At 48.2% G+C, this 64,767-nt stretch overlaps 1 protein-coding gene and 1 long non-coding RNA gene across 2 annotated transcripts; both read right to left on the reverse strand.

Annotated features, from left to right (window-relative positions):
- Positions 1 to 23,157: 23,157 nt before the first annotated feature.
- On the reverse strand, positions 23,158 to 38,853 carry LOC122933843 (zinc finger protein OZF-like). Its single transcript, XM_044288915.1, has 2 exons — positions 38,377 to 38,853; positions 23,158 to 25,027 (listed from the first exon to the last, which is right to left on the reverse strand). Exons 1-2 carry the CDS (start codon positions 38,627 to 38,629, stop codon positions 23,565 to 23,567), a joined length of 1,716 nt encoding a protein of 571 aa, XP_044144850.1. The 5' UTR covers positions 38,630 to 38,853; the 3' UTR covers positions 23,158 to 23,564.
- Positions 38,854 to 39,020: 167 nt separating this feature from the next.
- LOC122933947 lies at positions 39,021 to 47,892 on the reverse strand. Its single transcript, XR_006388611.1, has 3 exons — positions 47,878 to 47,892; positions 47,671 to 47,794; positions 39,021 to 39,076 (listed from the first exon to the last, which is right to left on the reverse strand). It is a non-coding gene; the product is annotated as an uncharacterized LOC122933947 (long non-coding RNA).
- Between the last annotated feature and the right edge of the window lie 16,875 nt (positions 47,893 to 64,767).

Below are 64,767 nucleotides of genomic sequence, written 5' to 3' on the forward strand. Positions count from 1 at the left end.
CCCAAAATCGCATGTGTCATGTCTTCCCTCAGTGGCTCAGGGTTCAGGTTCCCTGAATCACTCTGGCGTCTGCCTCCCCTTAGTCACTTAGGGGTAACGTTCCAGGTCTGGTGTGTTCCCTGAATCGCTCAGGTCTGGTGTGTTCCCTGAATCGCTCAGGTCTGGTGTGTTCCCTGAATCGCTCAGGTCTGGTGTGTTCCCTGAATCGCTCAGGTCTGGTGTGTTCCCTGAATCGCTCAGGTCTGGTGTGCTCCCTGAATCGCTCAGGTCTGGTGTGTTCCCTGAGTCGCTCAGGTCTGGTGTGTTCCCTGAGTCGCTCAGGTCTGGTGTGTTCCCTGAATCGCTCAGGTCTGGTGTGTTCCCTGAATCGCTCAGGTCTGGTGTGTTCCCTGGATAGCTCAGGTCTGGTGTGTTCCCTGAATCGCTCAGGTCTGGTGTGTTCCCTGGATCGCTCAGGTCTGGTGTGTTCCCTGAATCGCTCAGGTCTGGTGTGTTCCCTGAATCGCTCAGGTCTGGTGTGTTCCCTGAATCGCTCAGGTCTGGTGTGTTCCCTGAATCGCTCAGGTCTGGTGTGTTCCCTGGATAGCTCAGGTCTGGTGTGTTCCCTGAATCGCTCAGGTCTGGTGTGTTCCCTGGATCGCTCAAGTCTGGTGTGTTCCCTGAATCGCTCAGGTCTGGTGTGTTCCCTGGATCGCTCAGGTCTGGTGTGTTCTCTGAGTCGCTCAGGTGTTGTGTTTCCTGATTCGCTCGGGCGTGGTGTTCCTGTTTTGCTCAGGTGTGGTGTTCCTCCCACATTCAGGGTTCCAAGAATACTGCTGCTGATGCGCTGTCCCAGTTTAACGTTGATATCTTCTTTCTGAACATGCCACTCGCAGAAGCAGCGGGGGCAGGCGTTCCGGCATACAGCGACCTGGGGTGGGACTAACATCATTGATCAGCAGAGCAAAGGACCTGTTGCACCAGAGCCTGTCTGAAAATACAGTCAGGAACTATCGTACGGGCTGGAATCTGTATAGAAAATTTGCCAAGAGTCATCCACAGGGCAACGTGGATGACGTGTCATTCATTATGGCCTTCATCGCGCATTGCATGCCAACCTCGGACTCGCTCACAATACCATCCGCCTGTATTTGGCGGGGGTGCAACATCAGTTCACGTTGGACAATCCGGCCCGGATCTCTTTCTTTACATCGCAGGCCATCAAGGCCACGCTCCGGGGCATTGAGAAAGCCGGTGCAAGTAGGCCGGTGGTCCGGCAACCCATGTCCGGCTCCTTGTTCAGGCAGTTGTCCTTGGCTCTGGATGGTGATCTTTTTGGGCCCTTGGTTAGCACCATCATTAAAGCCGCCCTTTACCTAGGGTGTTACAGGTTCCTTCGTCCGGGGGAATTCACCGCCTCCGTCCGGAACGGCCGTCATCTCCAGAAGCAGCACTTGACCTGGCATCACGACCTGTTTGTACTGAGCATTCCGTCTACCAAGACCGCTCAGACAGGGCCTCCAACCCTGGTTTCTTTCTACCCCGCGCACAATGACTGGTGCCCGGTCAAGGTGCTGCGACAGTTGTCTGTGGCCCTGCAGGCGGCGGCAGCGGATAGTCCCCTACTCCCCTTCAAAGGAGGGCCGTTGTCCACGCCCCAGTTCATGTCACATGTGCGCTCATTAGTGGCGGGGTTAGGTCAGGACCCGAAGGGCATCTCGGGACACTTCTTTCGTAGTGAGGCGGCCTCTGCGGCATCTAGGCACCAGATACCTCCTCATGTCATCAGGTGCATGGGGCGCTGGAGGTCGTCATGTTTTGCTAGATACGTTCCAAATCCTCAATCAGAGATCCGTAATGCTTCCTGTTCTCTTGCCCTGTAACGGTACCATAAGTATCTGTCCGTATGATTGTGTCTCCTTTTTGGCCCCTTTTAGGCCTATCCTCGTTACAGGCTTCCGGCATTAACCAGCCAGAGGTCGGCGCTAGCTCCTTCGTCCAGGGACCGTCGCCCTGACCACAAATAATATGATGTTTTTTGGACACATATTTCTTGGAGCTCTTTTTTCTGTGCATCCTGTTTTTATTGTTTTAACCACTTAAGGACCACAGGTTTATACCCCCCTAGTGACCAGGCCCTTTTTTACAAATCGGCACTCCACAACTTTAGCGGTTTATTGCTCGGTCATGCAACTTACCACCCAAATTAATTTTACCTCCTTTTCTTCTCACTAATAGAGCTTTCATTTGGTGGTATTTCATTGCTGCTGACATTTTTACTTTTTTTGTTATTAATTGAAATTTAACGATTTTTTTGCAAAAAAAATGACATTTTTCACTTTCAGTTGTAAAATTTTGCAAAAAAAACGACATCCATATATAAATTTTTCGCTAAATTTATTGTTCTACATGTCTTTGATTAAAAAAAAATGTTTGGGTAAAAAAAAAAAATGGTTTGGGTAAAAGTTATAGCGTTTACAAACTATGGTACAAAAATGTGAATTTCCGCTTTTTGAAGCAGCTCTGACTTTCTGAGCACCTGTCATGATTCCTGAGGTTCTACAATGCCCCGACAGTAGAAAGGTGTGATGTTGTGATAGATCACTGTGACCTTTCCCCTTTTTCTCCTGATGCATGATGGGGGAGGAGGAGCTGTACCAGGAAGTCAGACAGTGTGTGTGAGGGGAACTGGAAGCAGACACATGAGGCTGAGAAGGGATTACATCTGATAAGGACAGAAGCTGTTGGAATAAGACTCCTCCATGTAAGAATGCCATAATGTTCTGAGTAATAAACCTTGCTCTGGTTAAGTAGTACATCGGCCTGTGTGCGTAACTTGTTGAGCAGATACTGGCAGCATTGCCAGCAGCACCTGAGAGACACAGAGTGTCCAGGGGATATAACAGTGGCGACGAGGATTGTGGATTTTAGCACACATGGCCTTCATAGGGTTTATTCAACCATTTGATCCTGCAGCTGAGTCATGGACCTCCTGGGTGGAGAGGCTGGAACAGTATATGGAAGCGAATAATGTGACTGTTGAAAAGAGAAGTGCAGTTTTTCTCACTGCATTGGGTCAAGCTGCATATGGAACCCTCAGAGACCTTGTTTCTCCAGACAAGCCAGCCTCTAAGTCCCTGCCTGAGTTAATTCAGACGCTACATACACACTACAACCCGAAGCCGTTGGAAATTGCGGAGCGGTTTAAATTCTACGGTAGAAGGCAGCAGGCCGGGGAGGATATAAAGACATATATCTTTGCTTTACGTAAACTGGCTGCCACTTGTCAGTTTGGAGACTACCTACAGACGGCTCTCCGTGACATGTTCGTCATGGGACTCTGCGACCCAGCCATACAGAAACGTTTACTCACAGAACCCGACTTGACTCTGATGAAAGCCACTGACCTTGCTACGGTCATGGAGTTGGCAACACGGGACGCCACCCTACTGAAGGCACCACCTACAACTCCTGCAAGCCAGGGTGAGGAAATATTCCACACTGCTGTCACTCAACGCTCGAGACGCCCGTCCCCTGCCACTCAGCTTAAACCTCGCCACCCTAATTCTTCTGTCTCTGGGACCCCGACTTGCTACCGTTGTGGTAACACTACTCACAGGGCGCCTGCTTGCAAGTTCAAGGATGTCGTTTGTTTTCGCTGTGGGAAGACTGGTCATATTGGGCGCGTTTGCCGCAGCTCTCGCTCCCCGAACACTACCACTAAAGATAGACGTAAACAGACATTCCGTGTGGATATGGACAATAACGGTTTTAGCTCTGATGAGGAGACATGTGTCCAGCATGTTGGACTGTTTCGAGTAGCTGGGAGTACTCCGGCGATTAAAGTGGATGTCACACTCAATGGCTGTCCTGTCTCCATGGATGTTGATACAGGGGCAGCTGTGTCTGTCATTTCATGGACTGATTTAAAGGCATCGGGTCTGTCCCTGCCGCTAAAACCTACAAAGCTCACGCTACAAACCTACAGCAAGGAACTACTACAGCCCTTGGGTTATGTAAAGCCCCTTGTTACATTAGGCAACCACAGTCAAAGTCTACGCCTTTATGTTGTAAGGAATGGAGGTCCTCCGCTGTATGGAAGGGACTGGATCAAAGCCCTGGGCATGCCTCCTTTTACCATTGGCCAATGTACATTGCTTTCTAAAGTAGACCATTGGGTGGAATCCCTGAAGTCACGTTTTAAAGAGGTTTTTGAGGACTCTTTGGGCACCGTAAAAGGAAAGATGGCCCACCTCCTCTTGAAGCCTGGTGCTACACCTCGTTTTTGTAAGGCAAGATCAGTACCTTTTGCCTTGCGAAAAAAAGTGGAAGCAGAGCTGGACCACCTATTGGCTGAAAAGATCATAACGAAAGTGGATAGAAGTGAATGGGCATCACCAATTGTGCCTGTCAAGAAAAAGAATGGAGACATTAGAATTTGTGGTGATTTCAGGGTAGCTCTGAACAACCAACTTCTTGTGGATCAATACCCATTGCCTCGACTTGAAGATTTATTTGGCTCACTGGCTGGGGGGCAAAAGTTTACAAAAATAGACTTAAAGCAAGCTTACCTGCAACTGCAAGTACACCCAGATTCAAGCCATCTGTTGACCATTAACACTCATAAAGGATTATTCCAGTATAACCGCATGGTTTTTGGCATAGCCCCAGCTCCAGCCATCTGGCAGCGGATCATGGATGAGGTACTGGCAGGAATACCTTTCACCCAATGTCTACTGGATGACATGCTCATCACTGGTCCCACTGATGAAGAACACAGAAAGAATGTTGAAACTGTGCTAGGGAGACTCCAAAAGTATGGTTTACGTGTCAATCTGTCAAAATGCGAATTTCTCAAGTCTCAACTGGAGTTTTGTGCCCACACGGTGGACCGTCATGGGTTACACACTACTGAAGAAAAGGTTAAAGCCCTTACCCATGCCCCTACCCCCCGGAATGTCACCCAGCTCAGGTCCTACCTTGGCCTCCTAAATTACTACCACCGTTTCTTGCCGAACCTAGCGCACCAGCTCTATCCATTACATCGCTTACTGGATGCAAGAGCTAAATGGATATGGACAGACAAATGTGAAGAAGCTTTTCGGCTTTCTAAAGAACTCATTCTGTCTTCTCGAGTTCTGGTCCACTATGATTTAAAGAAACCCGTCATCCTGGCTTGTGATGCCTCGCCTTATGGACTGGGTGCAGTGCTTTCCCATGTCATGCCGGATGGCACGGAGCGCCCCATTTCTTTTGCCTCCAGGTCTTTAACCTCAGCAGAACAAAACTACTCCCAGATTGACAAGGAAGCTTTGGCCATTGTATGGGCCACAAAGAAATTTCACGCGTACGTCTATGGTCGGGAGTTCACACTTATCACTGACCACAAACCTCTGTTGTCAATACTGAACCCTCAGAAAGGAATTTCTACAACAACCGCATCTCGCTTACAAAGGTACGCATTATTTTTAGGAGCTTATGCTTATTCGATCAGATACCGCTCCCATGATACCCATGGCAATGCAGATGCATTTTCCAGATTGCCACTAAGAGATGACCACCCACTAAGAGAGGTACGTGTAGTGGAAGTACACAGGCCACAATCTTGCATGTCCACCTCCCTGATTGCCAGACATACAGCCACAGATCCTTTCCTGTCTCAGATATTCTCTTATGTTCAGACTGGATGGCCAGGGAGTGTTTCAGGTGACTTTCGTCCGTACTTTGCCAGAAAATGTGAGCTTGTGACTAATGCTGGTTGCCTACAATGGGGCAATAGGGTGATTGTGCCCCAGTACTTGCAATCAACCATGCTAAGGATACTGCATGAAGGCCATCCTGGTGTGGTGCGCATGAAGCAGCGGGCCCGGAGCTATGTTTGGTGGCCACAAATGGATACAGCAATTGAAGATTATGTTGCTCAATGTCCTGGGTGCTGTCAAGCCCAGCGACCCCAAAAGAGAGGAACCCTGCAACCTTGGCCATGGCCAACAGAACCGTGGTCCAGACTCCATCTTGATTTTGCTGGCCCCATCCAGGGTAAAATGTATTTGATCGTGGTAGATGCACATTCAAAATGGCCGGAGGTTTTTCAAATGCCTTCTATTACCTCAGCTGCTACCATTCTAGTCTTAAGGAAGCTCTTTGCTCAATTTGGCTTGCCTACAGCCATAGTCTCCGACAATGGAACTCAATTTACATCGCATGAGTTTCAATCCTTCCTTAGTGGTTTGGGTGTCCAACACTACAAAACAGCTCCTTATCATCCAGCTTCAAATGGGCTGGCAGAACGATTTGTGCAGTCATTTAAGAAGCACTTACTGTCCACTCTGGACCAGGTTGGACTGTCAGAAGAGAAGCTGCTGGAATTCTTGATCATGTACCGTAACACGAAACACGCTACTACTGGGCTGTCACCGGCTTTTCTTTTGTTTGGCAGGCATCTCCGCACCAAACTTGATTTAGTTCGTCCGCAGGAGCAGTCACCAACACCTCCTCCGCCGGGCCGTCTGGGATTCCGTGCCGGTGATATTGTATGGTCTCAGAATTACAGAGCTTTGCCTCCTTGGCTTCCTGGCGTTATTGATGGAACTCTTGGCAGAAGAATGTACCTTGTCCGCCTGGAGGAAGGCATTTGTGTTCGGCGACACCTTTCACAATTGAGGAAACGCATTTGCCGGCCACTAGTGACAAAACCGACCCTTCTTTCTGACCACCCACCAGAGTCTACTCTGAACTCTGCTGGTGACATATGGCATGGTGTCTGGCATGATCCCACAAGTTTACACCCAAACCCTGAACCGGTTGGTGACCATATTCCTGAGGAGCCCGGACATGTGCCTGAAGTTACAGAGACTGATTTGTCTGTGGGACGCCCACTGACATCTCCAGTACCTTTGACTGACTTTATTCCTCCCGGTGCTGTACCTCTGCGTAGGTCTACCCGTCAAAGACGTCAAACGCCTCGCTGGCAAAGTGCTGAAATCTTACGGGACACATTGGAGGTCAGGGAACAGAGACAAAGGGCTCATGAAGTGCTGCGGAAATCACAGAACTGAATTGGAGATACTACTTGCTGAACGGATCTCGCTTGCCTTGTTATGTTATGTGTTCAACATTTTGTTCTCTTGTTATGTTTTTTTTTTTTTTTTTTTGGGGGAGGAAAGGAGGTGTGATGTTGTGATAGATCACTGTGACCTTTCCCCTTTTTCTCCTGATGCATGATGGGGGAGGAGGAGCTGTACCAGGAAGTCAGACAGTGTGTGTGAGGGGAACTGGAAGCAGACACATGAGGCTGAGAAGGGATTACATCTGATAAGGACAGAAGCTGTTGGAATAAGATTCCTCCATGTAAGAAGCCATAATGTTCTGAGTAATAAACCTTGCTCTGGTTAAGTAGTACATCGGCCTGTGTGCGTAACTTGCTAAGCAGATACTGGCAGCATTGCCAGCAGCACAGAGTGTCCAGGGGACATAACAAAAACCCCCACAAATGACCCCATTTCGGAAAGTAGACACCCTGAGGTATTCGCTGATGGGCATAGTGAGTTCATAGAACTTTTTATTTTTTGTCACAAGTTAGCTGAAAATGATGATTTTTATTTTATTTTATTTGTTTTCTTACAAAGTCTCATCTTCCACTAACTTGTGACAAAAAATAAAAACTTCCATGAACTCACTATGCCCATCACGAAATACCTTGGGGTGTCTTCTTTCCAAAATGGGGTCACTTGTGGGGAAGTTATACTGCCCTGGCATTCCAGGGCCCCTAATGTGTGGTTAGTAGTTTGAAATCAAAATGTATAAAAAATGGCCTGTGAAATCCGAAAGGTGCTCTTTGGAATGTGTGCCCCTTTGCCCACCTAGGCGGCAAAAAAGTGTCACAGATATGGTATCGCCGTACTCAGGAGAAGTTGGGCAATGTGTTTTGGGGTGTCATTTTACATATACCCATGCTGGGTGAGAGAAATATCTTGGCAAAAGACAATTTTTCCCATTTTTTTTATACAAAGTTGGCATTTGACCAAGATATTTATCTCACCCAGCATGGGTATATGTAAAATGACACCCCAAAACACATTGCCCAACTTCTCCTGAGTACGGCGATACCAGATGTGTGACACTTTTTTGCAGCCTAGGTGGGCAAAGGGGCCCACATTCCAAAGAGCACCTTTAGAATTTCACCGGCCATTTTTTACAGATTTTGATTTCAAACTACTTCGCACACATTTGGGCCCCTAAATTGCCAGGGCAGTATAACTACCCCACAAGTGACCCCATTTTGGAAAGAAGACACCCCAAGGTATTCCGTGAGGGGCATGGCGAGTTCCTGGAATTTTTTATTTTTTGTCACAAGTTAGTGGAATATGAGACTTTGTAAGAAAAAAAAAAAAAATCATCATTTTCCGCTAACTTGCGACAAAAAATAAAAAATTCTAGGAACTCGCCATGCCCCTCACGGAATACCTTGGGGTGTCTTCTTTCCAAAATGGGGTCACTTGTGGGGTAGTTATACTGCCCTGGCATTTTAGGGGCCCTAATGTGTGGTAAGTAGTTTGAAATCAAAATGTGTAAAAAATGACCTGTGAAATCCGAAAGGTGCTCTTTGGAATGTGTCCCCTTTTGCCCACCTAGGCGGCAAAAAAGTGTCACACATCTGGTATCGCCGTACTCAGGAGAAGTTGGGGAATGTGTTTTGGGGTGTCATTTTACATATACCCATGCTGGGTGAGAGAAATATCTCTGCAAAAGACAACTTTTCGCATTTTTTTATACAAAGTTGGCATTTGACCAAGATATTTATCTCACCCAGCATGGGTATATGTAAAATGACACCCCAAAACACATTGCCCAACTTCTCCTGAGTACGGCGATACCAGATGTGTGACACTTTTTTGCAGCCTAGATGCGCAAAGGGGCCCAAATTCCTTTTAGGGGGGCATTTTTAGACATTTGGATCCCAGACTTCTTCTCACGGTTTCGGGCCCCTAAAATGCCAGGACAGTATAAATACCCCACATGTGACCCCATTTTGGAAAGAAGACACCCCAAGGTATTCAATGAGGGGCATGGCGAGTTCATAGAAAAAAAATTTTTGGGCACAAGTTAGCGGAATTTTTTTTTATTTTTTTTTTCTCAGAAAGTCTCCATTTCCGCTAACTTGGGACAAAAATGTCAATCTTTCATGGACTCAATATGCCCCTCACGGAATACCTTGGGGTGTCTTCTTTCCGAAATGGGGTCACATGTGGGGTATTTATACTGCCCTGGCATTTTAGGGGCCCTAAAGAGTGAGAAGAAGTCTGGAATATAAATGTCTAAAAAATGTTACGCATTTGGATTCCGTGAGGGGTATGGTGAGTTCATGTGAGATTTTATTTTTTGACACAAGTTAGTGGAATATGAGACTTTGTAAGAAAAAAATAAATAAAAATATTTCCGCTAACTTGGGCCAAAAAAAATTCTGAATGGAGCCTTACAGGGGGGGTGATCAATGACAGGGGGGCGATCAATGACAGGGGGTGATCAGGGAGTGTATATGGGGTGATCACCCCCCTGTCACTGATCACCCCTCTGTCATTGATCACCCCTCTGAAAGGCTCCATTCAGACGTCCATATGTTTTTTACGGATCCACGGATACATAGATCGGAACCACAAAACACATACGGACGTCTGAATGGAGCCTTACATGGGGGTGATCAATGACAGGGGGGTGATCAATGACAGGGGGGTGATCAGGGAGTGTATATGGGGTGATCACCCCCCTGTCATTGATCACCCCTCTGTAAGGCTCCATTCAGACGTCCGTATGCGTTTTGCGGATCCGATCCATGGATGCGTAGATCCGTAAAACACATATGGGCGTCTGAATGGAGACTTACAGGGGGGTGATCAATGACAGGGGGGTGATCAATGACAGGGGGTGATCAGGGAGTCTATATGAGGTGATCACCCCCCTGTCACTGATCACCCCCCTTTAAGGCTTCATTCAGACGTCCGTATGCGTTTTGCGGATCCGATCCATGGATGCGTGGATCCGTAAAACACATGCAGACGTCTGAATGGAGCCTAACAGGGGGGTGATCATCCCATATAGACTCCCTGATCACACCCCTGTAAGGCTCCATTCAGACGTCTGTATGCGTTTTGCGGATCCGATCCATAGATGCGTGGATCCGTAAAACACATACGGACATCTGAATGGAGCCTTACAGGGGGGTGATCAATGACAGGGGGTGATCAATGACAGGGGGTGATCAGGGAGTCTATATGGGTGATCACTCCTCTGTCATTGATCACCCCCCTGTAAGGCTCCATTCAGACGTCCGCATGTGTTTTGCGGATCCGATCCATGTATCAGTGGATCCGTAAAAATCATACGGACGTCTGAATGGAGCCTTACAGGGGGGTGATCAATGACAGGGGGGTGATCAATGACAGGGAAGTGATCAGGAAGTCTATATGCGTGATCACCCCCTTGTCATTGATCACCCCCCTGTAAGGCTCCATTCAGACGTCCGTATGCGTTTTGCGGATCCGATCCATGTATCCGTGGATCCGTAAAAATCATACGGACGTCTGAATGGAGCCTTACAGGGGGGTGATCAATGACAGGGGGGTGATCAATGACAGGGGGTGATCAGGGAGTCTATATGGGCTGATCAGTGGTTCATAAAGGGTTAATAAGTGACAGGGGGGGGCAGGGCTGGTGCAAGGATTTTTGCCACCCTAGGCAAAAGCTAATTTTGCCGCCCCCTTGACTCCACCCATTGACCACACCCCTTTACCCGCCCCTTTTTCAGCCACCTATTGCATGTAACATTTAACTATGGTCGTGTACCCTGTGCCAGTCTGACTATTGTCATGTATATATAATATCCAGCCATTGTCTGCCACCTAGTACCATCCCAGTGATGCCAATCACTCTGCGCTGTTCAGCAGGTTGGCACACCAAACACGAGCAGTGCCACCTATTCACTGCCAGGCGCCATTAAGCCACTGTCTGAAATCCTGTGCCACCAGGGCAACATAAAACAGTATGCTGCCTTGTGCCCTCTGCCAGTCTGGCACTGTCCTGCACCCTGTACCATTCATAGCCCTTTAGACAGTCTGTGCCACCTATTAGGCTCCATGTGCCACTGCTGGGCACCCTGTGCCAGTTAGAATCTATGGCCCCTAGTCAAGCAGCAGGTGTGCCCTGACCCCTGTACACAAGTGTGTGCCACCCTGCTGCCAGTCACTGTCCTGCAGCCTCTGACACCCTAGTGCAGGTTGTCAGAGTGCGGTTGCCAGGGGTGCTCACCCACCATGTGCTAATATCATAGTGCCATCCTCTCCCCCTGCCCCCTAATGTGCCTCTCTCCTCCCCCCTCCATGTGCCTGTATCATGGCGCCAATAGTCAGTATCATGGCGCCAATAGTCCCCCATGGCGCCAATAGCCCCCCTCCCCCGGTATTTAAAAAAAAAAAAAAAAACACTTTCAGAAAAGTTTGTACTGGGATTCGAACTCAGGACCTCTACACATTAGATACAAGGCATTTACCCTCACAGCTATAAAAGCTCTCTAGGTAGTTACTTAAAAAAAAGAATAAGACTTCTACTGTAGGTAATTTTGATACCTAGTGTACATCCATACACATGACAGCTGCCCCAGTACACTGTGTATGGATGTAGCAGAGCTGGGTGTGTTGGGGCAGCTGTCATGTGTATGGTTGTACACTAGGTATTAAAGTTACCTACAGTAGAAGTCTTATATTTTTTTTTAAGTAACTAGCTAGACAGCTTTCATAGCTGTGAGGGTAAAACAAAAAAAAAAAACACTTTCAGAAAAGTTTGTCCTAGGATTCGAACTCACAACCTCTACACATCAGAGACAAGGCTTTTAGTGTAGTGGTGTTTGGTGCTACTTTACTGAGCTGCCTGTGTCCTCTGGTGGTCGATCCAAACAAAAGGGACACCAGAGGACCAGGTAGCAGTTATATTAGACGCTGTTATCAAAACAGCGTCTAATATACCTGTTAGGGGTTAAAAAAATCACATCTCCAGCCTGCTAGCGAGCGATCGCCGCTGGCAGGCTGGAGATCCACTCGCTTACCTTCCGTTCCTGTGAGCGCGCGTTCACAGGAAATCTCGGCTCACGCGAGATGATGCCTATTGGCGTTAGCGTAGCCTGGGAGAGCCGCCGCAATGACGCCAATGTGTCTGATCCTTCAACTGTCTCTGAAGGGGAAATAGTTTCAGAGGATTCGGATTGTGACGACTCTGAGGAATATTATTTATTGCATAAAGAGAAAGTTAATGCTCTATTAAAAGCTGTTAAAGAGACTGTAGAATCAGACAAAAATGTTGATAATAAGACAAAAAGAAAAAAATTATTTTATTTTTTACACTGCAGTAACAAGGTTTTTCCCTAGTCACCCTGTGTTAAAGGAATGGCTCCAGCAAGATTGGGATAGGCCTGAAAAGAAATCTGACACAGGCGCCAGATTTAAAAATTTGTATAAATTGGATTGGGCTAAAACCCCTAAAGTAGACCTTGCGGTTTCAAGGCTTTTAAAAAAAAATTGCATATTTTCCTTCTGAAGAAGCATCTTTATTAAAAGATCCTATGGATAGAAAGGCAGAGTCCATGTTGAAAAAAAAACTTTTGCTTCCTCAACTGCCAGTTGTAAAGCAGCATTAGCTTCTATCCCAGTGGCCAGAGCACTTCGTATCTGGATCAGTCAGCTTAATCTTGATTTGGAGGAAGGGGTTTCTAGAGAAAAGATTTTAGCAAATATTCCATTAATCAAATCAGCCTCTGAGTTCCTGTGTGATACGCCGTTAGATGTGTCAAAATTTGCCTCAAGATCTATGGCCCTGTCTATGGAAGGGCCTTATGGATAAAACAGTGGCCTGGGGATGTCCTGTCCAAAAATCACTTCTGCAACCTACCTTTTCAGTCCGGTTCATTGTTTGGACCTCAGCTGGAAAAAATATTGGAATCTCTAAGCGAAGGGAAAGGTGTTAAATTCCCAGAGTACAAGAGGAAGTTTAACCATTTTAGATCCTTTCATAATCCAAGGAGAAGATCCCCGAGATTCAGAAGAAATTGAGAGGCTGACCATCAGAGAAGATTTAGAGGAAGAGATCAAGGAACCTCCTTCAAAAAGAAGGGTGCTGACCAGAAACCTGCTGTCCTATGACGCCAGAAGAAAACCAGTACGAGTAGGCGCAAGACTACAAAAAAAATTCTGCAGTGGTCAAAAACCTCATCAGACGGCTGGGTAACTTCAATCATACAGAGAAGATATTCTGTGGAATTTAGAAAGTTTCTTCCAGATCGTTTTTTTTCTCAACAGGACACAAGAGCCTGTTATTCCTATACTAATTCAAGAATTTGTAAAAAAAAAGGGGGCTCTGGAAGATGTTCCCAGATGGCAAAAAGGAAAAGGAGTCTACTCAAAAGTATTTGCTATTCCGAAGCCAGGAAACAAATGTAGATTAGTCATAGATCTGAGCTTTCTCAACAAATACCTCGTGAAACGGAAGTTCAAGATGAAGACGATCCGGACAGTAATAGACCTCCTACAAAAAGAAGACTACCTAGCAACGATAGACCTGACGGACGCCTACCTACATGTACCTATACTCCCCAAGCATCAGAAGTATCTGAGAGTAGCATTGTGTTCACCCAAAGGGACAAGACACCTCCAGTTTACATGTCTCCCCTTTTGGATATCATCGGCACCTCGTGTGTTTACAAACATTACAGTAGTCCTATCAGCAGCCCTCAGACTGAGAGGAATCTCAGTAGTTCCATATCTGGCTAATAAGAGCATGCTCCAGAGATCAGCTGAGGAAAGACCTGCAAGCAGCCACTTCTCTAATACAACAGCACGGGTTCCTGATAAATCACAAAAAGTCCCACCTGGAGCCGACTCAAACAATAACTGTTTTGGGTTTTGTGATAGATTCTTGCAAGATAAACATCAGATTGTCCACACCAAGGATACAAAAGATTATCCAGGAAATGTCTCTTCTCTTTACTCATCCAAAGATGTCTGTCAGGAATGCCATGAGAATTTTGGGTCTCCATGAAAATTTTGAGTCTTTTGAACTCATCAATAGACACTGTTCCTTGGGCCAAAGCTCATATCAGGTCACTACAAAACAATATCTTGTCAGTATGGAACAAGTCACAAAACACTCTGGACAAAGCTCTACTCATTTCTCCAGCCACTCAACAAGATCTAAAGTGGTGGCTCATGCCATCTTGCCTAACCAGTGGGATGAGTCTGATTTCTCAAGTGCAGAAGATCCTCACCACGGATGCCTCCTCTTAGGGTTGGGGTGCCCATGTAGAGGACATGTGGATTCAAAAGAGATGGAATCCAAAGGACATGCCAATGTCATCCAATATGAAGGAAATAAGAGCTGTCAAACTGGCTTACATTTCCAAGATCACCTAAGAAGTTGTCACATTCAAGTCCAGTCAGACAATCTGACAACCGTCAAACAAGGCGGTACCAGGAGTCTCCAGTTAATGGCAGAGTGCAGGCAATTGATGAATTGGGCAGAGACTCATACGGCAGGCATATCAGCCATACACATCAAAGGGACTCTCAACATAATGGCAGATTGCCTCAGCAGAGGGAAACTCCACCCGGGGCGAGTGAAGTCTGAACACCAAGGTTTTCAAACAAGTGGTGAAGCAGATGGGTCAGCAGACCCTGGATGCTATGGCAACACAACCCAATACCAAGGTAAAAAGGTTCTGTGCCCTCTACCAATCTCACCAGTCGGTGGGAATAGATGGTCTCTCCATCAGCTGGAAACAAGAGCTGGTCTATGTTTTTCCCCCATTCATGATGAGAATGAAAGTGCTGAAAAATACGATCCAGGACCAGGCGGAAGTTATAGCAGTTCTTCCATTTTGGCCTCGCAGAGCTTGGTTCTCTCTAGCCATGACCCTCTCAGGGGGCAAATTGTGGAAACTACCATTACTGCCAAACCTTTCCGCAAACATTACATCTTACGGCCTGGAAGCTGAGCGGCAAAAACTACTCAACTCAGGCCTCTCCACAGAGGTGATCTATACAATCTTATCAGCTAAAAAGCCTAATACAGTAAAAGTTTACAACAAAGTTTGGAAAATGTATAATAACTGGTGCTCAGTCAATTCAGCAGACACAGAAACTATCAACAGTTAGAGTTGAGCGGACACCTGGATGTTCGGGTTCGGCAGGTTCGGCCGAACTTGAAAAAAAAAATCGGGTTCGGGACCTGAACTTGACCCGAACTTGAACCCCATTAAAGTGAATGGGGACCCGAACTTTTGAGCACTAAAATGGCTGTAAAAATGTCATGGAAAGAGCTAGAGGGCTGCAAAAGGCAGCAAAATGTGCTTAAGAGCATGGCAAATGCTCTGCAAACAATAGTGGATAGGGAAATTAATTTAAAAAAAACATAAAAGACCTTAAAAAAATAAAAATTAGGAATGATGTAGGAGGAAGAGGTTGAGGAGGCAGTGAATGGGTGGAAGCGGCCGTGTAGGCTCACGTGGCGGTCTAGGTGGAAGCGGCAGTGAAGGAGGAATAGGTAGCCAACACTGATGTGTGTTATTTAGCATTTTTACATAGAGGTATCCCCCAAAATATTGGGATATATAAAAAAAAAGGAATACGTGCACTTGAGTACAAGGATGGTTGGTTGAGGCTGTTAGAAATGCCTATTCTGCACAAGGTCCTGAGGGATCCAAGCCTGGTTCATTTTAAAGAACGTGAGCTTGTCCACGTTGGCTGTGGACAGGCGGCTGCGTCTGTCTGTAATGACGCCTCCTGCCGTACTAAATACACGTTCAGAGAGTACACTGGCTGCAGGGCAGGCCAGCACCTCCAAGGTATACAGGGCAAGCTCTGGACATGTGGACAATTTGGAGACCCAAAAGTTGAATGGGGCAGAACCATCAGTCAGTACGTGTAGGCGTGTGCACAGGTACTGTTCCACCATGTTGTTCAAATGCTACCTCCTGCTAACACGCTTCATGTAGGGTCACGTGGCCACCCAGTAGTCAGCACACGTTAAAATGTGGGCAACTCTGCTGTCGTTGCGCAGGCACTTCAGCATTATGATTATGATAAGGATCAAGTATACGAATGGGGGCGCAGAGAAAATCCCTATCAAACTCCAAAATCCATACTGAAAAATACTAAGAAAAAACAACAACAAAAAAACCGCACAAAAACCACAACTGTCAGTTTTGACTCATCAGACTATGAGTGAGGGCTTTAAGACCAGTATGGAGATACAATCAAGCGAAAAAGTGGACACAAAAAATAATACTACAGGAGCTCAGTCCTCATATTACAAGAAATCAAAAATGAAGTCCAAAAATCAATCAAAAAACGAGTCAGAAGAGGAGGAAGAAAGCACAACAAGAAAAGCACACAATATGGCTACCCGATTCCAAAGAAAACAGTGACTCAAACACATGAAGTGATTCATTTATCAGATGCCATTTTAACTAGAGCACAATTAGAATTGTTGAGTTTAGGTTTGAATTTTGTCCCTGCCACTGACTTTGACCTGTTTTCAACCTTCCTGGATATAAATAAAGTCATTAGATTACTTACGGTTAAAAAACATTTCAGTGAGGTTGGGAACAGTTCAGACAACAGTTCAAAAACATCAAAATCTTTATACAGGTTTTTCTTTCCGTGAACAGGTTACATTGTTGCAATTGCATAATTTGCAGGAATTTTCAGATGACATGTGTGAACATAATAAAGTGAATTTTCAGGCGAAGAATCCCAATTTCTATCCCCTTAAATCACGGAGCAGAGAAAGAACGGATGCAAATCCATGCTGACACTGTCGGCAACAAAAATAATTATAAAAATAATAACCTTACTAAACAACAAAAAATAGCTATGGGGGAATTGAGAGATAGGGAAGATATTGTCATCAAAATGGCGGACAAGGGCGGCGCGGTGGTGGTTCTAGACAAAATAGTATACCAGCAACAAATGTTGGAAATTTTGGGGGATACAACTACATATTGCAAGTTGGACTCCAATCCTTTGGAGGGCTACCGCAAGGAGTTAACGGACATTCTACAGGAAGGTAGAGATTTGGGAATTTTTTCCCTTGGTGATTTTCAATATTTAAATGTACAATGTCCGATCACTCCTATTATACACGCCTTACCCAAGGTTCACAAAGGTCTCTGCCCACCACCGCTCCGCCCTATAGTCTCGGGAATTGGTTCTCTGACAGAGAAATTAGGCCAATGGCTAGATACAATCTTACAGCCTTTAGTCAAAAGAACACCGGGGTATATAAAGGACACAGGAGATACTGAGAGGGTTCTATGATAAAAAATGGTCCCAAAATTATACATGGTTGACAACAGACATAGTCAGCCTCTATCCTTCCATCCCCCATCATATAGCGCTCCTAGCGTTAGAATACCGCTTACATCGCTGCAGTAGCCATGGTGACGTGTTCATTGACTATGTACTAAAGATAACTAATTTTTTACTCACACATAATTATTTTAGTTTTGACAACAAGTTTTATTTACAAATACAGGGTGTGAGTATGGGAGCGAAATGTTCCCCGTCACTTGCGAACGTCACCATGGCGTACTGGGAGGAGCGCTATATTTATGACACCGATAATCCCTTTGGTGATTGTATAGAGTGGTATGGCAGATACATGGATGACCTGTTATTCATTTGGTCTGCCGATGTGTCTGCCATAACCTCTTTCCTGCAATATCTCAATGGTAATCTTTATGGCTCGCGGTTTGTTGGAGCACATGATGGCTGCAAAATTAATTTTCTGGATGTAACTCTGACGGGTATTCCGGGACAGACAATATGCACCCGAACATACCGTAAACCCATAGCGGGAAATACAGTACTGCGAGCTGACAGCCATCATCCCCTCCACACAATAAAAGCCATTCCAGTAGGGGAGATGATCGGAGCCAGGCGCAATTGCAGCAGGGACTCTGACTTCTATGAGGAGATACAAACAATTGCCAATAGACTACAGGATAGAGGATATCCATTGTGGATGACCGAAAGGGCATCTAATATAGCCAAAGGGAAAAAAACGGCAAAATTTGTTGTTTGGAACCCCCTTAAATCACAAAAAATCTAACAGAAAAGAATGTAATAGAGAAAAAACTGCTGAAAATAGACAGGAGAGAGAAAACGGAATCAGATCATGTGGATAAATCCACCAATATCCCAACACTCGTACTAACCTTCAGCAACCAATTCTCTATAATAGAAAAAGCGGTCTCCAAGTGCATCCTGTATGAGGATCCACAATTATATAAAATACTAAGGGGAGGACACAGAGTAGTATCCAGGAGACCCGCGTCTTTGGCCGCCTCACTGTCTCCTTCTTGTTTCAGTTTAAAATCAGTGGGAAAATCCCGGACATGCCGGCTGCGATATACAGGCTTCTCACGCTGTGGCAGCTCCCCATGCAGAGCTTGCAATTATGTTACCCCAAAAACACTATTCCAAGATTCTGAAGGTACCAATAAATATTATATTAAAACTTACACTAACTGTAATACATCAGGGATTATATACATCATGTGAGGAATGCGGCTGATATATGTGGGCTGTTCAACCAGAAAATGTAAAGTGAGGCGGCTGGAGCACATTAATCATATATTACATCCTGCATATGTTACATCTCAAGTGCGGCCAAACACTTTATCCCGGCCCATAATAGAAGTCTATCTTCATTTACAGCCTGTGCCATAGAAAGAGGGTTTGTGCCCACAAGAGGCGGAGATTTCAAAAAGCTTGTGTATCAAAGAGAAGCTTTCTGGATTCTAAAATTAAATTCTAGAAGCCCCGCAGGACCGAACCAGAGAAAGGAACTTATGTAGATTTACTAATAGCATTAACAGCTACACCATGCTGCAACTTTGAAGGATATTATTGTATATGGATGTACTGGAATGGATTGCACCCAGCAGATGCAGAGGAGTGTTCAGACAGGGCGTCTATAGATGCAGAGGAGTGTTCAGACAGAGCGTTTTCAGATGCAGAAAAGTGTTCAGACAGAGCGTTTTCAGATACAGAGGAGTGTTCAGACAGAGCGTTTTCAGATTTTGTCATATATTTATCCATTTTTATATCTCGTGACTGCGCTCTTATTTCTCTCCTCCCTACCTGCTGGATGTAATAATATTATAGAATGTTTGTTCATAATGGCTCATTTTGGATTTTAATTTTTAATTCTGAATGTGTTTTTGTGCACTTTTAATGACAACACCTGAGATGAGCAGCACCGCCTGCTGGTCTAATGGGGGAGGGATTTATGGGTTCACCTCTCTATATATACACTGTGTTGGAAATTTACTGTGGAGGTCATGATTAAGAACCATCTGGTTCGAAACATGTAGACCGTACTGGGGCTTATTTGGAGGTTTCTATCACCGCTGTACATTTTGGTTTGTGGAATAAACGTCAAGCAAGAAAAACAAGGTGCTGGATTTTTCTTCTTTTCCGTTCAAGTTTATATGCTTGGGTCTCACCCCATCCGTGCACTCTTAAAACTGCTGATGCAGGTGAGCTGGACTTTTACTACTATTAGTCGCTCATGTGTGCCAGGCTGCCCAGAGGTAAGGACAAGCTGTCCTCTGTGGGAAGCGTATTGTCTGCATCCTCCGTATCCCCCCAGCCACGCACCAGTGATGGGCCCGAGCTGCGTTGGATGCCACCCCGCTGTGAACATGCTTCATCCCCATCCTTCTCCTCGTCCTCCAGTAGTGGGCCCATGCTGGCCAAATTTGTACCTGGCCTCTGCTGTTGCAAAAATCCTCTTTCTGAGCCACTTCTAAAAGACTGGCCTGAAAGTGTTAGTGATGACCCCTCTTCCTCCTCCTCGCCCTGGGCCACATCCTCTTCCATCATCGCCCTAAGTGTTTTCTCAAGGAGACATAGAAGTGGTATTGTAATGCTAATTACGACGTCATCGCCACTGGCCATGTTGGAGTACTCGAAACAGCGCAACAGGGCACACAGGTCTCGCATGGAGGCCTAGTCATTGGTGGTGAAGTGGTGCTGTTTCGCAGTGCGACTCACCCGTGCGTGCTGCAGCTGAAACTCAACTATGGCCTGCTGCTGCTCGCACAGTCTCTCCAGCATGTGCAAGGTGGAGTTCCACCTGGTGGGCACGTCGCATATGAGGCGGTGAGCGGGAAGGTGAAGTTACGCTGTAGAGCAGACAGTCGAGCGGCGGCAGGATGAGAACGCCGGAAGCGCGCACAGACGGCCCGCACTTTACGCAGCAGCTCTGACATGTCGAGGTAGTTGTGAATGAATTTCTGCACCACCAAATTCAGCACATGCACCAAGCAAGGGATGTGCATCAAACCGGCTAGTCCCACAGCTGCAACGAGATTTCGCCCATTATCGCACACCACCAGGCCGGGCTTGAGACTCACTGGCAGCAACCACTCGTCGATCTGTTGTTCTATACCCCGCCACAACTCCTGTGCGATGTGGGGCCTGTCCCCCAAACACATCAGTTTCAGAACGGCCTGCTGACGTTTACCCCTGGCTGTGCTGAAGTTGGTGGTGAAGGTCTGTCGCTGACCGGCTGAGGAGGTGGTAGAAGAGGAGGAGGAAGCCGAGTAGGAAGCGGAGGCAACAGGAGGCAAAGAATGATGCCCTGCGATCCTTGGCGGCAGAAGGACGTGCGCCAAACAGCTCTCTGCCTGGGGGCCAGCCGCCACTACATTTACCCAGTGTGCAGTTAGGGGGATATAGCGTCCCTGGCTGTGCTTACTGGTCCACGTATCTGTGGTTAGGTGGACCTTGCCACAGATGGCGTTGCGCAGTGCACACTTTATTTTATCCGATACTTGGTTGTGCAGGGAGGGCACAGCTCTCTTGGAGAAGTAGTGGTGGCTGGGAATGACGTACTGTGGGACAGCAAGCCACTTGAGCTGTTTGAAGCTGTCTGTGTCCACCAGCCTAAATGACAGCATTTCAAAGGCAGTAGTTTAGAAATGCTGTTATTCAGGGCCAGGGATCGAGGGTGGCTAGGTGGGAATTTTCGCTTTCTATCTAAGGTTTGTGAGATGGAGAGCTGAACGCTGGTGTTGTTGGTGGCACATCCTCTGTTTGCTGGGCGGCAGTTGCCAACGTTCCTCCAGGGGCGGAGGAAGAGGCCGAGGCAGCAGCAGAAGAGGGAGCCCTTTCTTGTTTTTGAAGGTGCTTACTCCACTGCACCCCGTGTCTCGCATGTAGATGCCTGGTCATGCAGGTTGTGCTAAGGTTCAGAACGTTAATCCTCGCTTCAGGCTCTGATGGCTCAGCGTGCAAACCACTCTGGTCTTGTCGTCAGCACATTGTGTGAAGAAGTGCCATGCCAGGGAACGCCTTGAAGCTGCATTTGGTGTGCTCGGTCCCTGGTGACGGTGGCCAGTAGCAGGCGAACTGTTTTGGTGACGGCTGCTCTGCTTTTGCACCCTGCTCTTGCTATGCTTTTGGCTCGGTCTCACCACTGCCTCTTCCTCCGAACTCTGAAAGTCAGTGGCACGACCTTCATTCCATGTGGGGTCTAGGACCTCATCATCCCCTGCATCGTCTTCCACCCAGTCTTTCTCCCTGACCTCCTTTTCGGTCTGCAGTGACGCAGCAGTTGGCACCTGTGTTTCATCATCATCAGAGACGTGCTGAGGTGGTATTCCCATGTCCTCATCAGGAAACATAAGTGGTTGTGCGTCAGTGCATTCTATATCTTCCACCCCTGGGGAAGGGCTAGGTGGATGCCCTTGGGAAACCCTGCCAGCAGAGTCTTCAAACAGCATAAGAGACTGATGCATGACTTGAGGCTCAGACAGGTTCCCCGATATGCACGGGGGTGATGTGACAGACTGATGGGCATGGGTTTCAGGCGCCACCTTTGCGCTTTCTGCAGAAGACTGGGTGGGAGATAATGTCGGCCACCCAATTGACTAGCGCCTGTACTTGCTCAGGCCTTACCATATTTAGAACGGCATTAGGCCCGACCAAATATCGCTGTAGATTCTGGCGGCTACTGGGACCTGAGGTAGTAGGTTCAGTAGGACGTGTAGCTGTGGCAGAACGTCCACGTCCTCTCCCAGCACCAGAGGCTCCACCAACACCACAACCTTGACCGCGTCCCTTATTAGATGTTTGCCTCATAGTTAGCGTTCACAAAGCAAAGCAAAAAAAGTGGTTAAGTCTGTTAAAAATAATTAACCGCCAATAAAAACCCTGATGTAGGGTATTGCACTCATTTTTATTTTTTTTACTCTGACAGCGGTATTTGTGGCCTAGATTTCACAGTAATTTATGCACCTCTAATCCCAGATGTGCAGTATATCAGAGGGTTTTTTCACCCCAGTAAGCACAAAGCCATATTTCTGGCCTAAATGTGACACTCACTTATGCATGTCTAATCCTAGATGTGCAGTATATCAGAGGTTTTTTTTTTACCCCAGTAACAAAAAAGCCGTATTTCTGGCCTAAATGTGACAGTCACTTATGCATGTCTAATCCCAGATGTGCAGTATATCAGAGGGTTTTTTCACCCCAGTAAGCACAAAGCTGTATTTCTGGCCTAAATGTGACACTCACTTATGCACGTCTAATCCTAGATGTGCACTATATGAAACAGATGTTTTTTTTCACCCCAGTATGAGAGAGCCGTATTTGTGGCCTAAATTTCACAGTCACTTATGCACGTCTAATCCCAGATGTGCAGTGGCGCACCCCTAGAACAACCAGACAATATATTTTTTTTTGATCCTTCAGGGCCGGGGGGGCAGTAGGAGATGAGCGCTTCCATATGTGTGTGTTTAATTTATTTGCCCAGTAGTTTGCCAACTATAAAGATGGCGCTCGCTGTTGATGGACACGTGATGGCGGTGCAATGAAGGGAAGACGCTAAGGTCTCGGCGCGTCTCACATGTGCCCATCGTGTAGCGCACAGACTATTGCTCAGCTTTTGGTATGACCATGATACTCCTTCAATGTATTTTGTGGCCAAGCGTTTTTTAATAACTTTACTTGTGAGCACTCTGCACTTTATAAATGTACACATGAATTATGTGCATTAGTGTATTATGGACACGATAACACTATATTATGGAATTATGACACAAGAAGAATATGGTTGATATTACTTTGGTGTTTAATCATGGTTATATGCACTATATTCCAGGAGGATAACACTCTAAATGAGGGATTTATCAACAAGACATACACTTTTAAGGTTTATTGATTTGTAATTAATTATTCATGTTGTGTACACATTTTTGCACTCCGCACTTTATAATTCACTCGGGTTAAGGAAGGTTCTGTGAGAGGTCCGAAACGTGGCTGCTGTGACATGTGTGAATAAAGGCACATCTACAGGAGTGCCCTGGATTTCTTCAGTGTATAAATACACCCGTGATCAAGGGTTCAACACAGGCACCCGGATTGCATTGCTTAAGTAGTGCTGCCCCATTTTTCAACTATATATACACATACATATACACATATCTGGCACTTCCCTCCACAGTAAGACATTTTTCTTACTTCTCATGTAGAACATCACGTCTTCTCTCCTGAGTGGCTTCTTTTATGAGCAACAAGGATTGATTTTTTGGTAAAACATTTGCCACATTCTGAACATGAAAAGGGCTTCTCCCCTGTGTGAATTCTCTGGTGAGCCTTAAGATTGGATTTGGTGACAAAACATTTGCCACATTCTGAACATGAAAAGGGCTTCTCCCCTGTGTGAATTCTCTGGTGATCCTTAAGATAGGTTTTGGTGACAAAACATTTTCCACATTCTGAACATGAATAGGGTTTCGCCCCTATGTGAATTCTCTCATGTTTATTTAGACTTGATTTGATTGAAAAACATTTCCCACATTCTGAACATGAATAGGGCTTCTCTCCTGTGTGAATTTTCTCATGTGTATTAAGATTTGATTTATTTGAAAAACATTTTCCACATTCTGAACATGAATATGGCTTCTCTCCTGTGTGAATTCTGTCATGTGTAATAAGACTAGATTTATCTGTAAAGCATTTTCCACATAATGAGCATGAATATAGTCTCTCTCCTGTGTGAATTCTCTGGTGATCCTTAAGATTAGCTTTAAAGACAAAACATTTCCCACATTCTGAACATGAATAGGGCTTCTCTCCTGTGTGACTTCTTCTCTCATGTGTAACAAGATATGATTTCTTTGTAAAACATTTCCCACATTCTGAACATGAAAATGGTTTATCTCCTGTGTGAATTCTCTTATGTGTATTAAGATTTGATTTATTTAAAAAACATTTTCCACATTCTGAACATGAATATGGCTTCTCTCCTGTGTGAAATATCTCATGTTTAATTAGATTTGATTTGTTTGTAAAACATTTCCCACATTCTGAACATGAATAGGACTTCTCTCCTGTGTGAATTCTCTCATGTTTAACAATGCTTGATTTACGTGCAAAGCACTTCCCACATTGTGAACATGAATACGGCTTCTCTCCTGTGTGAATTCTCTCATGTGTACTAAGATGTGATTTCCTTGTAAAGCATTTTCCACATACTGAACATGAATACGGTTTCTCTCCTTTGTGAATTCGTTCATGGGAAAAAAGACTTGATTTATTTGAAAAACATTTATCACACAGTGAACATGAATATGGCTTCTCTCCTGTGTGAATTCTCTGGTGATCCTTAAGATTAGCTTTAAAGACATAACATTTCCCACATTCTGAACATGAATAGGGCTTCTCTCCTGTGTGAATTCTCTCGTGTGTAACAAGATTTGATTTACTTGTAAAAGATTTCCCTCCCCCTTTCTGCCCGGTACTTGTAACAATCTGTGATTGGGCAGGAGCAGGTTCCTCATAATTAGGGGGGTTATATGATAGATCTGTACTGTGAAGTCCTGAATGTACATTACAGGTAATGAAGTCTTCTGAAGAGCGCTGTTCGATATTTTCATCTTCTACTTTATAATCTTGTGATAACATCACGTTTCCATCAGACTTCTTTCTGGGATTTTCTGTTAGGATTAAAAATGGATTTCATGATTTCTTGTTTAACCACCTCCGGACCGCCTAACGCAGATCTGCGGTCCGGAGGCGGCAGCTCTGCGCAGAGTCACGCATATACGCGTCATCTTGCGAGAGCCGTGATTTCCTGTGAACGCGCGCGTTCACAGGATCGGAAGGTAAGCGAGTGGATCTCCAGCCTGCCAGCGGCGATCGTTCGCTGGCAGGCTGGAGATGTGTTTTTTTTTTTAACCCCTAACAGGTATATTAGATGCTGTTTTGATAACAGCGTCTAATATACCTGCTACCTGGTCCTCTGGTGTCCCTTTTGTTTGGATCGACCACCAGAGGACACAGGTCCCCGACACTTATTAACCCCTTATGAACCCCTGATCACCCCCCTGTCATCGATCACCCCCCTGTAAGGCTCCATTCAGACATCCGTATGATTTTTACGGATCCACGGATCGGATCCGCAAAACACATACGGACGTCTGAATGGAGCCTGACAGGGGGGTGATCAATGACAGGGGGGTGATCAGGGAATCTATATGGGTGATCACCTCCCTGTCATTGATCACCCCCCTGTAAGGCTCCATTCAGACGTCCGTATGTGTTTTGTGGATCCGTAAAAATCATACGGACGTCTGAATGGAGCCTTACAGGGGGGTGATCAATGACAGGGGGGTGATCAGGGAGTCTATTTAGGTGATCACCCCCCTGTCATTGATCACCCCCCTGTAAGGCACCATTCAGACGTCCGTATGATTTTTATGAATCCACGGATACATGGATCGGATCCGCAAAACACATACGGACGTCTGAATGGAGCCTTACAGGGGGGTGATCAGGGAATCTATATGGGTGATCACCTCCCTGTCATTGATCACCCCCCTGTAAGGCTCCATTCAGAAATTTTTTTGCCCAAGTTAGCGGAAATTGTTTTTTTTATTTTTATTTTTTCTTACAAAGTCTCATATTTCACTAACTTGTGTCAAAAAATAAAATCTCACATGAACTCACCATACCCCTCACGGAATCCAAATGCGTAACATTTTTTAGACATTTATATTCCAGGCTTCTTCTCACGCTTTAGGGCCCCTAAAATGCCAGGGCAGTATAAATACCCCACATGTGACCCCATTTTGGAAAGAAGACACCCCAAGGTATTCAGTGAGGGGCATATTGAGTCCATGAAAGATTGAAATTTTTGTCCCAAGTTAGCGGAATGGGAGAAAATACAAAAAAAAAAAAAATCAATTTCCGCTAACTTGTGCCCAAAAAAAAAATAATTCTATCAACTCGCCATGCCCCTCATTGAATACCTTGGGGTGTCTTCTTTCCAATATGGGGTCACATGTGGGGTATTTATACTGCCCTGGCATTTTAGGGGCCCGAAAGCGTGAGAAGAAGTCTGGGATCCAAATGTCTAAAAATGCCCTCCTAAAAGGAATTTGGGCCGCTTTGCGCATCTAGGCTGCAAAAAAGTGTCACACATCTGGTATCGCCGTACTCGGGAGAAGTTGAGGAATGTGTTTTGGGGTGTCATTTTATATATACCCATGCTGGGTGAGAAATATCTTGGTCAATTGCCAACTTTGTATAAAAAAAAAATGGGAAAAGTTGTCTTTTGCCAAGATATTTATCTCACCCAGCATGGGTATATGTAAAATGACACCCCATAACACATTCCCCAACTTCTCCTGAGTACGGCGATACCACATGTGTGACACTTTTTTGCCGCCTAGGTGGGCAAAGGGGCACACATTCCAAAGAGCACCTTTAGGATTTTACAGGTCATTTTTTACACATTTTGATTTCAAACGACTTCGCACACATTAGGGCCCCTAGAATGCCAGGGCAGTATAACTACCCCACAAGTGACCCCATTTTGGAAAGAAGACACCCCAGGGTATTCCGTGAGGGGCATGGCGAGTTCCTAGAATTTTTTATTTTTTGTCACAAGTTAGCGGAAAATGATTTTTTTTTTCTTACAAAGTCTCATATTTCACTAACTTGTGACAAAAAATAAAAAATTCTAGGAACTCGCCATGCCCCTCACGGAATACCCTGGGGTGTCTTCTTTCCAAAATGGGGTCACTTGTGGGGTAGTTATACTGCCCTGGCATTCTAGGGGCCCTAATGTGTGCGAAGTAGTTTGCAATTAAAATCTGTAAAAAATGACCGGTGAAATCCGAAAGGTGCACTTTGGAATGTGTGCCCCTTTGCCCACCTAGGCTGCAAAAAACTGTCACACATCTGGTATCGCCGTACTCGGGAGAAGTTGGGGAATGTGTTTTGGGGTGTCATTTTACATATACCCATGCTGGGTGAGAGAAATATCTTGGCAAAAGACAACTTTTCCCATTTTTTTATACAAAGTTGGCATTTGACCAGGATATTTCTCTCACCCAGCATGGGTATATGTAAAATGACACCCCAAAACACATTCCCCAACTTCTCCCGAGTACGGCGATACCAGATGTGCGACACTTTTTTGCAGCCTAGGTGGGCAAAGGGGCACACATTCCAAAGTGCACCTTTCGGATTTCACCGGTCATTTTTTACAGATTTTGATTGCAAACTACTTCTCACGCATATGGGCCCCTAAAATGCCAGGGCAGTATAACTACCCCACAAGTGACCCCATTTTGGAAAGAAGACACATCAGGGTATTCCGTGAGGGGCATGGCGAGTTCCTAGAATTTTTTATTTTTTGTCACAAGTTGGTGGAATATGAGACTTTGTAAGAAAAAAATAAATCATCATTTTCCGCTAACTTGTGACAAAAAATAAAAAGTTCTATGAACTCACTATGCCCATCAGCGAATACCTTAGGGTGTCTACTTTCCGAAATGGGGTCATTTGTGGGGTGTTTGTACTGTCTGGGCATTGTAGAACCTCAGGAAACATGACAGGTGCTCAGAAAGTCAGAGCTGCTTAAAAAAGCGGAAATTCACAGACATGTAGAACAATAAATTTAGCAAAAAATTTATATATGGATGTTGTTTTTTTGCAAAATTTTACAACTGAAAGTGAAAAATGTCATTTTTTTGCAAAAAAAACAGTTACATTTCGATTAATAACAATCAACGTAAAAATGTCAGCAGCAATGAAATACCACCAAATGAAAGCTCTATTAGTGAGAAGAAAAGGAGGTAAAATTCATTTGGGTGGTAAGTTGCATGACCGAGCAATAAACGGTGAAAGTAGTGTAGTGCAGAAGTGTAAAAAGTGGCCTGGTCATTAAGGGGGTTTCAGCTAGCGGGGTTGAAGTGGTTAAGGGGTTTTCCTATCTGGGATTTTTACAGGATATGCCATTCATGTCCAATAGCTGCTGCTCCCACTTCTGGGACCCACCCAAACGCTCTGTCGCGTCTGACCAAGAATGGAGAGGTGAGCATGCATAAGCAGCTCTCTCCATTTACATCAATAGCACTCCTGAAAACAGCCAAGTGCTCGGACTAAACTATTTTTGGAACTGCTATTAAATTGAAAGGAGAGAGCAGCATCCACTTCTCCATTCCCAGCTGGGTGAAACGGAGCCCCGTTCTGGAGATAGCAGCGGGTCACCTGCACCTATCTGACATTTATGGCACCATCTTTAGGATATGCCATAAATATCCCAGGTGGGAATACCCCTTCAAAGCTAGAAAAACTGACTGATGTATAATGTTCCTATTGGGCTAGAAACAAACTTTATCGTTTTTATTTAAGTATTTTATACACAGTTTAGATTTTGACACAGTTTTTCAAGCGAAAGCCAAAAGTGGATCCATCAGAAACAATATTGTTATTAACCAATAAATCGCAAACAAAACATTCTCTCGTGAACGCCATTGTTCTCCCCTACAGCATTCCCACTGCTAAGGAGACTTGTTGGCAACTAATGATAACCTTCAGTCGGGCAGCCGGAAATTTGGAAGAGAAACAATTTATCGTTTGCCATCTGATTGCTGCAGGCTATTACATGCAGCATATAAACAATCATACGAGAACTCGCTCAATAATCGCTCTGTATAATAAGCCCTTAAAGGCTTCAGTCACATCTTTGTTGAAATCTCCCTCGGAAGCCTCTGTCGCAGACTTCGTTAAGGGTGGCTGCACACCATGTGGAGCACAAGGTTATTCTGCGAGGATTTCATGCGGAAAAACCACAGCGTAATACAGGACCAGCAAAGTGAAGGAGATCTGACAAATCTCATGGACACCTTGATTATTCTCTTCCGTGGGGCAGCATGTCAATTATTTGTGCAATTCTGCACCTTCTGTAGAGGGGTTTTAACCATGGACTTCAATGGTTGTTAATATAAACAGCAAAACCACATGAAAATCTGTGGCACAAAAAATGCACCAAAACTGGCATAAATAATACAGATGTGTGCTTTTTGGTGCAGATTTCCTGCACATAAATCCACACCGTGTGCAGGTACCATAAGCCAGCACGCTAGACTATTAGTGCAGAATAACCCTTTCAGCATCCTACGATTTTCTGTTTTTGCATTTTCATTGTCCACTCCCTGCCTTCCCATCAGGGCTGTGGAGTCGGTAGATAAATGCTCCGACTCCTCAGTTTTTTGTACTTCCGACTCCGACGTTTTTTGTACTTCCGACTCCGACTCAGACTCCCCGACTCCGACTCCTCTGTATTTAATATGCAAATGTATTTTATACATTCCTTGAAGGAAAGAAAGAAGTTCTTCTAAGCTCTTCTAGCACAGAGAGGTCGTTGGGCAGAAGCTGCTGCCTTCTCCTTTGTGTGCTGATCTTCTGCTGAACATCGGGCAGTGGGAGGATCCAGGAAGGGACATTTATTTTAAAACATGATTTCCCTAGAAGAATCCCATAGTCATGTTTAAAGTTTAAAGGGACACTGACAGGGCCAATAAGCATATTGAGGTATATATATATATGGCACTACAGGTCTTATAATGGGTATTACAATCATATAAGTATCCCCCCTGTCCACATTATACATACAGTAAACTTTAAGTTTTATAACCTGCTCCAACGGTCTTCAATCTGCCCAAGGGGCGGCGTTTCACCTCTCTTGCGCCCAGCCAGCCTCCCCAACTGCCGCTTTGAAGCGCCGCCCAGCTCATGAATATTCAGTTTGCAGGGCGGCTTCTGCGGTCCCCGGTCTGAAGCGCTTCGCTTAACAGTGCCCGGCGCATGCGCCGGATCTTGTGAAGTCCGGTACAGTAAGCGCCGCCCAGCTCATCAATATTCACTTCGCTGGGCGGCGCTTACTGTCCCCGACTTCACAAGAGCCGGCGTATGCGCAGGGCACTGTTCAGCGCAGCGCTTCAGAGCGGGGACCGCAGAAGCCGCCCAGCAAACTGAATATTCATGAGCTGGGCGGCGCTTCAAAGCGGCAGTTGGGGGAGGCTGGCTGGGCGCAAGAGAGGTGAAACGCCGCCCCTTGGGCAGATTGAAGACCGTTGGAGCAGGTTATAAAACTTAAAGTTTACTGTATGCATAATGTGGACAGGGGGGATACTTATATGATTGTAATACCCATTATAAGACCTGTAGTGCCATATATATACCTCAATATGCTTATTGGCCCTGTCAGTGTCCCTTTAAGATAACATTCTGAGTTTACACGTTTTATAGCCTTAGCTGAATGACAGCAGTTTTTCCAATGGTTTACAGCTTCAGTCTTGAACTATTGACCCTCCATTCCCTTCACTTATACAAGTGTCTCTAGTCCTGCAAAACACATATTTACTTAATCCCTTATCAGCGAGAGGCGAGGCTAACCATGGGCATTGTGTTCCCTGTAACATCAGAACACAACACAATGGAAAGTATATGTATTGCCACTCCTAATTGTGCATTGCGTGCCATATAGTGAAGCATATGAAAAGCTTCTTCACATCACTGAACGCGTTTGTTTTGCGGTTACGTGAGGCACTGCATGCATTGGCCTTTATTCTTACAGTAGAGAAGTCATTAATTATAACTGTTTATGAATTCGGACATTTAAACTTGCTTTTTTTATTTTTTATTCCAATTTAAATTTAGTAGGAGTCGGAGTCGGAGTCGGTTCATTTTTTGCCGACTCCGACTCCAGGTACCCAAAATTGACCCCGACTCCGACTCCTCGACTCCGACTCCGACTCCACAGCCCTGCTTCCCATAGCCATAACCTTTTACCTTTCCATTCACATAGCCGTATGAGGGCTTAGATTCTAGGACAAATTACATTTTCTAAGGGCACCATTTAATGTTGCGTACGATGACCTGTTACTTTCATTCTCCGGGTCAATATAAACCCACCTCTTCAGACAAGCCTACAACCAGTGACCCTGCTGCCTCTATACCGCCATGCCAGCTTCACCCGCACCTACGGTGTCCTTCTCCCATCCCATGTAGATTGTAAGCCTCGCGGGCAGGGCCCTCTCTCCTTCTCTACCAGTCTGTAACTCGTCTTGTTCATGCTTAGTGCAGTTGTCTGTGTTATGTATGTGCACCGCTTATCATATGTACAGCGCTATGGAAGGAATGGCGCTTTAATAATAAATAATAATAATTAGGGTACTTTCACACTAGCGTTATTCTTTTCCGGTATTAAGTTCCGTCACAGGGGCTCAATATCGGGAAAAAAACACTTCAGTTTTATCCTAATGCTTTCTGAATGGAAAGCGATCCATTCAGTATGCATCAGGAGGTCTTCAGTCCAGTCCCTTTACGGTATTTGGCTGGAGAAAATACCGCAGCATGTCGGCATTAATGCCCATTGAAATGTATTAATGCTGGATCCAGTACCAAGTGTTCCGGAAAACCGGATCTGGTTTCCCGGTCTGCGCATGATGACAGATGACACCGGAGAGATGGATCCGGAATTTCAATGCATTTGTCAGACGGATCCGCATCAGTCTACAAATTATATCAGTTTGCATACGGATTTCCGGATCCGGCAGGCAGTTCCTGCGATGGAACTGCCTGCCGGATCCTCACAACGCAAATGTGAAAGTACCTTCGGCTACCTCAGATCAACGCTTCAGTTTTGTCTCAATTCATTGTCAATAGGGACACAACTAAACAAACTGGAATGCAGAGCACCAAAATGCATTCCGTTCCGGTTTATTGCGTTCCCACGCCGGACACAAAGTTGCTGCAAGCGTGCGGCATGGGAAACTGAAGGAGATCCAGCACCAAAAACTATGTAAGTCAATGGTGCCGGATTCGTTTTTTTCCGGTATAATACAACCGAATCCGTTCTGAATGGATGCACCCAGTCGTATTCTTATAACAGAAGCGTTTTGCTGTGGTTTTGAGATCCCCTGCCAGATCCTAAAACTGGACAGCAAAAACTCAGATGTGAAAGTAGCCGTACAGCGATACCACATTTATGTCATTTATTGGGTTTCGTTTTTATGATGTTCCCTATGAGATAAAACTGACCTGTTCCCTCCATTCTACAGGATATAATGTACGGCGCTGTGCTCGGTAAGCTGTGAGATCTGCAGTAAGTGCCTCGGCTTCCTCAAACAGCTGATGGGCGGGGGTGCCAGGATTTGACCCCCCCCCCCCCGTGTGATGTTTTCAGAAGACCTCTTCAAACCATAAGTCCTATGTACGTCCCAAAATGAAACCAGTGAAAAGCGCCTCTCGTTCTGTAAAGAACAAGCGACATATGGCGGCATCGACAGAAAGATGAACACGTCACACCATTTGGATGGCAGCTTCATAGATTCTTTTTGCTGTTATTGTGCATAAACTAGACCTTGCTGGTAGGGATGAGCGAACTGTATAGTTCGGGTTCGTACCGAATTTTGGGGTGTCCGTGACACATTTTCGTAAAAGTCCGGGTTCGGTGTTCGTCGCTTTCTTGGCGCTTTTTGAAAGGCTGCAAAGCAGCCAATCAACAAGCGTCATACTACTTGCCCCAAGAGGCCGTCACAGCCATGCCTACTATTGGCATGGCTGTGATTGGCCAGAGCACCATGTGACCCAGCCTCTATTTAAGCTGGAGTCACATAGCGCCGCACGTCACTCTGCTCTGATCAGTGTAGGGAGAGGTTGCGGCTGCGACAGTAGGGCGAGATTAGGCAGATTAACTCCTCCAAAGGACTTCATTCAGAGATCGATCTGCAGCTGTGGATGATTGAACTGCTGCTATTGAATTGCTCACTGTTTTTAGGCTGCCCAGAGCTTTTTTCAGTCACTTTTTTCTGGGGCGATCGGCAGCCATTTTGTGTCTTGTGGTGCGCCAGCACAGGCTGCCACCAAGTGCATTTAACCCTCAATAGTGTGGTTATTTTTTGGCCATATCCCAGTCTAATTCTGTCAGTAAACGTATACCTGTCACCCAGCGCCTAAATACTAGGCCTAAAATTTATAGTCAGCTAAATCGGTGGTTACTGCTGTGCCTGTATTAGTGTAATACGGGACCTAAATAGATGCCAGATAGTGTTAGGTGTCTGTAAAAAAAGGCCTGAATTTGAATACAATACATTGGGCCAAATAATATTTTTCTTATTGTGGTGAACGATAACAATGAGGAAAACATCTAGTAAGGGACGCGGACGCGGTCGTGTTAGTGGACCCTCTGGTGCTGGGAGAGGACGTGGCCGTTCTGCCACAGCCACACGTCCTAGTGTACCAACTACCTCAGGTCCCAGTAGCCGCCATAATTTACAGCGATACTTGGTGGGGCCCAATGCCGTTCTAAGGATGGTAAGGCCTGAGCAGGTACCGGCATTAGTCAATTGGGTGGCCGACAGTGGATCCAGCACGTTCACATTATCTCCCACCCAGTCTTCTGCAGAAAGCGCACAGATGGCGCCTGAAAACCAAGCCCATCAGTCTGTCACATCACCCCCATGCATACCAGGGAAACTGTCTCAGCCTCAAGTTATGCAGCAGTCTCTTATGCTGTTTGAAGACTCCACTGGCAGGGTTTCCCAAGGGCATCCACCTAGCCCTTCCCCAGCGGTGGAAGACATAGAATGCACTGACGCACAACCACTTATGTTTCCTGATGATGAGGACATGGGAATACCACCTCAGCATGTCTCTGATGATGACGAAACACAGGTGCCAACTGCTGCGTCTTTCTGCAGTGTGCAGACTGAACAGGAGGTCAGGGATCAAGACTGGGTGGAAGACGATGCAGGGGACGATGAGGTCCTAGACCCCACATGGAATGAAGGTCGTGCCACTGACTTTCACAGTTCGGAGGAAGAGGCAGTGGTGAGACCGAGCCAACAGCGTAGCAAAAGAGGGAGCAGTGGGCAAAAGCAGAACACCCGCCGCCAAGAGACTCCGCCTGCTACTGACCGCCGCCATCTGGGACCGAGCACCCCAAAGGCAGCTTCAAGGAGTTCCCTGGCATGGCACTTCTTCAAACAATGTGCTGACGACAAGACCCGAGTGGTTTGCACGCTGTGCCATCAGAGCCTGAAGCGAGGCATTAACGTTCTGAACCTGAGCACAACCTGCATGACCAGGCACCTGCATGCAAAGCATGAACTGCAGTGGAGTAAACACCTTAAAACCAAGGAAGTCACTCAGGCTCCCCCTGCTACCTCTTCTGCTGCTGCCGCCTCGGCCTCTTCTGCTGCTGCCGCCTCGGCCTCTTCCTCCGCCTCTGGAGGAACGTTGGCACCTGCCGCCCAGCAAACAGGGGATGTACCACCAACACCACCACCACCTCCGTCACCAAGCGTCTCAACCATGTCACACGGCAGCGTTGAGCTCTCCATCTCACAAACATTTGAGAGAAAGCGTAAATTCCCACCTAGCCACCCTCGATCCCTGGCCCTGAATGCCAGCATTTCTAAACTACTGGCCTATGAAATGCTGTCATTTAGGCTGGTGGACACAGACAGCTTCAAACAGCTCATGTCGCTTGCTGTCCCACAGTATGTTGTTCCCAGCCGCCACTACTTCTCCAAGAGAGCCGTGCCTTCCCTGCACAACCAAGTATCCGATAAAATCAAGTGTGCACTGCGCAACGCCATCTGTGGCAAGGTCCACCTAACCACAGATACGTGGACCAGTAAGCACGGCCAGGGACGCTATATCTCCCTAACTGCACACTGGGTAAATGTAGTGGCAGCTGGGCCCCAGGCAGAGAGCTGTTTGGCGCACGTCCTTCCGCCGCCAAGGATCGCAGGGCAACATTCTTTGCCTCCTGTTGCCACCTCCTCCTACTCAGCTTCCTCCTCCTCTTCTTCCACCTGCTCATCCAGTCAGCCACACACCTTCACCACTAACTTCAGCACAGCCCGGGGTAAACGTCAGCAGGCCATTCTGAAACTCATATGTTTGGGGGACAGGCCCCACACCGCACAGGAGTTGTGGCGGGGTATAGAACAGACCGACGAGTGGTTGCTGCCGGTGAGCCTCAAGCCCGGCCTGGTGGTGTGTGATAATGGGCGAAATCTCGTTGCAGCTCTGGGACTAGCCGGTTTGACGCACATCCCTTGCTTGGCGCATGTGCTGAATTTGGTGGTGCAGAAGTTCATTCACAACTACCCCGACATGTCAGAGCTGCTGCATAAAGTGCGGGCCGTCTGTTCGCGCTTCCGGCGTTCACATCCTGCCGCTGCTCGCTTGTCTGCGCTACAGCGTAACTTCGGCCTTCCCGCTCACCGCCTCATATGCGACGTGCCCACCAGGTGGAACTCCACCTTGCACATGCTGGACAGACTGTGCGAGCAGCAGCAGGCCATAGTGGAGTTTCAGCTGCAGCACGCACGGGTCAGTCGCACTACAGAACAGCACCACTTCACCACCAATGACTGGGCCTCCGTGCGAGACCTGTGTGCCCTGTTGCGCTGTTTCGAGTACTCCACCAACATGGCCAGTGGCGATGACGCCGTTATCAGCGTTACAATACCACTTCTAGGTCTCCTTGAGAAAACACTTAGGGCGATGATGCAAGAGGAGGTGGCCCAGGAGGAGGAGGAGGAAGAGGGGTCATTTTTAGCACTTTCAGGCCAGTCTCTTCGAAGTGACTCAGAGGGAGGTTTTTTGCAACAGCAGAGGCCAGGTACAAATGTGGCCAGCCAGGGCCCACTACTGGAGGACGAGGAGGACGAGGATGAGGTGGAGGAGGATGAGGATGAAGCATGGTCACAGCGGGGTGGCACCCAACGCAGCTCGGGCCCATCACTGGTGCGTGGCTGGGGGGAAAGGCAGGACGATGACGATACGCCTCCCACAGAGGACAGCTTGTCCTTACCCCTGGGCAGCCTGGCACACATGAGCGACTACATGCTGCAGTGCCTAAGCAACAACAGCAGAGTTGCCCACATTTTAACGTGTGCGGACTACTGGGTTGCCACCCTGCTGGATCCACGCTACAAAGACAATGTGCCCACCTTACTTCCTGCACTGGAGCGTGATAGGAAGATGCGCGAGTACAAGCGCACGTTGGTAGACGCGCTACTGAGAGCATTCCCAAATGTCACAGGGGAACAAGTGGAAGCCCAAGGCCAAGGCAGAGGAGGAGCAAGAGGTCGCCAAGGCAGCTGTGTCACGGCCAGCTCCTCTGAGGGCAGGGTTAGCATGGCAGAGATGTGGAAAAGTTTTGTCAACACGCCACAGCTAACTGCACCACCACCTGATACGCAACGTGTTAGCAGGAGGCAACATTTCACTAACATGGTGGAACAGTACGTGTGCACACCCCTCCACGTACTGACTGATGGTTCGGCCCCATTCAACTTCTGGGTCTCTAAATTGTCCACGTGGCCAGAGCTAGCCTTTTATGCCTTGGAGGTGCTGGCCTGCCCGGCGGCCAGCGTTTTGTCTGAACGTGTATTCAGCACGGCAGGGGGCGTCATTACAGACAAACGCAGCCGCCTGTCTACAGCCAATGTGGACAAGCTGACGTTCATAAAAATGAACCAGGCATGGATCCCACAGGACCTGTCCGTCCCTTGTCCAGATTAGACATTAACTACCTCCCCATAACCATATATTATTGGACTCCAGGGCACTTCCTCATTCAATCCTATTTTTATTTTCATTTTACCATTATATTGCGAGGCTACCCAAAGTTGAATGAACCTCTCCTGTGTCTGGGTGCCGGGGCCTAAATATATGCCAATGGACTGTTCCAATGTTGGGTGACGTGAAGCCTGATTGTCTGCTATGACATGCAGACTGATTCTCTGCTGACATGAAGCCAGATCCTCTGTTACGGGACCTCTCTCCTCTGCCTGGATGCTGGGCCTAAATATATGACAATGGACTGTTGCAGTGGTGGCTGACGTGAAGCCAGATTCTCTGCTATGACATGCAGACTAATTCTCTGCTGACATGAAGCCAGATTGTCTGTTACGGGACCTCTCTCCTCTGCCTGGGTGCCGGGGCCTAAATATATGCCAATGGACTGTTCCAGTGGTGGGTGACGTGAAGCCTGATTCTCTGCTATGGGACCTCTCTCCAATTGATATTGGTTAATTTTTATTTATTTTATTTTTATTCATTTCCCTATCCACATTTGTTTGCAGGGGATTTACCTACATGTTGCTGCCTTTTGCAGCCCTCTAGCTCTTTCCTGGGCTGTTTTACAGCCTTTTTAGTGCCGAAAAGTTCAGGTCCCCATTGACTTCAATGTGGTTCGGGTTCGGGATGAAGTTCGGATCCCGAACATTTCCGGGAAGTTCGGCCGAACTTCTCGAACCCGAACATCCAGGTGTCCACTCAACTCTACTTGCTGGTATCGCCCTCATCATACCGACCCACAGAATGAAGAGCTTTTTTCTCCATTACCGGCTGAAGACATCATTATATGTTAATCAATCACAACTGTCAATCATTTGTCCGGAGCCTTCGTACGGCTACATCAGTGGAAAAATAAGGGTATGGCCGTCTGAATGCAAAAATATAACATTCCTGTGGCCTTAACACCACAGCAGTACTTTAGTGGTTAAAGTGACCCCTGGGCCCCCCACTCATCCAGAGAATGATTGCCGCTGTCCTGATGAAGCAGCAGGTCAAGAATGAGCACTAGCACATGGTTCATTCTTATTGGAATGGCCGGAAGAAACAAGAAAGAAACTTACAGCTGTAGTCCTGCAGTAAGATCTGGAGCCCCATCAGCATGGACTGTGGAGCTTAAGTGGTTAAAAAATAATTTCTCAGATCCCGGCCATTAGTGCAGCCGTTCATCCTAGCCGGTTCCCCTCAAACCTGATGCTAAGCAGAGTGTTCAGCCTGGAGCATGAGAAGATGGCGAGAAGAGCTTGGAGAGGATGTCTATGTGCAGTCACAGCTCCCTCCACTCCTGTACATAACACAGGGGTCACTGCCCGGAGTGCTACTTTACTGCAGCTCTAAGGTGGGGCATCACCTGAAGAAACCTCCCAATTCACTTCCTCCATTCACGATTCCATACCTGTGGTCACATGGACTGGAATGTCCTCCTCCACCTCACTCTTACACGGGGGATCGCCCATCATCCGCTCTTCTTCATCCTCCACTTTAATATCAGTCACATCTTCTCCCTGATTTGTCATCTGTAACAATTCAGGACAATACAGCAGACAGGTGGGAAATCTAACAGATCCACATAAGAGACCTCCACCATCTATGACCCCTATATGACTGCAGGACCCCCCTATATAGATGTGTATAGGGCTCAGCTCCATCTACCTGATGGTTCTCTGGGAGCTTCTCCTCTGGACAGTCCTGGGAATTCAGAGGACGGGGACATCTCTCGGGGGGATTTCCTTCTATGAGTCCATCTGTAGGAAACACACAGGGACAGGAGAGATTATTACATGTGATGATGGGAGTTGTATCTATGTGAACGTCAAAATAGACATGATGTCTCCTCTCCTTACACTGATGATCGCCCCATAAATCCATCTTCACTTCTGCTTCTTCCATAACCTCAACCTTAATAACAATCAGATTTTTATTGTAAACAAGAAGAAAATGTAAAATGATCTTTTGTCCAATCCCTTTCTGCTCAGATTCTGGGGAGACTTCAGCTCCATCTACCTGATGGTTCTCTGGGAGCTTCTCCTCTGGACAGTCCTGGGAATATAGAGGACCGGGACATCTCTCGGGGGGATTTCTCCACTTGGATCCATCTGTGGAGACACAAACACACACTGACTGAATACATGGTCTATAGATCAGACTCTTTTCTCAGCTCCTTCACTTCTAGGTTTAGTGATCAGGGTCTAAATAACAATGTTCTGCTCCTCAACAACTTTCTACCAAACCCACATAGAAATCCCAGGCCTGGAGCTGCTGTTCCATCCAGAGACTCAGCTTTCACTCCTTCCTCAGGGTAATTCATTCTCTGCAGATGGAAGAGATTCGGAGACTGATGATTTTAGATGGTTCTCTGGTGGAGGAAGCCTAGATCCAAGCACCTTATGGGGGAATTACAAGAGAGGGAACCAAACAAAGATTCTGATCTTATATCAGCCAGATGAAGTAAGCAGAAGAACTACTCCCTGTGTCCTCTCCACCAGGGGTGGACACCACCGAGTTGATGTAGAACGCTCTATATGTATACAACCCCAGGTTTCCTTTCCTGGAAAGACAAATAGCTTTCTCCTAACGAGCTGAGGTGGTGAATGGGGGAAAGATAGATGACTAGCTGATTACATTTACCAGTGACGGTTTGCTGTGAGCCCAGGACGGTGGCATGAGAGAAGGTGGCCATGCTGGACTGGAATCTTCCTGCCCTGCACCACACATTTCTGACGCTAGCATCTGGTAGTACACTAGTAGTATGCCATAAATGTGAGACATTAAGATGGGCTCAGGCGAAGAAGGCCTGATAAGCCACAATCCATGGATCACCAATGAAAGAAACAGGTCAGCACTTCACCTTGTATTGCACGCTGCACGGGAGAGGAGCAACCTCCAATGTGTAACTGGTAAAGAATCCCAGCTGCTGTGTCTTTGTGAATAAGCTTCTTTTTTATTTTTCCATGAAAGTAAAGAGTCCTACAACCAGGACGCATTTCGGCATGCAAGCCTTTCTCAACAGGTACATCCAAAAAGAAAAATCAAGTCATATATAGCATATAGTACCGCCCCTCAGTGACGTCTCCACCCATTCTAGTCGGTGGTATTCAATCAGTAATCAATCAACTAATTAAGCAAAGTAAAACAAAGTAACATTTGGCAGAGATTGTTTTCTACCTCATTGAAGAATCTAAATGTCCTTTTCATCATAAGGCTGAGGTCTAAAGGGAATACATAAGAAGTATATTAAACATTTATATTGACATGTTTATCTATTTACAAAAATCCTACAAATGTGTGACCTCATAGTCCCTATTTAGACCCCTTGGGTGCAGTTTATCAAGAGTATGTATCCAAAAGGCCTCTCTTCTAAGGAGAAGCCTTTTGACATCACCTCCTCTTCTAGGTCTCTTCACCTGTTCCAGCACCTGAAACCCCAACTGTGCAATAGTATGTTTACATTTTTCAAAATGACGTGGGACCGGTAACATGAGCTTTTTTGTCCTAACGTCGGATTTATGCTTACTGATCCGATCCCTCACTGCCTGCATTGTCTCACCCACATATAACAGGCCACAAGGGCATTTAATAAGATATACAGGTCCTTCTAAAAAAATTAGCATATTGTGATAAAGTTCATTATTTTCTGTAATGTGCTGATAAACATTAGACTTTCATATATTTTAGATTCATTACACACAACTGAAGTAGTTCAAGCCTTTTATTGTTTTAATATCGATGATTTTGGCCACAGCTCATGAAAACCCAAAATTCCTATCTCAAAATATTAGCATATCATGAAAAGGTTCTCTAAACGAGCTATTAACCTAATCATCTGAATCAACTAATTAACTCTAAACACCTGCAAAAAAGATTCCTGAGGCTTTTACAAACTCCCAGCCTGGTTCATTACTCCAAACGGCAATCATGGGTAAGACTGCCGATCTGACTGCTGTCCAGAAGGCCATCATTGACACCCTCAAGCAAGAGGGTAAGACACAGAAAGACATGTCTGAAGGAATAGGCTGTTCCCAGAGCGCGGTATCAAGGCCCCTCAGTGGGAAGTCTGTGGGAAGGAAAAAGTGTGGCAGAAAACCCTGCACAACGAGAAGAGGTGACCGGACCCTGAGGAAGATTGTGGAGAAGGACCGATTCCAGACCTTGGGGGACCTGCGGAAGCAGTGGACTGAGTCTGGAGTAGAAACATCCAGAGCCCCCGTGTACAGGCGTGTGCAGGAAATGGGCTACAGGGGCCGCATTCCCCAGAAACAGCGGCAGAAGCGCCTGACCTGGGCTACAGAGAAGCAGCACTGGACTGTTGCATGTCATTCGGAAATCAAGGTGCCAGAGTCTGGAGGAAGACTGGGGAGAGGGAAATGCCAACATGCCTGAAGTCCAGTGTCCAGTCCCCACAGTCAGTGATGGTCTGGGGCGCCATGTCAGCTGCTGGTGTTGGTCCACTGTGTTTTATCAAGGGCAGGGTCACTGCAGCCGCTATCAGGAGATTTTGGAGCACTTCATGCTTCCATCTGCTGAAAAGCTTTATGGAGATGAAGATGTCATTTTTCAGCACGACCCGGCACCTGCTCACAGCGCCAACACCACTGGTAAATGGTTTACTGACCATGGTATTACTGGGCTCAATTGGCCTGCCAACTCTCCTGACCTGAACCCCATAGAGAATCTGCGGGATATTGGGAAGAGAAAGTTGAGAGACGCAAGACCCAACACTCTGGATGAGCTTAAGGCCGCTATCGAAGCATCCTGGGCCTCCATAACACCTCAGCAGTGCCACAGGCTGATTGCCTCCATGCCACGCCGCATTGAAGCCTCCTGGGCCTCCATAACACCTCAGCAATGTCACAGGCTGATGCCTCCATGCCACGCCACATTGCAGCATCCTGGGCCTCCATAACACCTCAGCAGTGCCACAGGCTGATTGCCTCCATGCCCCGCCGCATTGAAGCCTCCTGGGCCTCCATAACACCTCAGCAGTGCCACAGGCTGATTGCCTCCATGCCACGCCGCATTGAAGCCTCTTGGGCCTCCATAACACCTCAGCAGTGCCACAGGCTGATTGCCTCCATGCCACGCCGCATTGAAGCCTCTTGGGCCTCCATAACACCTCAGCAGTGCCACAGGCTGATTGCCTTCATGCCACGCCGCTATCGAAGCATCCTGGGCCTCCATAACACCTCAGCAGTGCCACAGGCTGATTGCCTCCATGCCACGCCGCATTGAAGCATCCTGGGCCTCCATAACACCTCAGCAGTGCCACAGGCTGATTGCCTCCATGCCACGCCGCATTGAAGCATCCTGGGCCTCCATAACACCTCAGCAGTGCCACAGGCTGATTGCCTCCATGCCACGCCGCATTGAAGCCTCCTGGGCCTCCATAACACCTCAGCAATGTCACAGGCTGATGCCTCCATGCCACGCCGCATTGAAGCCTCCTGGGCCTCCATAACACCACAGCAGTGCCACAGGCTGATTGCCTCCATGCCACGCCGCATCGAAGCCTCCTGGGCCTCCATAACACCTCAGCAGTGCCACAGGCTGATGGCCTCCATGCCACGCCGCATTGAAGCCTCCTGGGCCTCCATAACACCTCAGCAGTGCCACAGGCTGATTGCCTCCATGCCACGCCGCATTGAAGCATCCTGGGCCTCCAGAACACCTCAGCAGTGCCACAGGCTGATTGCCTCCATGCCACGCCGCATTGAAGCATCCTGGGCCTCCAAAACACCTCAGCAGTGCCACAGGCTGATTGCCTCCATGCCACGCCGCATTGAAGCCTCCTGGGCCTCCATAACACCTCAGCAGTGCCACAGGCTGATTGCCTCCATGCCACGCCGCATTGCAGCCTCCTGGGCCTCCATAACCCCTCAGCAGTGCCACAGGCTGATTGCCTCCATGCCACATTGAAGCCTCCTGGGCCTCCATAACACCTCAGCAGTGCCACAGGCTGATTGCCTCCATGCCACGCCGCATTAAAGCCTCCTGGGCCTCCATAACACCTCAGCAGTGCCACAGGCTGATTGCCTCCATGCCACGCCGCATTGAAGCCTCCTAGGCCTCCATAACACCTCAGCAGTGCCACAGGCTGATTGCCTCCATGCCACGCCGCATTGAAGCATCCTGGGCCTCCATAACACCTCAGCAGTGCCACAGGCTGATTGCCTCCATGCCACGCCGCATTGAAGCCTCCTGGGCCTCCATAACACCTCAGCAGTGCCACAGGCTGATTGCCTCCATGCCACGCCGCATTGAAGCAGTCATTTCTGCAAAAGGATTCCCGACCAAGTATTGAGGGCAGAACTGAACATAATTATTTGAAGGTTGACTTTTTTTTGTATTAAAAACACTTTTCTTTTATTGGTCGGATGAAATATGCAAATTTTTTTAGATAGGAATTTGGGGTTTTCATGAGCTGTGGCCAAAATCATCAATATTACAACAATAAAAGGCTTGAACTGCTTCAGTTGTGTGTAATGAATCTAAAATATATGAAAGTCTAATGTTTATCAGCACATTACAGAAAATAATGAACTTTATCACAATATGCTGATTATTTTAGAAGGACCTGTATTACATTTGATGAGTCGCAAGTAAAAAATCCTTTTACTCCAAAGCTTTTGCCAGTACGTGGATGATGAAACGAGGGGCCTTTAATTACATGGGAGCACGGTAGACAATGCAGGCAGGGGGATGCACACATGCGTGGCGTGGATATAGCTTTACTGCTACCCAAATCCGCATGTACTATTTTATCACGGTAATTGGGATTCCTTTTGTTGCAGATGAGGGGAGGATGTTTAAATTCATCAACCTGCGGATATGATTTATTCACCAAATGCCAGTGTTTCCTGACTGTATTGTCAGTGCCCACATTAAATGGATGAAATTTGTGGATTAGTGCAATTCTGGACGTCTCGACACCATCTTTTAAGGCCCTTTCACCTTCTATCCCTTCTCTGGCTTCTTTCAGAATAGTCAGTGGATAACCACGTTCCTGAAATCTCTCTGTCATTCTTATATTTTGTGTGACTGGATCTGAGACTATTCGTTTGACTCTTTGATATTGGGATCTGGGGATCGCTTTCTTTAGGGACACGGGTGGGCACTTTTAAAATGGAGTATGCTATTTCTATCAGTGTCCTTGCGATGAATATCTGTGGATAAGTGACCACCAGGGTCCTTAATGACCCTGGTGTCCAGGAAACTCACCATGTTGGTGTCACAAGTGACAGTAAACCGTAAACCGTCAACAGCAGTATTGAGATGATTCATGAAACCAGATAGGGTCTCGCGGGTCCCCGCCCATATGCAGAAAATGGCGTCGACAAACCTTTTCCAAATGATAGCATTTTTGCGAAATAATTCATTATTGTATACATTATTTTCTTCAAATGTCGACATAAATATGTCTGCATAGGGCGGGGCCACGTTCGACCCCATCACGGTGCCACGTTCGACCCCATCGCGGTGCCACGTTCGACCCCATCGCGGTGCCACGTTCGACCCCATCGCGGTGCCACGTTCGACCCCATCGCGGTGCCACGTTCGACCCCATCGCGGTGCCACGTTCGACCCCATCGCGGTGCCACATTCGACCCCATCGCGGTGCCACATTCGACCCCATCGCGGTGCCACATTCGACCCCATCGCGGTGCCACATTCGACCCCATCGCGGTGCCACATTCGACCCCATCGCGGTGCCACATTCGACCCCATCGCGGTGCCACATTCGACCCCATCGCGGTGCCACATTCGACCCCATCGCGGTGCCACATTCGACCCCATCGCGGTGCCACATTCGACCCCATCGCGGTGCCACGCCTCTGGAGGTAAAATGTATCCATGAATAAGAAATAATTTTCATACAGGACAAGATGTAATAACTCAAGAAAAAACTCTTGCTCTAATATCGTATAATTGTTCCCACTCCGTATGGTTGAAGCAGCTTGTATACCCTCCTGATGACCAATGGAGGTATACAAACTCACGACATCAATGGTCACCAGGAGGCTCTCTGGGGGAACTGGACCCAAATCAGCAATGATCTTAAGAAAATGTGGTGTATCCCATAGGAAGGATTTTGTGGATTTTGCCTCCACCTCCACGCGGACGCCTCTCCGGAAAAAAGGACGGGTATCGCGAGAGCCTACTGACTCGCTGCTGGAACTTGAACTTTGAGAACCATATCTCGCGGGTTTTCGATATCCGGACTGCAATCTCAAGCCGGTGTCTTGCCATCTATAGACTCGGTTAATGTAAGAGACCTAGAAGAGGAGGTGATGTCAAAAGGCTTCTCCTTAGTAGAGAGGCCTTTTGGATACATACCCTTGACACACTGCACCCAAGGGGTCTGAATAGGGACTATGAGGTCACACATTTGTAGGATTTTTGTAAATAGTTAAACATGTCAATATAAATGTTTAATATACTTCCTATGTATTCCCGTTAGACCTCAGCCTGATGATGAAAAGGACATTTAGATTCTTCAATGAGGTAGAAAACAATCTCTGCCGAATGTTACTTTGTTTTACTTTGCTTAATTAGTTGATTGATTACTGATTGAATACCACCCACTAGAAAGGGTGGAGACGTCACTAAGGGGCGGTACTATATGCTATATATGACTTGATTTTTCTTTTTGGATGTACCTGTTGAGAAAGGCTTGCATGCCGAAACGCGTCCTGGTTGTAGGACTCTTTACTTTCATGGAAAAATAAAAAAGAAGCTTATTCACAAAGACACAGCAGCTGGGATTCTTTACCTGTTACACAATCCATGGATCAGACCTGCTTCCCACGGATTGAGATCTGGGTATCTGGAGACTGCACAGAGGGCAGTGCCAATAGGGTGCACCACCGCCATGAAGAAAACTGTGCCCATGACATATTGTGGAGCCTCCGCAGCTAGAACACTCCGGGCCGTACATCTACTGCTAGAAGACACATGTCCGCTCTGACAGGACCACAGACTGGAGGAGGAGAGAGAAGAGCCCAGTGATCCCACCTTCTCCTCCAGTCACACATAGCACCTCGTGTCTTCTCTGCTTGTGGAGTGACTAGAGGGAGGAGAAGTACTGGAAAGTGACTATGGAATAAGGATGTGTTCACACCACGTCTGAGCCAGGGCTGCAGTAAACGATTATTTTAGAAATCAAGTATTCTATCGATTATTTTTTACGATTAATGGAGTACTCTAATAGGAAAAAATTCATTAATAGACTGTTTTCTTTTATAAAAACCTCATCAGACCCCAACACCCTTCGGTCCCCCCAGTGTGATCAGCCCAAGTGCTTCAGTTCCCCCCAGAGCCGTCAGCTCTCCCCCCAGAGCCGTCAGCTCTCCCCCCAGAGCCGTCAGCTCTCCCCCACCCCCAGAGCCGTCAGCTCTCCCCCTACCCCCAGAGCCGTCAGCTCTCCCCCCACCCCCAGAGCCGTCAGCTCTCCCCCGTCCCCCAGAGCCGTCAGCTCTCCCCCGTCCCCCAGAGCCGTCAGCTCTCCCCCGTCCCCAGAGCCGTCAGCTCTCCCCCACCCCCAGAGCCGTCAGCTCTCCCCCCACCCCCAGAGCCATCAGCTCTCCCCCCACCCCCAGAGCCATCAGCTCTCCCCCCACCCCCAGAGCCATCAGCTCTCCCCCACCCCCAGAGCCATCAGCTCTCCCCCCACCCCCAGAGCCATCAGCTCTCCCCCCACCCCCAGAGCCATCAGCTCTCCCCCCACCCCCAGAGCCATCAGCTCTCCCCCCACCCCCAGAGCCATCAGCTCTCCCCCCACCCCCAGAGCCATCAGCTCTCCCCCCACCCCCAGAGCCATCAGCTCTCCCCCCACCCCCAGAGCCATCAGCTCTCCCCCGTCCCCCAGAGCCGTCAGCTCTCCCCCCACCCCCAGAGCCATCAGCTCTCCCCCCACCCCCAGAGCCATCAGCTCTCCCCCCACCTCCAGAGCCATCAGCTCTCCCCCCACCCCCAGAGCCATCAGCTATCCCCCACTGCTCCTCTTGACACCCATAGTGCACAGCGTCATTGGTAGTCGCACCAACTTACCTTTCCAGCAGGGGCGCCGCCGACACTCCATCGCGCTGCTCTGCCATGATCAGGTCAGGAGGACAGTGCAGCGCGGGACCATGGATGTGCTGTGGAGTGTCTGGAGGCCCCCTGCTGGAAAGGTGAGTATTGCGGGCCAGTGGGAGACCACGGAGCGGGAGTGAACGTGACACAAATGAATCTTCGATGCAAAAAATTTGCATCAAGGATTTTTTTGTGTTGAATTACTCGATTCAATCGAGTAATTGTTTCAGCCCTAGTCTGAGCCTTCCATCAGAGGTAGATATCAGGAGGGTTTCCTAACGTAGGTCTCTAATAGAAGGAGGTGACGTCTCCCCTGTACAGTCCTATCATTCTATATAGTCACACAGGGGCAGACGTCACCCATAAGCCCCATGTATACGGCACGGCGCAGGTTTTCCTGCAGGATCCTCTGTATAGAATAGTGTCATCTACTGTACCGGCCGATGGAGGCCAAGAGGACACTATATATGTCAGGGGGATGGAGCCTATGGAGAAGTGTGATGTATATGGGAAATGTAGGCTCTAACGTGATGTGACCGGAGAAAAACATGTGGAGCTCCTACATTACATGTCATTACACGCGTGTACACACTGCACATGACCGGACTGAGTCTCTTCTTACCTGGTGATGTCAGAGGCCGGGGAGCCTCCATCATGGCCTCCTTGTACAGATCCTTGTGTCCTTCTATATACTCCCACTCCACCATGGAGAAATAGACCGCCACATCCTGACACCTTATAGGAACCTGACAACACAATGACACCGTCATCACCCAGACCCCTCCAGTGCTGTTACTGGAGAATTTCCCAGCATTCCCAGCAGTGTCACCTCTCCAGTCAGCAGCTCCATCATCTTGTGGGTGAGATCTAGGATCTTCTGCTCATGTATCAGGGGAGGAGGCTCTGTGATGGGGGTCCTGCTCCACCCTCCTGACCCATGGATGATGGGAGTCCCCCCCGAGGTCTTCTTCACTATGGTGTAATCCTGTGGATGGAGAGAGACACTTAGGGAAAGAAATTCCTTCCTGACTCCAGATCTACACTCAGAATCCCTCCCTGGATCATGGTCCCATCTCCAGTAATCTAGTCACTAGAAGCTGGAATATTATTACCCTCCAGACCTCCAGGCCCCTTCTGGACTCTTCTAGAGAATCCCCCATGACTCCTTCCTCTGGCAGAGAGCTCCATAGTCTCACTGCTCTTACAGTAAAGACTCCTCTTCTATGTTGGTGGAGAAACCTTCTTTCCTCTAGACATAGTGGAGGCCTCCTTGTTATTGTCCAGTATCATCTAGATGTCAGACTAGTGGTAGAAATCCTCCCTCCAGGCCACACTCCGGCCATCTCCTCCTCTGCTTCCTCTCCTCCTGGGTACAACCTGCCTACTTACCTTCTCATGGCTCCTACAACATGACTATTGGTCCCCATTATACATCACTGACCATACTGGTGGCTGATCTTCAGGTTCTCCGTCACTTGGAAGATCTGGAGGCCGTTCTCCAGGACCCTGGACTCTTCCTATCACTTTTTATGATGGATTCTCCTTCCCGATGTCTGACTTGTTACAGAATACAATAAAGAGGAGAGAAATCTAGAAAAGTTTACCTCTCCGCTCAGCAGGGAGATGATCTCCAAGGTGAAGTCTAATATTCTTCTGCTGATCTCCTTTCTGTCCATCCTTGGTGGTCATTCAGGAGAAGAGGAGAGACCTGGAGGCTTCTAGTACTGCAGGCGCCTTTATGAGGAGAGGAGAGGCTGGAAATCCTACAGAGACAAGAGCATTAGTGAGATCCAGAACCGCACTTACTGCTCCTGGAGAGACCCCGCTTCTCAGAGCCTCCAGCACTGATATTAAGTGACAACTGTGGAGGAAAAACTTCATGCATCAGGTGAGAATTTCCTCATTAGAAGAATAAAATGGAGACGTTTCCCCAGACAATGTAGACCTGACTCCTGACAAAGGAAGAAAATTTAAGATTACACTTACCGGTAATCACTTTTCCATAAGCCCATGACAGCACCCGGGTTTATTCCCACCCTGTATAGAATTAATGTGTAAAAAAATAAAAATAAATAAAAAATATATAATAAATTAAAATAAAATAAAAAATAATATACATATACGAAAAAAAAAAAAAAGGAGAAGAGTGTGGTCTAGGACAAGTTCTTGCGATTAACTGGTGGTCTCGGGGCCATGCTCCTCCTTATGAGCTCTCCACGAAAGTTCCTGTTTCCTGTCCTGGATGGAGGCGGTCTCTCAAGGGTGCTGTCATGGGCTTATGGAAAAGTGATTACCGGTAAGTGTAATCTTAAATTTCCCTTTCGCCCATGACAGCACCCTTGAGAGACGATTAGAATAGAAATCCCTTTATTTCTTAGGGTGGGACTACCGCCTGGAGGACTTTCCTACCGAAGGCTAGCTGTTCTCTATTGCCTAGGTCCAATCTATAGTGACGAAAGAAGGTGCCAGGCGACTGCCATGTGGCTGCTCTACAAATCTGCTAGCGATGGGAGAATCAAAGAATGCACTCAAAGCGGATACCTGTACTTTAAGAGTACTTGGCCTCAAAATTATTTTATTTTTTTCATGTCCAGCTTGCAGAAAATCTAAAATCCTACACATAGGTGGGGGATTTAAAGGATTCACCGGATCCTTGGTAAACTTCTGGAAGGTGTTCCAAATCCTGAGATAAATGAGGTGACATCCTTTCTGCAGGATAGTAAAGTGGAAACTACATTCTTGGAGAGTCCTCTACTTTCTAGGATTTCCCCCTCAAGAGCCATGCTGTTAGGTGTAACTGCTTCACACTCGGATGATTGACTGGTCCTTGGGATAGAAGATCTTGCCTCTCCGGGAGAATCCAAGGGTCCGTCAAGGATAGCTTCCTCAACCAGGTGAACCAGGTTCTTCTGGGCCAGAAAGGAGCAATTAAGATCACTGTCGTTCTTTCTTGTCTCAACTTCTGTAAGAATCTTGGAAGAAGTCTTAATGGAGGAAAGGCGTAGAGGAGCTGGTTCGGCCAGGGAAGGGAGAAGGCATCTATCCCTGTTGGTGAATCTCTCGCGCTGAGGGAAAAGAAAAGATGACACTTTCTGTTTTCTCTGGTGGCAAATAAGTCCAGATGAGGACGACCCCAAAGTCGAATTATTTGATCGAACACCATTTGGTTCAGACACCATTCCCCCTGGTCTAGTGTATTTCTGCTTAAGAAATCTGCCACCTTGTTTTCTGTACCTTTTAGATGTATTGCCATAAGGGACGGAACAGAAGGAATTATAAGGGAAAAGATATCCGTTGTTAACTGCATAAGATTTTCTGATCTGGTTCCTCCTTGTTTGTTCAGATAGGAGACAACTGTGGCGTTGTCCGAAAAAACCTTTATAGATTTTCCCTGTAGTAAAGGAAGAAACTCTTTTAAGGCGAAAAAGACCGCCCTCAGTTCCCTCATGTTTTGGGAGTCTAGACTCTGCTCTGTTTCCCAAACATCTTGTCTTAAGTACCCTTGGCAACAGGCCCCCCAACCGGAAGGACTTGCGTCGGTGGTAAGGGTAACAAAATTTTGTTGGATCCAAGGGAGCCCCTGGGACAGGTTTACAGGATTCAGCCACCAGTGAAGGGACTGGATCACTTGGGGGGGTGAGTGTGAAAGGTGTATCTAATGGGCGGAGGGAACCCTGCCACTCCTTCAGAATTTGCCACTGTAGGGGTCTGGAGTGAAGATGGCTCCAACTGACCGCTGGTATAGTGGAAGTCATTCTGCCCAAGACCGCCATTGCTTGTCTGATAGTAGGGTTCTCTGTCGATATCAGGGACTGAACCTGTTGTATTAATCTCTGAATCTTGTCTTGGGGTAGAATACAGAGTAGTTTCTTTGAGTCCAGCATCATCCCCAAAAAGACACAAATTTGGGAAGGTATTAAATGGGATTTTTCTCAGTTTATTTGCCAGCCGAGGTCTTCTAGGATCTGCACTACTTTTTTGAGGTGTACTTCTAGAATGGATTTTGACTCTGCTACCACCAGGAGATCGTCTAGGTAAGGAATCAGTAAAATGTCTTTCCCTTACATGAGCCATGACTTCTGCCATGACTTTCGTGAAAAGTCTGGGAGCTTGAGAAATCCCAAAGGGAAGGGCTGTATATTGTAGGTGCTGGATGTGACCTCCTATAGAAACCGCGACTCTGAGGAATTTTTGACAGTCTAGCCGAATAGGAATGTGGTAGTACGCATCTCTTACGTCTATCGTAGCCATGAAGCAGCCCCTGAAAAGATGTCTTACAACTGATTGGATCGACTCCATTCTGAATTTTTTGTAAGAGAGGAATTGATTTAAATCCTTTAGATTTATAATAGTTCTGAATGTTCCATCCGGTTTGGGGACCAGAAAAACCGCAATTAGACTTACCGGTAATTCCGTTTCCTTGAATCCACCATGACGGCCCACATTGAGATTGACCCTTGACCTCTGTAGGGGCAGGAACACATAGAGAGTTTAAGAACCCCCCACCCCTCCACCTCCTCAGTGCTTTACAATTACCCGAAAAGGTGGAACAAAAGTAAAAGGATATTGATCCATACCCTTAAACTCCTGCATGAATATGCAACATAAATTCCAAAATCTCTTTTTTTTTTTTTTTTTTTTTTTAGGGACGGGGAATAGTATGGGCCGTCATGGTGGATTCAAGGAAACGGAATTACCGGTAAGTCTAATTGCGGTTTTTCCATTTCATCCACCATGACGGCCCACATTGAGACATATCAGATAACTAAATGGGTGGGGATATCGCCTGTAGAACCTTCCGGCCGAAAAGAGCTTCATTTGCGTCCGGAAGATTAAGACGATAGTGTCTTACGAAAGTATTAGCACTAGACCAGGTTGCGGCTTTACAAATCTGGTCCAGCGAGACCCCTCCTTTCTCGGCCCAAGAGGAGGATGTGGCCCTAGTAGAATGGGCTTTAACATTACCAGGACAGGGTTTGTTCTGGATCTTGTAGCAACATTCAATAGTGGATTTGATCCATCTAGCTATGGAAGACCTGGCTAACTTCTTTCCTTTATTCTTCCCTGAAAACTGAATAAGGAGATTGTCATCCACCCTAAAATCTCTGGTAGAATCCAGGTAACGGATAACTATGTCCCTGACGTCCAGGAGATGTAACCTATCACTAGACCCTGCCTGATCGGACCTAGGGATAGAGGGTAGGAAGATCTCCTGCTCTAGATGGAAAGGAGAGACTACTTTGGGGAGAAAGCCTGGGTCGAGAGTTAAACGGATGTGATCCTTGTTGATTTGGAGGTAGGGCTCTCTACATGATAAAGCCTGGATCTCCCCGATGCGTCTGGCTGAGGTGATGGCGATCAGAAAGGCAGTCTTAAAGGAAAGGTGTTTTAACGAGATCTCCGATGAAGGTACAAATGGAGGTTTTGTTAAGCCCTCTAGTACGGTGTTAAGATCCCAGGTCGGAATTCTGGATCTCAGGGAGGGTCTCAACCTAGCAACCGCCCTGAAGAACCTCCTGATCCATCTGTGGTTGGCCAGGCTACAGTCATAAAAGGAGCTTAGGGCAGAAATTTGGACCTTCAAAGTACTAGGTCTAAGGCCTAACTCAAGGCCGCACTGTAGAAAGTCCAAAATTCTGTTGATGGGAGGAGAGGTGGTGTCTGGGCGCTCAACTCCTAACCAGGAACAGTATTTCTTCCAGATCTTGAGGTAGATGGAGGAGGTCACCTTTTTCCTACTTGCCCTCAGAGTACATATCACCTTTTCCGAAAGTCCTCTGCTTCTTAGAGTCTCGCTCTCAGGATCCAGGCTGACAGCCTGAACATGCCTGGGTCTGGGTGAAGAAGAGGGCCCTGGACCAGAATGTCCCTCTGGAAGGGAATCTCCCACGGATCCTCCAGCGATAACTGTCTTAGAGTGGAGAACCAACTTCTCTTTGGCCACAAAGGGGCTATCAGGATGAGAGTAGTCGGTTCCTCCAGAAGCTTCTGGACAATCCGAGGTAACAGTGGTATTGGGGGAAAGGCGTAGGCTAGTCTCCAATTCCAATGTATTGATAGAGCATCTATTGCCCATGGATTGTCTCCTGGGTTTAGGGAGCAGAAACAGTCTACCTGCGCATTTTTCCTGGTGGCGAATAGGTCTACCTCTGGACAGCCCCACCTTTCTGAGATCTTTTGGAAGATCTTCCTGTTCAGAGACCATTCTCCTGGGTCTACTGTCTCTCTGCTCAGAAAGTCTGCTACTGTGTTTTCGCAGCCCCTTAGGTGGATGGCGGACAGAGATAAAGTGTTTACTTCTGCCCAGGAGAAAATTCTTTTTGCTATCTCGCCAAGAGGCCGTGATCTTGTTCCCCCCTGGTGACGCAGATAGGCCACCGTTGTAGTGTTGTCTGACATTACTCTTAGATGTTGTCCTTTTAGAAGGCACTCTCCTTTTAATAAAGCTTCCAGGACTGCGTAAAGCTCTCGGAAGTTGGAAGATCTGTCTCTTATTTCGGCAGGCCAGGTACCCTGTAGAAGATGATCTCCTATCTTTGCTCCCCAGCCTCCGAGGCTTGCGTCCGTAATTACCTGAATGACGGGATGATTCCGCCACTGAAGGCCCCCTAGCAGCTTTCTTTTTACTTTCCACCAGTCCAAATCTGTTTTTACAGACTGAGGGATCCGAAAGACCCTGTCCAGGCTTAACTGTTTTCCGTCCCAGATAGTTAGGATCCAATTTTGGATTATTCTTGTGTGGCTTTGGCACCAAGCCACCGAGGGGATGCAGGCAGTTAGGCTTCCTAGGAGACTCATGGCCTTTCTGATGGAGCAGTTGCGAGCCTTCTGGAATGTTCTGACTTTCTCTATCAGGGCCGTAGCTTTGTCCTGAGGGAGGAAGGTCATCAGTCGAGACGAGTCTAATTCCACGCCCAGGAACTTTATTCTCGTGGACGGGGTTAGGGTGGATTTTTTTATATTTATAATCCATCCGAGGCTCCTTAAGAGTTCCGAGAATCTTTGGGTCGCCGAAAGGTTTTCGGATTTTGTTTTGCCCAGGATCAGAAAGTCGTCGAGATAAGGTATAATTGTGATTCCTTCTTGACGAAGGCAGGCCACCATCTCTACTACGATCTTTGTGAAGACCCTGGGGGCCGAGGAGATACCAAAAGGGAGGGCGACATATTGGAAGTGATGTATAGACCTGTCTGGTCCTCTTAGAGCGAACCTTAAATACTTTTGGGAAAGATGATGGATGGGGACGTGGTAGTAAGCGTCCTTCAGATCGATTGACGACATGAATGCCCCTTTTGGAATCAGAGGGATTGTGGATGGGATGGTCTCCATCCTGAACCTCCTGTATAAGATAGACCTGTTTAGGGGTTTTAAGTTTATTATCGTGCGAAAGGACTGATCTGGTTTTTTTACTAAAAAAAGACTGGAATAGAATCCTCTTCTTTCCTCCGGGATAGGAACCTTTCGTATTACCCCTAGCTCTAAGAGGTCTTGGACTCCCTGCCAGATTTTCGGGAGATCTGATCTGCTCTGAGATGTAATGCAGTATCTTTTTGGGGGGACTGATGTGAACTCTATCCTGTAGCCCTGGGAGATTATATTTAGCACCCAGGGATTTGAAGTTACCAGACTCCAGGAGGATAGAAAACCCATCAGTCGCCCCCCTACCCTGGCGTCATTGCTGCTTCGGTTGCCTATTCTGGGGATTGAGGATAAAGCCTCTTCCTCTCCCCCCTTTTGGATAACTCCATCGGCCAGACTTCCCTTTCCCCCTGTAGGATCTCTGCTGGGGCTGATACTGCCGAAAGGGCTTCTTTTTTGGTTCTTTGTCCTCTGGAAAACCCTTCTTCTTGTCTGCTGCGCCCTCTAGGATTTTATCCAGAGTGGGGCCGAAGACAAATTCCCCTGAAAAGGGGATAGAACAAAGCTTGGCCTTGGATGCCTTGTCTCCGGACCAGGCTTTCATCCATAAAGCCCGACGGGCAGCATTAGAAAGGGCAGCATCCTTGGCGGAAAATCTGATTGACTCTGCCGACGCATCGGCTAAAAATGCCGTGGCGGAGCGGAGAAGGGGGAGAGATTCCCTGATCTCTTCTCTTGGAGTCTTGTTCTTCAGATGTTCGTCTAGTTCTCCAAGCCATATATACATTGCTCTGGCAACGGATGTAGCGGAGATGTTAGTTTTTACCCCAAACATCGCCGCTTCCCAGGATTTCTTAAGAAGGCCATCTGCCTTTCTATCCATAGGATCACTTAGTTGAGAGGAATCCTCAAAGGGTAGGGCGGTCTTTTTTGCTACCTTGGATACTTGTAAATCGACCTTAGGCGTCTGGTTATATATTTTACTTTCAGACGGGTCAAAGCAGAGCCTATTCCTGAATTCTTTAGGAACGCCAAGTCTCTTCTCTGGATCTGACCATTCCTCTAATATCATTTCCTTTATATTTTCATTGATGGGGAAAACAATGGGAGACCTAGCTCTAAGGCCCCCAAACATCTCATCCTGAACCGTACGGGGTTTAGGAATATCTTCAATACCCATAGTGGACCTGACTGCTCGGAGCAGCTCTTCCATTTCTTTAGCGGAAAAGAAGTATCTTTTATCCTCCTCCAGAATCTCTCCGTCCGACAAGGGTTCCTCATTAGGAAATTGTCTGGACGAGGCAGAGGCCACTTCAACCTCTTCACCCTCAGAGGAAGAAATAACGGATATTTTGCGCTTCTTAGAAGGGATGGGGTCGCTGGCAGGAGTAGATAAGGAGGCTAAAGAGGACTTAATCTCGTCAGAAATAAAGGACTTCATCTCCGAGAGTATATCTGGTTGCTCCTCTTTCCAAATCTCCGAAGTGCAAGGTTTGCATAGTCGCTTTTTATAATTTTCGGGGAGACGCTTGGAACAAGCACAGCATTTTAAGGGCTTTGTTTTAGATTTTAATTCCTTGCTGCCCTGCAGAAGGAAGCAACCAGATAACCCAGCATCAGTAAATCAGGTTTACAAGAAACTGAAATATATACCCCCCCGAAGGGGACTCACTGTGCTGGAGGCAGAAGGATCGGGACCTTCCTGGCGGGGAGCAGGTGTCTCAGACATCGCGGTATGACAGGTGAGGTGCCGAGAGGAACCGCGGTCTTCTTTTAAAATTTCCCGGCGTCTGACGTCATCAAGCTGCGCCCTGCATGACGGCGAAGGCCTGCGCCGCACTAGCCTACTAAGAGAGGCGTGCGTCGCCCGGCCCGCCCATAGAGACGCTCCATGCGTCGCACCTGCTCCCCCTGCCGGACGCCGGAGCTCGGTCCTCCGGAAGGAAAGGACGCCGAGCGCCGCGCGTGCTGAGAAGCCGGCACCTTCGACTGCATCCACAAGGAGGGAAGGAAGTCCGAAGGTATGGGGAGGACCACAGGCCTCGGCATAAGCCAAGACGAGGGTCCTCGATGCTCCTAGCTGGCCAGCCTTGGCCCCTGCCGCGGGAGGCCAGCTGGAGAACCTGTAAGAAAGATACGGTTATTTCATCCTCCATGAAGGAGGAACTCTCCACGTGTTGGCCCCTGTAGGGGCAGGAAAGCACTGAGGAGGTGGAGGGGTGGGGGGTTCTTAAACTCTCTATGTGTTCCTGCCCCTACAGAGGTCAAGGGTCAATCTCAATGTGGGCCGTCATGGTGGATGAAATGGAAAAAGGGGGTAGTAAAAACCCTCGCCCTTCTCCGCCTCCGGCACCGGAATTAGAACATTTTTTCTAAGTAGGGATGCAATCTCCTGTTGTAAAGCTAGATTTTTTCCCGGGTTTCCTAGAAAATTCGTGATTTTGAATCTGTCCGGTGGGTGGGAGACAAACTCTAGACAAAACCCTTCCTTTATAACGCCTAAAATCCAGGGACTTGAGGAGATTTTTTCCCCAGGCGTAGAGGAAGAGAGAAAGTCTGCCCCCCACGGGAGAGAAACCGTCATTGCTGTGATGGTTTAGAGGTTGAGGAGGATTGGGAACTGAAGAGGAACCCCTTGCTTTTCCTATTCTTGTTGTCAGCTCTGAAGTCTTTCCTCTGCCCCCTAAAAAAATCCTTCTTGTTTTTGCGAAAAAACCGTTGTTTTTTTCGGGGGTCTGGAGACAGGGAATCCTTTTTTATTGTCCGAGGCTTTATCCAAAAGGTCGTCTAAGACGGATCCAAAAAGATAATCGCCCTGACAAGGAATTGCGCAAAGCTTATTTTTAGATCCAGTGTCTCCCGACCAACCTTTTAGCCAAATAGCTCGTCTGGCTGCATTTGAAAGAGCAGCTGACCTAGCATTTCATTTTAAAGCATCTGCCGATGCGTCAGAAATAAAGTCTACTGCTTTAAGTAGAGTGGGGAAAACGGTTAACAATTGATCTCTCGGGGTCTTATTCTGAATGTGAGATTCTAATTCTTCTAGCCATAATTTCAGAGACCTAGCAGTGGATGTGGCGGCAATATTTGGTTTGAACGCTTGAGCTGAGGTCTCCCAAACTTTTTTTAGGTAAACCTCTGCTCGCTTATCCATAGGGTCTTTAAGAGAACCCAAGTCCTCAAACGGAAGGGCCGATTTTTTGGAGATTTTTGCAACAGGTGCATCCAATTTAGGAGGTCTGTCCCAGTTTACTGAGTCTGCCTCGTCAAAGGGATATTTCCTTTTCACATTTTTTGGAACAAAATTTTTTTTATCGGGTCTTTTCCATTCCTTCTGTATTAAAACTTTATATTCTCGTTTACGGGAAATACTCTAGATTTTTTCTGCCCGAGATCACCAAACATGATATCCTGAACGGATCTTGGGTCTTTGGGTTCGTCTACTTTCATAGTCGCACAAACTGCTTTTAGTAAAGCTTCCGTATCAATCGGGGAAAAAAGTGGCCTGCCCGTGGATTCTTCATCCTGGGACGAGTCTGGGCTATCTAGGATTTCTCCTGTCTCACTATCCTCTAAAGGATCCGAGTCAGATTTATTAGCCGTGCTTTATCTGGTTCCCAGGGAGGTAGAGGCTACAGAGGGAAAGCTCTTTTTGAAATCTTTCAGGGAATCCGAGACCTCCGTCTTCACCATCTCCCTAATACTCTGCAGAAGGGATGGGGACTCCTCCTCCACTAGTTTCTCAATACAACATTGACATAGTTTTTTCAACCAAGAGGGGGCCAGTTTCTTTTTACAGACGGCACACTCCTTCCCTCTGGTCTTTGAAATTGCCTTTCTAGGGCCCTCTTTTGTAGTCTAAATGCAGGAAGAAAAAGAGGGAAAGGAGATTTAGCCTAACTAAAAAGGAAATAAATGGTGGGGAATGATCCCCCTTACCCCACCAGGAGTACCGGTCTGCTCTCATGACCCTCCTGTTGATCGGCGCGTTGGGCACTCTCCTCCTCCATACTGCTGTGGGATAGAGTGACTCCCTGGATCCAAAGGAAATCTGGCTTCCTATAAGGCTGGCTGGCTGGCTGGGCTGCTGCTGACCGTGCGCCTGTGGGTCCAATCTCCTCGGTCGGGTCCTGCTGGAAACCCTCTGCGGCCTAAGTAGGAGAATGCACTTCCTACTTCCGGAACGCACGCTACGTGCGTTCCAAAAACCGGAAGTCTCTACCGAGACCCGGATCTCGCTGGGATCGCAAGATTTTGGTTCCCCCTGCGCGAGGTGAGAAGGAGGCCCCGGCCCGCCTGAACACTGTCAGGAAGGACCGGCGTGCCGAACGCACCTCTCGGTGAGCCCGGGACTGCAGAGTAGCGGCCAGCGCAGCGTAAGCCAGACCCCAGCAGCAGACACCAGACTCCGGCCGGCGGCTCCTAGAGGAGACTTATGCCGGAACAGGTAACCCCACTTAGATAAATTCCTCCGGGGCCCTGCAGCCTAGCTTTTCTCCTCTTCTCCACGAACCGTCTTCTGTCTAGGACAGGAAACAGGAACTGGTGGTCTCGGGCCATGCTCCTCCTTATGAGCTCTCCACGAAAGTTCCTGTTTCCTGTCCTGGATGGAGGCGGTCTCTCAAGGGTGCTGTCATGGGCGAAAGGGAAAGTTCATCATTACATCCTATGTCCAATAATAACACCAATGACAACTACAGCTCGTCCTGGAAAAATCAAGTCCTCCTAAAGTTACCTCACAAAACAAACTTCTAATGATATGAACCAAGCCTTAAAGGGGTTCTGCACTTTCATTTAACTGATGATCTATCCTCTGGATAGATCATCAGCTTCTGATCGGTGGGGGTCTGACACCCGGGACCCCCGCCGATCAGCTGTTTGAGAAGGCAGCGGCGCTGCCTTCTCACTGTTTACCGCCGGGCGGCCCGCCCACTGACGTCACGACTAGTATCAACTAGAGTGGGCGTGGCTAAGCTCTGTTCACTTGAATGGAGCTTAGCCGCGCCCACTCTAGTTTATACTAGTCGTGACGTCAGTGGGCAGGCCGCCCGGCGGTAAACAGTGAGAAGGCCGTGGCGCTGCTGGAGCGCCGCTGCCTTCTCAAACAGCTGATCAGCGGGGGTCCCAGGTGTCGGACCCCGGCCGATCAGAAGCTGATGATCTATCCAGAGGATAGATCATCAGTTAAATGAAAGTGCAGAACCCCTTTAAAGGAAGCTGTACGGAGTAGGTCCGGTGCTAGAAGTCACCACCAGAGCTACACAGCTCTGTCCAAAAGCTGACCGATGGGAGGCTGCAGTCAGATGTATATATATATATATACCCTCTTCTCTATATTACTGGAGACATGAAGAAATCTGTCAATCAGCAGCTGGAGGGCGGGGCTAAGCCTAGATATCATGAATACACCGGACTCCTCTCTGGATAAGAGCTGCAGAGCTTAACTTATGAGTCCTGTTAACTCCTAAGAGACATCTGAAATCAGCATGCCTGTCAGGGCACTACAATGTCCTCCGGAAGTACAAGGCATCTGACAGGTCATACATATTAGATACATGTCAGACCAGTGACCATTCAATAGGAGGAGGGCAGAGGGGGTCACGAGGGAGGAGGGCAGAGGGGGTCACGAGGGAGGAGGGCAGAGGGGGTCACGAGGGAGGAGGGCAGAGGGGGTCACGAGGGAGGAGGGCAGAGGGGTCACGAGGGAGGAGGGCAGAGGGGGTCACGAGGGAGGAGGGCAGAGGGGGTCACGAGGGAGGAGGGCAGAGGGGTCACGAGGGAGGAGGGCAGAGGGGGTCCCGAGGAGGAGGGCAGAGGGGGATTCACGAGGGAGGAGGGCAGAGGGGGTCACGAGGGAGGAGGGCAGAGGGGGTCACGAGGGAGGAGGGCAGAGGGGGTCACGAGGGAGGAGGGCAGAGGGGGTCACGAGGGAGGAGGGCAGAGGGGGTCACGAGGGAGGAGGGCAGAGGGGGGTCACGAGGGAGGAGGGCAGAGGGGGTCACGAGGGAGGAGGGCAGAGGGGGTCACCGAGGGAGGAGGGCAGAGGGGTCACGAGGGAGGAGGGCAGAGGGGGTCCCGAGGGAGGAGGGCAGAGGGGGTCACGAGGGAGGAGGGCAGAGGGGGTCACGAGGGAGGAGGGCAGAGGGGGTCACGAGGGAGGAGGGCAGAGGGGGTCACGGGGAGGAGGGCAGAGGGGGTCACGAGGGAGGAGGGCAGAGGGGGTCACGAGGGAGGAGGCAGAGGGGGTCACGAGGGAGGAGGGCAGAGGGGGTCACGAGGGGAGGGGCAGGAGGGGGCACGAGGAGGAAGGGCAGAGGGGGTCACGAGGGAGGAGGGCAGAGGGGGGTCACGAGGGAGGAGGGCAGAGGGGGTCACGAGGGAGGGAGGGCAGAGGGGTGTCACGAGGGAGGAGGGCAGAGGGGGTCACGAGGGAGGAGGGGCAGAGGGGGTCACGAGGGAGGAGGGCAGCGGGGGTCACGAGGGAGGAGGGCAGCAGGGGGTCACGAGGGAGGAGGGCAGAGGGGGTCACGAGGGAGGAGGGCAGAGGGCGTCCGGAGGGAGGAGGGCCGAGGGGGTCCGGAGGAGGAGGGCAGAGGGCGTCCGGAGGGAGGAGGGCAGAGGGGGTCCGGAGGGAGGAGGGCAGAGGGGGTCGGAGGGAGGAGGGCAGAGGGGTCCGGAGGGAGGAGGGCAGAGGGGGTCGGAGGGAGGAGGGCAGGAGGGGGGTCCGGAGGGAGGAGGACAGAGGGGGTCCGGAGGGAGGAGGACACGGGGGTCCGGAGGGAGGAGGACACGGGGTCCGGAGGGAGGAGGACAGAGGGAGGAGGACACGGGGGTCCGGAGGGAGGAGGACAGAGGGGTCCAGAGGGAGGAGGACACAGGGGTCCGGCAATGGTTTTCTCCACTCTCCCGGTTCAGGACACCCTTACATCTAGAACATACAGGTCACATATAGACTATTAGACTTACATCCACACTGGAGGCCCGTGTGATATAATAACCGCTGCTCGTCCAGGGATGGCCGGAATAGAGAGCAGCCCCCGAGCTTCACATGGAGGAGAGGCTCCTCTGGGGTCTCTGCTCACTGCATGGACTGCAGCCTGAGACCACCAAATACCGCGCAGTGTGCAAAGGAAGAGACGGTAACTGACTGCAGGTGTGAACAGCGTCCTACACACAACACCCTCCTGTACTGAGGACATTCACACTGACGAGGAGCTCAGCGAGAAAAAGAGGGGTTGAGGAAGGACCTGTGATGATGTCACGGTCATGTGATCAGTGCAGGGGGCGGAGCTCAGCAGTGAAGAGGAGTGGTGAGGAAAGACCTGTGATGATGTCACGGTCATGTGATCAGTGCAGGGGGCGGAGCTCAGCAGTGAAGAGGAGTGGTGAAGAACGTCACTTCCGCTATAGACTTTCGGCAAGCTATAGAAATCTGGCAGAACACCGGCATCTTACAGAGCTCTGCCTCCTCCTGCACTGATCACATGATGGTGACATCATCACAGGTCTTTCTCCACCAAGCCTCTTCACTGCTGAGCTCCGCCTCCTGCACTGATCACATGACCGTGACATCATCACAGGTCTTTCTCCACCACGCCTCTTCACTGCTGAGCTCCGCCCACTGCACTGATCACATGACCGTGACATCATCACAGGTCTTACTTCACCACTCCTCTTCACTGCTGAGCTCCGCCCACTGCACTGATCACATGACCGTGACATCATCACAGGTCTTACTTCACCACTCCTCTTCACTGCTGAGCTCCGCCCCCTGCACTGATCACATGACCGTGACATCATCACAGGTCCTTCCTCAACCCCTCTTTTTCTCGCTGAGCTCCTCGTCAGTGTGAATGTCCTCAGTACAGGAGGGTGTTGTGTGTAGGACGCTGTTCACACCTGCAGTCAGTTCCGTTCTCTTCCTTTGCACGGTATTCGGTGGTCTCAGGCTGCAGTCCATGCAGTGAGCAGAGACCCCAGAGGAGCCTCTCCTCCATGTGAAGCTCGGGGGCTGCTCTCTATTCCGGCCATCCCTGGACGAGCAGCGGTTATTATATCACACGGGCCTCCAGTGTGGATGTAAGTCTAATAGTCTATATGTGACCTGTATGTTCTAGATGTAAGGGTGTCCTGAACCGGGAGAGTGGAGAAAACCATTGCCGGACCCCTCTGTCCTCCTCCCTTTGGACCCCCCCCCCCCGTCCTCCTCCCTCCGGACCCCTGTGTCCTCCTCCCTGCGGACCCCCTGTGCCCTCCTCCCTGCGGACCCCCTGTGCCCTCCTCCCTGCGGACCCCCTGTGCCCTCCTCCCTGCGGACCCCCTGTGTCCTCCTCCCTGCGGACCCCCTGTGCCCTCCTCCCTGCGGACCCCCCTGTGCCCTCCTCCCTGGGGACCCCTCTCACCTCCTCCCTGGAGACCCCCTGTGCCCTGCTCCCTGCGGACCCCCTGTGCCCTGCTCCCTGCGGACCCCCTGTGCCCTGCTCCCTGCGGTCCCCCTGTGCCCTTCTCCCTGCGGACCCCCTGTGCCCTGCTCCCTGCGGACCCCCTGTGCCCTGCTCCCTGCGGACCCCTGTGCCCTGCTCCCTGCGGACCCCCCTGTGCCCTGCTCCCTGCGGACCCCCTGTGCCCTGCTCCCTGCGGACCCTTGCGTCCTCCTATTGAATGGTCACTGGTCTGACATGTATCTAATATGTATGACCTGTCAGATGCCTTGCACTTCCGGAGGACATTGTAGTGCCCGGACAGGCATGCTGATTTCAGCGGTCTCTTAGGAGTTAACAGGACTCATAAGTTAAGCTCTGCAGCTCTTATCCAGAGAGGAGTCCGGTGTATTCATGATATCTAGGCTTAGCCCCGCCCTCCAGCTGCTGATTGACAGATTTCTTCATGTCTCCAGTAATATAGAGAAGAGGGTATATATATATATATATACATCTGACTGCAGCCTCCCATCGGTCAGCTTTTGGACAGAGCTGTGTAGCTCTGGTGGTGACTTCTAGCTCCGGGCCTACTCCTGTACAGCTGATTGGTGGGGGGATGAGGTGTCAGAGGCGACAGTTCCTTGGTTCATATCATTAGAAGTTTGTTTTGTGAGGTAACTTTATGAGGACTTGATTTTTCCAGGACGAGCTGTAGTTGTCATTGGTGTCCTTATTGGACATAGGATGTAATGATGAACTTTTCTTCCTTTGTCAGGAGTCAGGTCTACATTGTCTGGGGAAACGTCTTCGTTTTATTCTTCTAATGAGGAAATTCTCACCTGATGCATGAAGTTTTTCCTCCACAGTTGTCACTTAATATCGTTGGTGGAGGCTCTGAGAAGCGGGGTCTCTCCAGGAGCAGTAAGTGCGGTTCTGGATCTCACTAATGCTCTTGTCCCTGGAGGATTTCCAGCCTCTCCTCTCCTCATAAAGGCGCCTGCAGTACTAGAAGCCTCCAGCTCCTCCAGTTCTCTCCTCTTCTCCTGAATGACCACCAAGGATGGACAGGAAGGAGATCAGCAGAAGAATATTAGACCTCACCTTGGAGATCATCTTCCTGCTGAGCGGAGAGGTAAACTTTTCTAGATTTCTCTCCTCTTTATTGTATTCTGTAACAAGTCAGACATCAGGAAGGAGAATCCATCATAGGAAGTGATAGGAAGAGTCCAGGGTCCTGGAGAACGGCCTCCAGACCTTCCAAGTGATGGAGAACCTATAGATCAGTCACCAGTATGGTCAGTGATGGATCATGGAGACCAATAGTCATGTTGTAGGAGCCATGAGAAGGTAAGTAGGCAGGTTGTACCCAGGAGGAGAGGAAGCAGAGGAGCAGATGGCCGGAGTGTGGCCTGGAGGGAGGATTTCTACCACTAGTCTGACATCTAGATCAGTGGTTCTCAACCTAGGGGTCGTGACCCCTTTGGGGGTCGATCGGCCCTTTTACGGGGGGTTGCCTGAGGCTTCCTATTGTGGGTCGCCCGCACAACGGCAGCGGCCCCTTATCCTCGCGCACAGGAAGTGATGTCCTATCACTGCCTGTGCTTGAAGGAGCCTGACGTCTGGACGGGTAAGTCGGGCCGCCTGTCTGCTGAGGTCCGAGTTTTTTCATTAATGACACCGCCGCTGAGCACCACTGCCACCAATGATTTAATTGAGCCTGGCTAATTTTATTTTAATTATTTGGCTGAGCAAGGCTTAATTTATTTGGGGGAGACCTGGAGCCCCGCTGATTTATTTATTTGAGGGGTACCCAACATTTTGTCTTTGTGATTAATTACTCTGCTTTAATTATGTTCAATTTGTAGCAATAAAAATACATCCTGCACATCAGATATTTACATTACAATTCATAACAGTAGCAAAATTAGTTATGACGCAGC

The sequence above is a fragment of the Bufo gargarizans genome, chromosome 4 (assembly GCF_014858855.1).
Source record: "Bufo gargarizans isolate SCDJY-AF-19 chromosome 4, ASM1485885v1, whole genome shotgun sequence".
Taxonomy (NCBI): Eukaryota; Metazoa; Chordata; class Amphibia; order Anura; family Bufonidae; genus Bufo; species Bufo gargarizans.

Coding starts and splice junctions, on each gene's coding strand:
- LOC122933843 (XM_044288915.1), bottom strand. CDS start 38,629: ATGGAGCTGAGCCCTATACACATCTATATAGGGGGGTCCTGCAGTCAT. Junction 25,028..38,376: donor TCCAGTCCATGTGACCACAG/GTATGGAATCGT, acceptor TAATCCTAACAG/AAAATCCCAGAAAGAAGTCT.